Source organism: Panthera tigris, chromosome B1, assembly GCF_018350195.1.
Source record: "Panthera tigris isolate Pti1 chromosome B1, P.tigris_Pti1_mat1.1, whole genome shotgun sequence".
Taxonomy (NCBI): Eukaryota; Metazoa; Chordata; class Mammalia; order Carnivora; family Felidae; genus Panthera; species Panthera tigris.
In genome coordinates this window covers 152,263,086-152,335,174 of record NC_056663.1, presented here as the reverse complement: position 1 = coordinate 152,335,174, position 72,089 = coordinate 152,263,086, and positions in this window count along the sequence as shown.

The window sequence follows — 72,089 nt, the reverse complement described above, 5'->3', positions numbered from 1 at the left end:
AGCAGGCTCTGGGCTCTGAGCTGTCAGCACAGAGCCTGAAGCAGGGCTTGAACTCACAAGCAGTGAGATATGACCTGAGCCGAAGTTGGACACTTAACCAACTGAGCCACACAGGCAACACTTGAATTGTTTTCGATGAGGAAACAGATCTTTTTTTTAAATAAACTCCTAAAGCAGCAAGTAATATGTATTGCAATTACTTGGCAACAAAACATAATCATTTGATAAGTAAAAAAAAAAAAAATGAATTACTTAGATCACATCAGTGAAATTCTATCGGACTGTTTTACAGTAGTAACCTTGAGCAATTAAGATGCTTTGTATGTGATGATATCTACATGAAAATTTGGAATTAAATTATTTTAGTATCTTTATTTACCAATTCATCAATTAATTGTAATAAGTGTCTAACAGATGCATTTCATTGTTTTTTGGGATTTGTTACTAATTTTAAATTGAAGACTTATTTTTCAAGTGATTATTTTATTTTATTTTATTTTAATATGAAATTTATTATCAAATTGGTTTCCATACAGCACCCAGTGCTCATCCCAACAGGCGCCCCCCTAATGCCCATCACCCATTTTCCCCTCCCTCCCACCCCCCATCAACACTCAGTTTATTCTCAGTTTTTAAGAGTCTCTTATGGTTTGCCTCCCTCCCTCTCTAACTTATTTTTCCCCCTTTCCTTCCCCCATGGTAATTGAAGACTTATTCAGACTAATGTCTGGTATAAGATTTGCTAGAGAATGTCTTCTATATCAAGAGCTTCAAATAAGGAAACCAGTTAGAGAAAATTTACCATCATTTGATACTATATAATTAAAAGACAATGAAAACAATATAAGAATTGACATTTTCACCAAAATATTTAAAGGTATTAACCACATAAGTAGTGCTTTCAAAACTTGGAAAAGGCTTTTGATATTTAACTGAGAACACAAATATTTACATATATTTAGACAGTGTTGGTGATGCTAAAACACATTGTTAAATGTGAGAAAGAGCCACTGATTATTTACATTTTTCAATTGTTCCAGATTTTTCTGCCGCTTTTTTATTAATAAATAGAATATATGGCACTTTTTATTTCCAACCCTCAGACTGATATTACTTAAGCATAACTTCAGCGAATGTAATATTTGAACAAGCTTTAGACTTCTGCTAGCTGAGGCTTATTAGCACAGCACTTTGCAACACAAAAAAGTCATTTGTATTCCAGTCAAACCCAGCTGTTTACATACATAGTTTTGAATTATAATGTGGTGTGATTATACCCAAATATGTTTTATTGAACCAAAATCAGATTCAAAACTTAACTTGCAAACAAAATTACTTTAGTACTGTTAATGACTTTTTACCTAATAAGACAAAATATAATGTGATTGCTTAATATGTGTAGGGGTTTACAGGAAAATACACTCACCGGTGTGAAATGCTGTTAATTCAGGGCCGGTACTTCTAGAATCAAAAAGCAGTAAACTGAGACTGATAAATTTGGTGGTTAATATCTTTCTCTACAATAGTTTTCTGAGATCACTGTTCAATCCTGCAGTCATTGAGCAACTTTCAGTCACTTAACCACCATGAATACTTGGTTCTTTCTGTTCTGTGTTTGTGCAGACAAATATTATTATTTGCTCATCACAAGTTGATCCAAATAAATATGGGACTATATTAAACCGGTGCCTGATGTTGTGTTAGTTATATAGGGTTTACAGTGAGCCCAATACATTTTTAAGAACTTCACATATATTAATTCAGTTCACCTTTAAAATTACCTTCTGCTGAGATAAGTAATCTGTCCAAGGTCATATGGAGACAGGGAGACCAAAGGGACCCCATGAAAGAAAAAGCTGTTTTGTTTTGTTTTATTTCCTTTGCTTCTTTTCTGGCTTCTACTCTTGCTAGGACCTGTACCTCTGCCCTGCATATGCCTAAACATATGTACTTTAAGGGACTCCAGTTAATGATATCTTTGGAGTCGTCCAGCACAATAGATAATATCTAAGGAATGACCAGGCAAAGCCATTATGTGCATATTCCAGACCACTGGTGCTAAATAGCTCAATGCCAAGACCCCTAGCTCACCAAAATGAGTGATTTATGATGGGCACCTGGACCCTGTCTTAGTTCTGATCAGTTCCTGGATGCCTGAGAAGACACGTGCATCAGACCATAATCATCAATAAAATCTCCAGACCCCAAGCAAAGAAGAGACTCATACTCCTTTCCTTTCTATGTCCTGACACTCCATCTGTACCTGCTCTCTATCTTCAATAAACTCTTCTCTCACTTCTTGCTGGCTCCCATTTGATTTCCATCCTACACAAAGCCAAGTACCCGCTTGGCTGGTCCTATGGGACTCCTTCTGGGTCCTTGGACCACCTGCCTGCATCAATATTGCTTACAAATATCAAAGCTAGAATATTAACCCAGTGAGTCTGGTTCCAAGATCTTTTCCTTATTTTAATGACTGCTCAATACTGTCTCAAGGGCTTTCTTGGAGTCACTGCTTTGACTTAAGTTTTAAAGACATGGAAAGAATAACATAGATATAAACCAACCACGCCCTACCCATCATATTATGTGTGCTTTTTGTTAAAAGATGTCTCATATGGAAGTCAAATTCATCACTTTGAGCAAAATGACTTGGTCTTAGCCACTAGCATACCGTCAGAGGTTTTTCTCTCAATGGGAAAGTTATAAGTATAGGTACTGTAGGTAGTCTGTTTAAAAATTATTATGAATATTATGAAGCACTCGTTACATTTTATATTACTAATTATTGAATTAAATGACTGCAAATACCCCCTCTCTAGAGAAAATTAAAAAAAATAAAAACTGGTGTTCTATGTGTGTCTCAGCATCTTATGAATATTTTCAATATGACTCAAATCACTGTTAAAACTTTTACCTGTATCTGAGTTGGTTACATATCATTATATTTATGAAACTATAAGAAAATATTTTAAGTGTCTCATAATTGTTACCTATTGGTTTGGTAAATAGGATTGCACTACTTATATCTCAACAACATAATCGTTACCCATTTCCAGAACACGCGTTAATCTTTAAAGTATTAACAATTTAGGGGCACCTGGGTGGCTCAGTTGGTTAAATGTCCAAATTCGTTCAGGTCATGATCTCATGGTTTGTGAATTCGAACCCCGCGTTGGGCTCTGTGCTGACAGCTCAGAGCCTGCGGCCTACTTTGGATTCTGTGTCTCTCTCTGTTTCTGCCCCTCCCCCGCTCACACTCTATTTTTCTTTCTCTCAAAAATAAATAAATGTTAAAAAAGTATTAATTCAATAGGTTAAATATCAGTATTTTAATTAATATAGACTAGTTAGTAATGGGGTTCAATTTCCATATTCTTTTAACATTCTCCAGATGATTCTAATTAATGTACACCAAGGACTGAAAGCAATTTGTGATTTGGAAAGCTAACATCCGGTATAATTCTGCTGGACTATGTTTTAATCTCCTACTTCCAGCTTCATGTCTCTACACCCTGCTCCTTAATTTTTGTAGTTTTCATTAATTTTTGTCAATGTTATTTTTAGACTATACTATACTACCATCATGCTTCCTGCCATCCATTTTTGCATTTTTTCCCTTTTCTGAAGGTTGAAGTCAAAAAAGTTTAATACCAGAGTGAAAATCTAGATATAGGTTGAGGAAGTATAATCTTAGCCTAATGCAAAACAGAAATGGTTGCCACTTAAAACAAATGATTGGAAGCACAGTTCTTTTATGTATATATGCTTTGTTTTTTTCTAAATGAAATTCTTGATAGCAGGAAAAAGTCAAAGGATTTATTAACTACATAAAGCCTCCTGCATCTTCTATCTGAGTTGCATTGTACTGATGAAGAACCTTGACCTAAGAATGGATGTATTTTTTTCCACGTTTTACTGAATACTTAACATTTTGATAGATAACATGAATCAGCATATGTAAAACATTTCCTTTTATATTTTGAAATTCATCAGTTAACCTCTTTTTTAATCAAAATTTTACATGTTGAATAGAATAATGTGATAATAAATATAATATTTCTACATTTTATTGTTTCTAGCTTGCCAAAGTCAAGACTTGTTAATACATAAGTAGAAGGGTGAACTAGAATTTAGTGACATTTATTTTTTAAGTATTTAGATGACTTAAAATTTAAAAGGAGATTAAATTTAAGAAACATATTTAACTTATCTCATTAAATTAGTCAGCATTACAGGTATCTGGTGGCTCAGTCAGTTAAGCATCCAACTTTTGCTTAGGTCATGATCTCACAGTTCATGGGTTCAAGCCCTGCATTGGGCTCTGTGCTGACAGCTCAGAGTCTGGAGCTTGCTTCGAATTCTGTGTCTCCCTCTCTCTCTGCCCTTCCCTGCTCACATTTTGTCTCTCTCAAAAATAAAAAAAAAAACATTAGAACAATTTAATTAGCATTAAAAGTTTTTTGTTCCTTTTTTTTCATAGATGTGTGATTGAACATATTTCAATCTCCAAATCAATGACTCCAAATGCAATTTGGTGCATTCTAATTAAATTGAATTTTAATGATCATAATATAAATATGAAGACTGTGACTGATGTTAAATCAAATGATTTAAGCCAAAACCAAACAGTGGGAGATAAAAAGTATATATTGAATAAATTATAAAGCACTTTATCCAAAGTGATGGTGCCCAGCAAATAAAATAAACATGTGTCCAGAATGTATTAATAACTCATTTACTATGTTAATTGTCCAGTGTGCATTTAAGCTTCAGGTGGCACTCATTATTCTAATAGAAAGGCAGTATCTCTGTAGAATTACTATGCTTGGAGCAGTAAGTTCACATTTTGTAGATTTCTGGGGCAAAATAAACAAAATAAGAATCTCTTATTGACTGAGTTCTTCTTCTCATTCTGCTGTTCTTATTCTTTATTCTCAGTGACACTCAATTATCAATTAACTCAGTCAAAAACCAAACAAATAAGTCCTTCCTATTCTGAAAAATCTTTAAGGAAACTCAATAAGAACATTCTAAGCCAATACAAAGAAACAAATTAAAGCAATCATTCACTTGAGATTCTCTCTCATGATGCCTTTTCATATGTATTTCTAAGAGCTAAAGCCCATGCTATTTGTTTTAGATCAAGTAGTTTTTAGATATTAAAACTACAGGCAAGCCAATCATAATGACAAAGAATAGTGTTAATATGTAAAATTAATCCTAAACTTCAACAATATTATAGTACTATGCATATCTTGAGCAATAGTTTAAAAATAGGGTATTCCTAGGGGTGTCTGGGCATCTCAGTCCATTGAGCATCCAACTCTTGATTTCAGCTCAGGTCATGATCTTATGGTTCATGGGATCAAACCCCATGCTGGGCTTTGCTCTGACAGCACTGAACCTCCTTGGGATTCTCTCTTTCCCTCCCTCTGCCCCTCCTGGGTGCTGTCTCTCTTCATCTCTCTCTCAGTAAAAAAAATCAACATTTAATAAAAATAAAAATAGGGTATTCCTATGTCAGATATTTTGTATTTTTGAAGATCAATGGTAATATTATATAATCATTATATAGTTAAATCTATTGGTTTGGGAAATAAAAATAAGTTCATATTGTTCTAGAATGTGATTTATATGTGTTGGGTTTCTTTGAAAGATTTAGTTAATGATGAAAGAAGTAAAGAGTAATATCATCTTGACAGGTATCCTTGGTTGATTATGTCTTAGAACTGCAACATACTAAAGATTCCCTAGATCTACTTCTTGAATGTCTCTGTTTGGAATACCTACTTGGTAGAGTCATTGATAACTATAATCTTAAGATTTCATTCTTCCAAGATCTAGAATTCTAGATATCTCTCTGAATTTGTGTTTCTCCAAATCTGCTTAGTTTATGTTTTTAAGTGGATTTTACTACATAAAATGATATAAAATGGTTAACTTTAGGATCATCTCTCTCTCTCTCTGTCTCTCTCTATCTCTTTATCTCTCTCTCTCTCTCTCTCTCTCTCTCTTTCTCACACACACACACACACACACACACACACACACACACACACACACATGTACATGCATATGTGCACTGTTGATAGCCAGTACTTCCTGGTTAGTTCCTTGAAAGTTTAAAGGTTAATATTTTTGCTTTCCTTGTAACTTAGCTAAGTCAATTAAATTTTATTTTATCTACTTCACTTAGGTTCATGCTCAGACTGAATGATCACAAGAAAAGCAGTGTAATGAATATCTAAACTTTGGGTTTGGGATTCATCCTTGCTGTGTCCTAGTTCTATGCCCTTGGGAAAGGTGTCTAATCTTTCTTATCAGTATATAAAAAATGGGAAGAGTAATTATTACCTCACAGAATCTTTTAATGTATCAAAATGGATATAAGAAGAGCCATGGCACAAACTCAGCTATACTTGAGACATCCTTTTCTTTTCTGTCTGTCTCACTCTCAAGGCCATTCTCTCTATTTGTATCACTATTCCAATCCCTCCAGCTTCACAAGGACATCACCATTTGGTCACCAACTTTTCTTCATTATCCATCTTTCCCACTTCCCTGGATTATTACAAGGGACATATAAATATATTTTATTAACTTTCATAATAAAATATAATCTTTCTTTACTGTAAATCTCTCTTCAATAATTCAAAGCCAAAAATCACAGCCAAAGTTTTAAGCTCAAACTGTCTCAGCTTATTCATTTCCATCAATTCTTTACCCTATTAGAATATGACATACATGACTTTTGGCATCCTTTCATTACAACTATTCATCTTCTTCTCCATTACTTTTCTGAAATGACTTAGTCTTTATTTCTCTCCTGTCTCATTGGCTATTTTTCATTTTATCTTTGCTTTGCTCTTCCAAAATGGTACATGATAGCAGTTTACATGCCCAATACTGGACCTTCTTTTCAATTGCTTAGTATTCTTTCCCTAGGTGAGTTTAAATTCCTTGGTTTTGAATATAAACTTTATGCAAATAGTTTTAGGTGGCATTAGCATCTCTAACCTAGAGCTCTTATTTTGTGATTTAGATTTGCAAATGTATTGGATATGTGTCATTTTTTTTCCTTATATGTCAGCAATGTTTCTCAAATTTTCTGTCTTAAATTGAAATGTAGCATTCCATACAATCTACCATTTCTCAGTTTTGCAAATGGATTGCCGGCTCACTATGCTATTAAAATAAAATCTCCTTGACTGTTCCCATTCTTTCAACCTCTGTGTGCCAAAATCATTGGGAAGTCTCTCATTCTTCCAAAATATATCATAAATTTACCTTCTTTTCTTTGTCCTCATTGACAAATCTTTATCCAGCTCAAATTTATTTACCAAGACTTTTAAATATTTTCCTAAAAAGGTCTCCCTCTTTCCACTTTGGCTTCTTCTCATCCATTCTGCATAAGATGGCAATACTGGTCCTTCAGTCATAACATTCCACTATTTAAAATCTAACTTTGAATTCCCTTTTTCATTTTACTTCCTTCCCATGAACTGTGTGAGTCTCTGCCTTCTCTATTTCCCACTTATTTCCTCCAATACCCCCTTTTCCACTATACATCCATCATTCTCCTCTTCTTTCAGTTATTCAGAAAATATTATTTCCCAGCCTCTGTTTTCCATACTGTTTTCCTTCCTCCATTATCACTACTGACATCAGTGAAATATACATAACCATCAAGCTTGCTATTGACCAGGCCAGAAAGCTAGGAGTTACCCTTGAAAATTTTCATATTCAACCCTAGAATCCATTCCATAAACCTCCAATATATATTTCAAATTACGCTATCTCTTCTTGCTTCCACTGTCATATTTTCATCCAGAATACCTGTCCTTCTTCAGTGTACATTTATATTTCTGTACTCTATTTTATTAACTTTTTCTCTAGTATTTATTATTTTCTTCCTTCTACTTTCCTTAGGTTTACATTGATCTTCTTCTTCCAGCGTCTTAAGGAGTAAAATTAGGTTGTTAATTGGAGATCTTATCTTTCTTAATATAGGCATTTACAGCTATAAACCTCTATTGAAGCACGTATATATCTGCATTCCATAAATAATAAATTTATCTCAAAATAGTTTTTGATTTTCCTTTTTATTTCTCTTTTACACATTGGTTATTTAAGAATGTATTATTTAATTACCATGTATTTGTGAGTTTCCCACATTTTTCTCTGTTATTTATTTCTAGTTTCCATTTTGTTCAGAGAACATACTTTGTATTCCATTGTTGTTGAAGAATATGTTTTTTGTTGTTTCTGTTGTTTTAAGTTTTTGATGTTTGTCTTGTTAATTAGCATATGCCAAGTCCTAGAGAATGTACCATGTGCACTTAAGAAAACTGTATATCCTGCTGTTCTTGGGTGGAAGTCTGTTAGGTCTAGTTGGTTTATAGTGATGTTCAAGTATTCTATTTCCTTGTTGGTTTTCTGTCTAGCTGTTCTATCTGGTATCAAAAGTGGGGAGAAAAAGTTTCCAATCTATTATTATTGAATAGTCTATTTCTCCCTTCAATTCTGATAGTTTTTTCCTTTGTGTATTTTTGAAATACTGTTATTAGAGGCATATATGTTTCTGTATATTCCTGATAGGACTGATTTATAAATTGTACTTATTTACCTTTAGTAACTTTTTTGCTTTAAAATCTATTTTATATGACATCAGTATAGACATTCCAGCTTTCCAGATTTAGTTGCCTATTTGTATGCTATATCTTTTTTCATTCTTTACATTCAAACTATTTGTGTCTTTGAATCTGAAGAATGTTACCTATAGGTTACATGTGTAGGATAGTGTTTTTATCCAGTTTGACAATCTCTGTATTGATTAGGTTAGTTAATCCATCCACATTTAATGTTTTATGGATGTGGTTAGATTTATGTATGCCACTTTATCTTTCTCATGTCTTTTGTTTCTTCCTTTTTTTAAAAACGTTTATTTTTGAGAAACAGAGAGAGACAGAGTGTGAGCGAGGGAAGAGCAGAGGGAGAGGGAGACACAGAATCTGAAGCAGGCTCCAGGCTTTGAGCTGTCAGCACAGAGCCCAATGCAGGGCTTGAACCCAGGAACTGTGAGATTTTGACCTGTGTGGAAGTTGGACACTCAACCGACTGAGCCACCCAGGCACCCCATCTTTCTTTCTTTATAGTCCTCACCTTACTCCTTTCTTTTGCATTGTCAATATTTTCTAATGAAGCATGTAAATTTCTTAAATGATTTACACTGCATTTTAAGGGTTTTTAGTAGTTTCTCTAAAGTTTGTCATATGTATTAAATTATCCGAATCAATTTTCAATCTATACTAACCTAATTTCAGTGATATGTAGAAATGTTATTGTTCTATCAGTCTAACCCATTTTCCCTTTTGTGGTGTTATTATTAAATGTATTGCATCTGTGAAATATGTAGCTGCAATAATACAAAGTATATTTATATATATACTTATATATTATAGCTGCAAGAATACAAAGCTATAATTATTGCTTTACCATCTCTAAACATTTTGTTAGCTCAGTACAAGCTTTGCTCCTACCCGTCTCTTTTGTGCTTTTATTGGTAAATATATCATAGACATATTATGTTTCTATATATTACAGACCCAGCAATACATTATGTGCATATTCATTTATACTCTTGCTTTTTAAACTAGTTAAGAAAAGATAAAACTATGCATTTTTACTGTCTTTTATAATTACATAATTACCTTTAGTAGTGCTTTTTTATGTGAATTTGAATGCCATCTGGGATTATTTGCTTTCAGCTAGAACTTTCTTCAGTATGTCTTGTAAGGCTGGTCTGTCAGAAAAAAAAAAAAAACAAACTCCTTTCCTGCTTATCTGAGAAAGCGTTTTGCCTTTAGTTTTGACAGATGGCTTTGTTTGGTATGGGATTGTTAGCAACTAAATTGTGTTCCTCCAAAATTCCTATGTTGAAGCCCCAATACCCAGTACCTCAAAATGTGACTGTATTTAGAGATAGGGCCATTAGGGTGGTCCATCATTCAGTCTGGTGCCCTTCCTTATGAGAAGAAGACATGTGAACACAGAGAGAAAGTAGGGATATGTACACATGGAGAAAAGACTATATGAGGTCACAGCAAGAAGACAGCCACCTGCAAACGAAAGAGTGAAGGCTTTGAAGTAACCAAAGCTATTGACACATTGATCTTAGACTTCTAGGCTTCAGAACTGCAAGAAAATAAATTTATGTTGTGTAAGGTACATGATCTGTGGTATTTTGCTATGTTAGTCATAGCAAACTAATATAGGCATTCTAGATTGACAGTTTTATTCTTTGAGCACTTTGGATATGTTATCCCACTGCCCTCTGGTCACCACTGTCTCTGTTGAGAACTCATGTGTTAATCTTATTGGGGCTCTCTTGTAAGTAATGAGTCATTTTCTCTTGATGCTTTCAACATTTAATCTTTGTCTTTGACATTCAAGATTTTAACTATGGGGTGTCTTATTTGTTACACTCTTTATGTTGATCTTGTTTAGGTTTCTTTGACCTTCTCAAATATATACGTTATTGTTTTCTCAGTAAATTTGGGAAGTTTCCAGCTATTGTTTTTTTGAATATCTTTTTCTGCTCCTTTTTTTCCTCTTCTGGTACTTCTATTATGCATATGTTGGTATGAATAGTAATGTTTCACATTTTTATTTTATTTTTATTCATTTTTAAGAAAATATATGGTGTGGTTTTTCTGTGAAACTAGACCAACAGGGAATACAAATATAGTATAAGTGCTACTTGTTACTGAGAAAAGTGCATTTTGTAAGCTTTCACCAAAAACTTTGCTGTTTTAGGTTTCAATTTTCATTTTCATTTTATGTGTGTATGTATGTATGTATGTATGTATGTATGTATGTATAAATGGCAGCAAAAATCTTTTTGTTTGGGATATAGCTGACAGAAGCAGAAGTAAGAAACACTGAAAACAATTTAGCATTTAAAATTTAAGCATTAATGTCCTTAGCAGTCCTAGGCGCTAAGGAAGTTAAAAGAAATGAAAAAAAGGCGTCACCTGAGTTGTTGAACTTCTCACATTCTCTGCATAGACAACCACTAGGTTTTGCTTGTCCACCAAGACACTGATGTTTTTCGTGGGTAGGAATGAATTGTTCACATAGATTTTTACCTTGTGCAATGGCTCAGTGATGTGATGATTTGATGAATCAGGCTTTTACATTTACTATGGGTCTAAATATTGCTGATGAAACTCACATTCTGTTAGTTCAAAATAAATTATTTGGGTTGAATCATTACTATGAAATACCCCCATATCCCTGTTTTTATCTGTTCTGTGCAATGTAGCAATATGCCTATCAAAGTGACTGATGTTTATTTGAGGTGGCATAAAGCGCTAAGTTTAAAGTCAAAAGAGTTAACTTCTAAGCAATTTCCCATGTCAACCATCAGTTAAAAGGATGAAGAATCCTTTACAATATTTTGAAATGTGCATTCCAAAGTTTCCTACAATTATGAAAAAGGTACATCTATTCTCTATGTTTAAAATGACAGGTATTTGGACATGGTAGAGGATTTAATTAATACCTGAATTTAATAAGCAAAGCAGAATGAACAAGGAAAATAAAAGTCTAATTATATGCATCTAGTTTTGGATTAGTATTTATAACAAATTATCTTATAATGATTATTAATAGTATCAATGTTTCCTTCAAATGAATGTTATCTAACTTTTCATCTATCATTCAGCTATTATGTATCTATTTTCTATCTCTATCTATCATCTGTGTATTCATTGGTTTACTGAGCATTTTATCTATTGTAAGATAACTTTTATATAAGTAAAAGCAAGGGTCATAAAATTCAATAACTTTTCAGTTATACCTCAATATACAAATTTAGTAACAACTTGTTTCTTTAATTTTGAAAACTTAGCATATATGTTTTATTTTTCCAAATATCCTATAGTAATTAATCCTAGAATTCAATGAATAATATCACTTTGCTGAGAAAAGATTGACCAGAAGGACAAGACTTGGAGACATGTCAGATTTTGAGAGAAGTATGATAGCTTAACAAGTATAAAGTATTTGATCATTTATATGGAAGTAAACGGAGTCAATGATCTTTAAATGTGCTTTTATCTTTAATATCAATTATTTTTAGTAATTACACAACATTTTGTATTAAATGCCTAAAATCTCTTTAAGATACTTAAGGAATTTAGTGAGTCAGTTTGTTTGATATTTTAGATATTTTCCTTTTTTGTAACAAGTAAAGAACTATAAGAACCTGGCATGCAACTGGGAAGACCTTGAAAAATTGTATGTTCTTTGATTTTATGTATTTATATATGCATGTCTATATGTATCTGTATATGTATGGATGAACTGATGGATGGGTGGATAGGTGAGTGGATAGAGAGAAACAGACAGATAGTTAAATGGATTTGATTTCTAAACATTTTTTACTAAAGGAAACTGATTTTAAGTATGTTAAAAACACTACGGAAATTTATTTTTTGAAATAAAAATATTCATATAAGCTATTGTAATTATTTTTATGGGATATTATCTTATTCTGCTTTTTGTTATTTTGTGAACATTTATGTATGAAGTACTATTCTCTCCATGATGTAAAATATATTCATGTTGAGATCTACAGATGTGATGATATATTGCTCATCAAATCAACTGTTTCTAACTTACTACTTGTAATAGTTTAGCATTTATGTTGTTATGACTAGTTGCCCTAGATTTATGGTAAATGACTTGCTTTTGTTATTCCTTATACAAATATATGTTTGCCCAACTCAGGAATATATGGAAAACAATTGCTTATGATGCATATAATGTTTGCTTTGCAAATATGAAAAAACAAGTAGACTTAGTTATTGTAAACATGTATTTCTAAACTTCTGTTAAAAGCATCCTTTTTTTTTTTTTGCTATTTGCAAATTGGCTTTTTACTTTGTCCATTATTTGCTAAAATGTTACTTATGTTTTCATTATGCAAATGCAGACATTTTGTTTATCTAATTTTATTAAATGCATAGATTAAATATATTTGGAATGTTAAAAGCATATTTGTAACTATAAAACCTAGAACAGTATAATTTTAAAAGAAGTAAAATAATGAAACCAGTTGAGGCAGAGTTTATTTCTAGCAAAAAATTATTGCAAAAAAATTTATGATTAAGTTGTGTTGAATGTTTATTTTAAGCTTGAAAATGTGCTAAGTATTTTTAAATACATTATTTCATTGAAATACCATTTTAATCTTTGACATATCATTACATTCATTTTGTAAAAATTGAAATACAATCTAAGAGACTTAAATAACTTAAGCAGTGTCATAGTACTTTTGGGCGGGGGGGAGTTGGATCTGATTTAAGGCTGTTGGACAACAGGTCTAACTTTCATAAAGAAAGGAACCTTCAGAAAATGACTTCATTCATCCAGTTTCAAACATTTTAAAATAAAGGATGTTTGTCATTCCTCAAATTCTTTACGACAGACTAGAAAAAAACATTTTGTCTTATCCTCTGAACTTTATTATTTGGATGCCTAGGAAAAGTACTTTGGTAGTCTATAATATATTATGCCTCCAGAACATTGGACTTGATCTGTAAACTTTCCAGTCTAAAAGTTTTGTTTCTTTTTTTTTTCTTTTATATGAGTGTAGTTGACACACATGTTATATTAGTTTTGTGTGTACAACACGGTGACTCAACAACTGTATACATTATTCTATGCTCACCATAAGTGTAGCTACCATCTGTCACCGTACATTGCTAATACAATATCATTGACTACATTTCCTATTTGTGCCTTTTATTCCCGTGACTTATTCTTTCTACAACTGGAAGCCTGTATCTCTGACTCCCCTTCACCCATTTTGTACATTCCCTCATCCCCTTTCCTCTGGCAACCATCAGTGTGTTCTCTGTATTTGTAGGTCTGATTCTGCTTTTTGTTTATTCATTTGTTCTGTCTTTTAGATTCCACATATAAGTGAAATCATATATTATTAGTCTTTCTCAGTCTATATATATATATATATATATATATATATATATATATATCACATCTTCTTTATCATTTAGGTTGCTTCCATATCTTGACAATTGTAAATAATGCAGCAATAAACATAGGACATAGGAGTTCATATATCTTTTCAAATTAGTGTTTTTATTTTGGAAGGGGGTGGTGAATACTTATTAATGGAATTATTGGATCATATGATGATTCTTTTTTTTTTTTTTTTTTGAGGGACCTTAAACCTTTCCAGCTATGGCTGTATCAATTTACTCTCCGAACAATAGTGCACAAGGGATCCTTTTTCTCCACATCCTCACCAACACTTGTTATCTCTTGTCTCTGATTTTAACCATTCTGACAGTCTAGAGTGATATCTCATTTTGGTATTGATTTACATTTTCCTGATGATTAGAAATGTTGAGCATCTTTTCATGTATTTCTTGGACAACTGCATGTCTTCTTTAGAAAAATGTCTATTCAGTTCCTATGCCCATTTTTAATCACATTATTTGTTTTTTAGTGTTGAGTTATATACATTCTTTGTATATTTTGGAAATTAATCTTATTGTACACGTTATTTGCAAGTATCTTCTCACATTCCATGGATTGCATTTTTGTTTTGTTGATGTTTCTATTCACTGTGCAAAAGTTTTTTTTTTTTTTTAATTTTGAGATAGTTCCAAAGTTTATTTTTGCTTTTGTTTCCATTGCCTTAGGAGACATAACTAGAAAAATATTTCAATGACCAATGTCAAAGAAATTACATTCAGGTTTAATAATTTTAATTTGCATTGCTGATTCAGGTATTTCTTAAAACATTACAATTTAAAATTAATCTAAATCAAAAATTTCCTGCCTAAGGGTAGATATGTTCAATTTCTAACTTTGCTTTTTTCTATTTTGTATCATAACACCTAAATTTTCCCTAGGATAATGATAATCAATACATGTGATATGCACTTTTTGAAATCATGTTTTTCTTTCATGATTCAAAATTTGTCAAACAGAGAAAGACAGGACTGTGTTAAGCAGGATATTTGAGGCCACATTCTTGGTTCATACAAAAATATATGAATTAATCAATGTTTTGATTCTATGTGCACACACACACACACACTAAAACATACACATTTACAGAAAACAGTTGCATACAGCTGTAAATATATGTGATTTTGCACTTATTAATACTTGCTAGCATATGATTTAAAATATGAATACGGGTGCCTGGGTGGTTCAGTCAGTTAAGTGTCCAACTTCTGCTCAGGTTATGATCTCATGTTTTGTTTGTTCAAGCCCATGTGGGGCTCTGGGCTCTGTGTTGACAGCTCAGAGCCTGGAGCTGCTTTGGATCCTGTGTCTCCCTCTCTCTCTGCCCTTCTCCTGCTTGTGCTTTTCTCTCTCTCTCTCAAAAATAAATCAGTAAAAAAAACATGAATAGATCTCACAAATAATTTTTTTAAATTTTTTAGAAGATTCTAAATTATTACCATTTAGAAGTATCTTCTGACCAGAAAATTTAATCAAAATCTACTCTATGATTTTAAGGATAGGGGCTAGATACCAATTCAAAATACTGTATTTTTAAAATTTACAACCCTAGTATATAAAATGAAAGATAAAAAATAACTATTGTTAAACAAAGAAGAGGACTTGGGCATGTTAAGCTCCAGTGAGTGAGAATAGAAAGTAGGATGAGGTACCCTTGAAGGCATTATTACTAGTTAAGTATAAAGTCATTGCAAGTTTGGTTATCTTATACCTATAATAATATTGGTGGGAATAGAATTTGGAAGGGCATACTTCCCAATTTGTGTACCCTATTCACTTGCATTGCTTTATGTGAACATCAAACAACAATGACTTCATCTTTCCACCAATCTACAGTGGATGAGCCATTGTACACACAACATAGGGTACTTACTCACCTTAGGCTACATGTTCTCTTGCATGTTTACACCATGCAGTTTAGAAGAAGTTGTTTGTTTTTGTTTTTCTAAAGGCAATACCCTTAGGTAACACAGAAAATTCTCACATATGATCATCTTGTTAGAATGAGATGCAAGCCATCATCAGTATAGTTTGGGTAACAATAAAATTCAGCAAGTGGACCTATATCCTGAAATGCCAATTGCCTGGGTCAGGTGGAAAAAGAGAATATCTTTCTATGTATCTTGAAGAAAACAAGAACTTAAGTTTTCATACTTTAGTTGGATTATATTTTGACTAAGGCTTTTACCTAGACTTATGTCTGTCTTAATAAATACTGATGTTGATGCATATTTACATTTATTTTCAATGCACACATTTTCCTCATAAGAGAAAGCCTTCAGAATTTTTAGTACCTTGCTTTATTAGATATTTACTTAATATGGTCTTGAAGAGAACACTCAGTTGAGAAATTTTAAGGTGGGATGAAATGTCTTCATATTGCATAAAATAGCTTGGGCTGTTGTCTTTCAGGGAAATACCCCCTATTTGGAGGTATCCGTGAGAGCTAAGGGTGGGTTGTCAAAAATATCTATGTAGAGAGTCGGGGAAATGTATGGATGTAGTCAAAGGGTACAGACTTCCAGTTAGAAGATAAGTAAATCCTGGGGATGTAATCTATGCCATGATGATTCTAGTTAACAATACTGTATTGTATATTTTAAAGTTGCTAAGAGAGTGGATTTTAGAAGTTCTCACCATCAAAAGAAAAATAAAATGTAACTATGTGAGATGATAGATGTTTTAATTAACCTTATTGTGGTAATCATTTTCAGTATATACATACATCAAATCATTATTGTAAAGATAAAATAATACCAAAGTAGGTAGTATTTGACACCTATAAGTGATCCATACCAAAAAAAAAAAAAAATCCTTGTAAAATAAAAATAAATAAATAAAAACTATCCCTGTAGCTCTCACTTTCCTACCATTATCCGTACATAGTTTTTCCAGTGACTTCTGGACATCCTCTTTCAAAATACTACCATCAATATTGCAAGGATCTGAGAAAACTGATGGCTACTTCCTATGATGACTGAAAACTTTTCATCTCCACAAAACTACTGGTAGCTTTGACTGACTTTTGCTTCACCTGCCTTTCTAATGGTTTTTAAAGTAAGAGTTATTTTCCAAATTATTTTGTTGTTATTTTGTTAAATTTCTTCCTGCTCAACATATCTACATTGCTCTCTGTTTTCTTGATCAAAGCAGGACTCATACAGAAGGCCATAAAATACACGTTAAATATCTGTAATATAGCATTTTCATGAATATAAAAGCTATAAAAACTCATGCTATTATTTTAATTTCCAATTGGTCTCACTATATATGTCATGTTCTATTTCATCCCAAAGCCATTTAACTGGCCTCTCAATATATATACTTCTAATTATCACTGGGAACAAAAATAAAAACGTTACTTCAAGGTCATGAATTACTGTCATTACTGAGATTGACACTCAAGGAATTTTCTTAGTAGATTTTTCTAACAAACTCTATTTCCTTTAATTCATATAAGGCCTTACTTAGGGGTGCCTGGGAGACTCAGTCAGTTGAGCGACCGACTCTTGATTTTGGCTCAGGTCATGATCTCTCAGTGGTGAGATTGAGCCCCGCAGTGAGCCCCCCTGCCCCCTCTCACCTCCCTGTCAGCTCCTTGCTGAGCATAGCACCAAGTTGGGATTCTCTCTCCCCCTCTCTCTGTCTCTCCCCTGTTCATATGTGCTCTCTCTCTCTCTCTCTTTCAAAATAAATAAATAAACATTAAAAAGCAAAGTGTCCTTATGTTCTAATTGCTATTGTGTTTGTTTCAATGTGCAAAATAAGAAAAATTTATGTCATAATTTCCTTATGTTCATTGAATAATACACATTCAACCTTCATGTCGTTCTATAGGTCATCTCATACCAAACACTGACGATATTTACAAAAATAATTTTATTTTAATATTTTTGTTAAATTAACTAAGTCTTGAAAGAAGTGTTTTCTACTCTAAACACAAGGAAAACTAAACAAAATAAAAACCTAAATATTAAAAGTAGGTGGTTCTGTATTTGCAGTTGATCTCCATCATTGTCTTTCTAAATCTGTTTTAAATTTATAAATTATTCCTTGGCACTGTTCAATTTTATTTAGAATTAGGATGCATTTTATTTTTTATTTTGTAAAATATTTTTAAGTTTATTTATATATTTTTAGAGACAGAGCATGAGCTGGGGAGGGGCAAAGACAGAAAGAGAGAGAAAATTTCTACTTGATGAGCAAGACTAAAACTCATGAACAGTGAGATCATGAATGACCTGAGCTGAAACCAAAAGCCAACCACTTAACCAACTGAGCCACCAAGGTGCCCCATGGATGAGTTTTAAATTACATATTTTGGATCTCAAAATATTTAAAATATTATTTACAAATATGACATCTGTGAAGGATCAATATGAAGAATAAATATGGTTTTAGAGAAGCTGATTATTTGGACAGAGGCATATTTAATTACTCTGGTCTCTTAAATGGCAACTCAATGTACTTTTCCCACTCCATACTATACCATTTTGTAGATGAAATGTACGAATTCACATGCAAAGTAAATTGTATTTGAATCAATTATTTTCCTTTGATGTATTTATAAGATTAGTAATTCAGATTACTAATTCAGATTAGTGTCTAAATGTTGGTTGTTTAACTTAAGTATGTTCTTAATGTTAATTCCAGAATAGTATAGCACAGCATATGGTTCTCTGTGTGAACAAGATATAGGTTTAAAGTGAATATTATTTTGAATTATATTTGTAACTTACTTTTATAATTACATTTTATGATCAGGTGTTGAAGTAATATTTAATATAAATATTAAAATATTAATGAAACAATTTTCCTTGTGAAGTATTTTAAAAAAAGAATAGAATGCTCTTGTCTGTAGGAATGAATCCCAATGAAAATCAGCCAAGCAGAGAACAAATCAAATTTACAATGAAAATACTTTAATTATTTTATTCCTAAGGAAAAGTAAAACAATTTGCATTTGCAGAATTTAATTACTAAAGAAAGTTCTGCAATTGTTACTTGAAAATTTGTATATTAAACTAGAAAGAATAGTTAAAATGAGTTCATATTAATGAAAGATAAGTAATATAATTAAAGATGATTGGTTCCATATTTTAGGAATTTAGAAACTGAAGCAGATTTTAACGAGAAGTTAACTTTAGTTACCCAAAAAATTTAGAATGTTTGACTACTGAAATGAGCATTGATAACCAAAACAGCATTGATTGTATGCCAGATAAATTTTTAGGCACTGGTGATGTACAATAAACAAAACATAAATTTTCTCTTTTTGCTGGCTTGTATTCAAAAGACAAAAAAATAATCAGAATAATTAAGTCTATTACATGACATATCAAAACGTGATAAAAAAATGTAGAGAAAATAAAACAAAAAAAAAAAAGGAATGAGGAGTTCCACATTAAATAGAGAAGTCTTCAGAAAGAAGACGACATTTACTCCAAGATATGCAGTTAACAAGGAATAAATCAGGAGACAATTCAGTTTAAGTATTAAACAGAAAATTCTGCAAAAACTACAGCCCTGTGGCAGGATTGTGCCTAGTATGTTCAAGGAACAACACAAAGGCCAGTTTTACTGGAGCTGTTGGAGAAGGAGAGGCATAGAAGATGATGTCAAAGAGGTTATTAGGGACAATCTCTGTTTGATTTCTAATTATTAGAGTATCATAAGTTTTTTGTTATCTTATCTGAATTCCTTGTGATTTCATCCAATATATTGCCCTTGAATACCAGTATGTGTCAACAAATCTAAAATGTATAACTCTGACCCTAAGATTTCTTTAATAATAAGAAAAATAACAAATACATGACATAAGAAGTCATTTTTGGTTTCTTTCTTCCTGCTGAATTGACCTAGAAATAATGACCTAAAATCCCTTGCTCTCTGATTCTGGTTTCTAAATACCATTCCACCAAATAGAATCAAGTACTTTGGAAAAAAAGACAATTCTAGGTCTGGAACAAGAAAAAATTTAAAATGCAAGTAATTATGTCTTTTGCCATAAAATAGGGAAATACTCAAAAATGATGGAAGCATGAAAGAAAAAAAGTAAATATCTTGAAGGAACAAAGCCAAATATAGTGCGTTTTACACAACAAAAGAATAATGCCAGTCAGTGATGCATTAGTATTATATTCCAGTGAATAATCAGTCTGCATTCACTGAAATTAGAAGGAAAAATACAAAGAAAAGAAGGAATAGAGAAGAAGCAAAATATTTTTATTGCCAATAATAAATTTAGAAAAATACTAAATTTAGAAAATGAGTAAAATTGGTGAAATATGAATTAAGCAAGAATAATCAGTTGATGATAAAATAGTACATATAAGGGTGAGGAAGAAAGTTACTGCAGAATTTCAAATTATCTTTCCAACAAAATATTTTAATTAATTACAAGGGAAGAAAGGTAACTTTTCAGTGAATCGTGTTGATAAATACTACCTCAGCCTAGTGATCAAAATTAACTTTACCGATAATGGGACAAAACATATATTACATATTCCCCAATGCAATACATTAAGAAAAAGGACTGTTATTTATTGTAATATTTCTGTCACATATGGATGATTTCAATTTAATCATGACAAACATCAGACAAATCTAGGTGGAAGATCATACTGTAAAACATATTCTCTATTATTCTAAAAAATATTAACCACAAAAGTAAAAGAAAGATGGAGAGAATTTTCCAGATAAAAAGAGACTTAGATGACAAAATAATTAAGTGTAATGAACACTCCTGGAATGGATTCTGGATCAGGAAACTATGTCCATAAAAGACATTATAGGATGTTTGGTGAAATAGTATTTTGGATTATATCATAATACTATACATAGTCCATTGTAGATAATAGTATTACATAGAAAATAGTATTATATCAATATTCTTTTTCCTGAATTTGAAATTTGTTCTGAATTTTTGAATGAGATTGTCTTTGTCCTTTAGAAATACAGGTCATGAACTATTTAGGGGTAAAGAACTAATAAGAATGATTCAGAAAAATGTGTGTCTGTGTGTAAAGAAAAAGAGACAGAGAGAGAAGCAAAGGTTACAAAATGTTATTAATAGCTTATTCTGGGTAAAGAGTATATAGGAATTCTTTATTGGTAATTCAAGGATTTTTATCCTTTCTTTAGATTTGAAGTCTCAAAATAAAAAGTTTTTTTCCATGGAAATGAGGACTCAAAACAAAGAGACTTAATATACCCTCCTATCTTAAGCAACAAATAAAACTACACACATGTTTCTCCTATTACACAAACCACAAGATTATGATCCCAGAGAGAAGAGAGATAAATGATGTGAGCCCTATCTTTGCTCTAGGTTACTGTTCGGAAGCAGGCTACAGACTACAGTTCCTAGAGTTAGTTTTCCTGGTATCATTAGTGTTTGGATACTTTTAGCTTTTCAGATCTCAGTTCCATATTCAACTTCGCAATGATAACTTCTTTGAACTTGACCTAACGATGATATTATACATTACATGTTGTTTGTAACATTTACTGTGATCTGAAGTTATCTTGTTCATTATTTGGTCAAGTGCTTGTTGTATGTATCCATTCAAAGGATTATCATACTTTAATACTTTATGAGGCAACATCTCTGATAATTTATCAGTTTCCTCAATGCCTAAAATTCCCTGGCATAAAATAATACTCAATAACTATGTGTTGAATGAGAATGAAATTAATAAATTATACACAATCATTAATATAAAGATAAAGATGGTTTTAAAAGCCAATTATAAATGTGAACAGACCCATAACCAGTAAAGAAATTAAATCACTAATCAAAAATCTCCCAACAAACAAAAGTCCATGGCTGGATGGCTTTCCAGGGCAATTCTACCAAACTTTTAAAGAAGGGTTAACACCTATTCTTTTGAAGCTGTTCCAAAAAATATAAATGGAAGAAAAACTTCCAAATTCATTCTAGGAAACCAGTGTTACCTTGAATCCAAAACCAGACAAAGACCTGACTAATAAGGAGAACTATAGACCAATTTCCCTGATGAACATGGGTGCAAAAATTATCAACAAGATACTAGCAAAGCAGATCCAATAAAACATTAAAAGAAGTATTCACCACAACCACGTGGGATTTATTCCTGGGATGCAGAGTTCATTCAATGTCCACAAATCAATCAATATGATACATTAATAAAAGAAAGGATAAGAACCACATGATCCTCTCAATAGATGCAGAAAAAGCATTTGACATAATTTGATAAAACCCTCAAGAAAGTAGGGATAGAAGGAACATACCTCAAGATCATAAAAGCAATAAACAAAAGACCTACCACTAATGTCATGCTCAATGGGGAAAAACTGAGAGCTTTCCCCCTAAGGTCAGGAACACGACAGGGATGTTCACTATCACCCCTGTTACTCAACATAGTGTTGGAAGTTCTAGCCTCAGCAATCAGAAAACATAAAGAAATAAAAGGCATCCAATTGACAAGAAGGAAGTCAAACTTTCAGTCCTTGCAGACAACATATACTCTATGTGGAAACCCCAAAATACTCCACCAAAAAATTGCTAGAACAGATACACGAGTTCAGCAAAGTCGCAGGATATAAAACCAATGTACCGAAATCAGTTGCATTTCTAGACACCAATAATGAAGCAGCAGAGAGAGAAATCAAGGAATCAATCCCATTTACAATTGCACCAAAAACATAACCAAAGTGGTGAAAAATATATATACTGAAAACTATTAGAAAGCTTATGAAAGAAATTAAAGACAAAAAATGGGAAACCATTCCATGCTAATGGACTAGAAGAACAAATATTGTTAAAATGTCAACACTACCCAAAGCAATCTACATATTCAATGCAATCCCTATCAAAATAACACCAGCATTCTTCACAGAGATAGAACAAACAATTCTAAAATTTATATGAAACCAGAAAAGACCATGAACAGCCAAAGTAATGTTGAAAAAGAAAACCAAAGCTGGAGGCATCATAATTACAGACTTTAAGCTGTATTACAAAGCTGCAATCATCAAGACAGTATGGTACTGACACAAAAACAGACACACAGATCAATGGAACAGGATAGAGATCCCAGAAATGGACCCACAAATGTACAGCCAATTAATCTTTGACAAAGCAAGAAAGAATATCAATGGGAGAAAGACAGTTTTTTCAACAATTGGTGTTGAATGATTTGAACCAAATGAACCTGGACTATTTTCTTACACCATACACACAAAAAAACTCAAAATGGATGAAATACCTAAACATAAGACAGGAAGCCATCAAAATCCTAGAGGAGAAAACAGGCAAAAACCTCTTTGATCTCGACCGCAGCAACTTCTTACTTGACATGTCTCTGGAAGCAAGGGAAACAAAAGCAAAAATGAACTACTGAGACCTCATCAAGAAAAAAAGCTTCTGCACCATGAAGGAAACAATCAGCAAAACTAAAAGATAACCAGCAGAATGGGAGAAGATATTTGCAAATGACATATTGAATAAAAGATTATTATCCAAAATCTATAAAGAACATACCAACTCAACACCCAAAAACAAATAATCCAGTGAAGAAATGAACAAAAGACATGAATAGACACTTCTTGAAAGAAGACATCCAGATGGCCAACCGACACATGAAAAAATGCTCAACATCACTCATCATCAGGGAAATACAAATCAAAACCACAATGAGATATGACCTTACACCTGTCAGAATGGCTAACATTAACAACTCAGGAAACAACAGATATTGGCAAGGATGAGAAGAAAGGGGAACCCTTTTGAATTGCTGGTGAGAATGCAAACTGGTGTACCCACTCTGGAAAACAGTTTGAAGGTTTCTCAAAAAAATAAAAATAGAACTACCATATAACCCAGCAATTTATCCAAAGGATACAGGAGTGCTGTTTCGAAGGGGCACATGCACCCCTATGTTTGTAGAAGCATTATCAACAATAGCCAAAGTATGGAAAGAGCCCAAATGTCCTTGGACTGATGAATGGATAAAGATGTGATATATATATATATATATATATATATATATATATATATATACACACACACACACACACACACACACACACACACACACACACAATGGAATATTACTCAGTGATAAAGAAGAATGCAACAATGTGTATTTCCAACAATGTGGATGGAACTAGAGTGTATTATTCTAAGTGAAATAGGTCAGAGAAAGACAAATATCATGATTTCACTCATATGTGGAATTTAAGAAACAAAACAGATGAACATAGGGGAAGGGAAGTAAAAATAAGATAAAAAACAGAGAGGGAGACAAACCATAAGAGACAGTTAAATACAGAGAACAAACTGAGGGTTCCTGGAGAGGTGTTGGGTGGATGGATAGGATAAATGAGTGATGGGCATTAAGGGAAGGCACTTGTTGGGATGAGCACTGGGTGTTATTTGTAAGTGATGAATCACTAAATAAAATCCTATTCCTGAAATCATTATTACACTATATATTAACTAACTTGGATTTATATGAAAAAAAATTAAAAAGTACATTAAAAAAGCCAAATCCATATTAGCCATTCTGAATGATTAATATTTACAACTCCATTTGATTCTCACTGGTCTCCAGTGAGTTCGGGAATTCTATCATTATCATTTTACTTACAAAGAAACTGGAAAATAGCTAACTTAAGCATGTCCCACTGTTGATAAGTGGCAAGTCCATTTTGGCTTGGGTTCTGGTTTGAATCCCTTAACCATTATGTAGTATTGTTTACATACTATGTGTTATCATTGCATTACATTTTAGAATTATTAACTGAAGTTTAAGAGTATAAGAGGTATAGACATATTAAACAAAGGAAACTGAAGAAAAATCAGGAATAACAATATTATGACAAGATGTCATCTAATTCAGTGTCAATAGTTGAAGGGATAAAACAAATATGCTTTCATAATGATGAAAATATAACTACAAAGAGGGGTGCCTGGGTGGCTTAGTTGGCTAAGCATCTGACTCTTGATTTTGGCTCAGGTCATGATTTTATGGTTCGTGTGGTCTGGCCCTGTGCTAACAGTGCAGAGCCTGCTTGGCATTCTCTCTCCCTCTCTCTATGCTCCTCCTCCCCCCCCCCAGTCTCAAAATAAATAAACTTAAATACATATATAACCACAAAAATTAAAAAGAACTATATATCAAATATCATAAAAATGTATAACTTATAAAAATAAATTCGGATACAGGAAAAGCAAGCTGAAATATGAGATCCTTTTGTTTCAAATTAATAACATTAAAAGAGGGGTGTCTGGGTGGCTCAGTTGGTTAAGTGTCCAACTTTAGCTCAGGTCATGATCTCACAGTTCGTGGGTTCAAGCCCCACGTCGGGCTCTGTGTGGACAGCTCAGAGCCTGGAGCCTGCTTCAGATTCTGTGTCTCCCTCTCCCTCTGCCTCTCCGCTGCTCATGGTCTGTCTCATTCTGTCTCTCAAAAATAAATAAATGTAAATTAAAAAAAATTAAAAAGAACATTAAAAGAAAAAAGTAATGAGTGGCTACAACTACCAAATACTGTGCTGGGTTTTGAGTATTCAAAGAAGAAAAATAATTTGTGATTTTTACACACTAATAGATCAACTTCCCTACTTTCCAAATATTAATGGAGGGAATTAGATTTTTTAAAAATATGTTATTATACCATGCATCTACCCTTGGCTGAGAAGATAATATTGCTGACCATTGGAGAGAATTAATTTGTAAGATAATTTTATAGGTGCAAACTACTCCCACTCTTGATGGGGACATCCAGTATATTCTAGCTGGCTGGTGGAGTGCTTGTAATGTCTATGCGAGGAGGTATACTTGCCTGTGCAGATAGATGACATTGCATTGTGAGCCTGAAATTTTAAAAAGAGGAGGTGTGGAAATAGCTAGGAATCACTGTCAATGGCATCATTATTTAAGCTAGGCTGTTTAATGTTAAATTACAAGTGATTTTTTACTTATTTGGCTTTCAAGTACAGTAGCTTGTTTCTTCAAACATGTGATGAGATTTGAGAAGCTTCTTCCAAAAATTTTTGTTTACAGAGTGTTCTTTTGGAAAGATTTAGATCTATGCACAGAGGAAACATTTTTAATGCCTCAGGAGCTCTGCTTAGGACTGAATTGTTAAAAGAAGATTTACATACACACTTGCACAAAGGTGGAAACTATAGTAGACCATAATGATCCTCCTCCTGAAAAATATGTTAGCAACAATCTCTTACTTCTCCTTTGGAAAGAAAGATCTCTCTGGTCTAAGAGTGATTCTTTTCTATCTTTCTCTTAGTGGGAAGCTTTAACACGTGAAACAATCCTACAGGAGAAGAAAGAAAGCAATAGTTTTCATATTATCTTTCTACTCCTCTCCCTAAAAATCTTCAAAATTTTAAAAGTAGAAGAGTGTTTTACATTATCAGTATGGCAATAAAGAACAATAGGAAAGTTCTTGGGACATTAATCCAGCACTGATTTGGAACTGTCTTGGAAAACCTTTAGCTTTATAATTAGATTGACTTGCACTGTGTGACTTTTGGTGCTGGTGTGGGTGAAAATTAAGCTCTCTCGCTGATAGTGATTGTTCAGACCAGTGTGTATTAAAAGAGTAGAATATTTTATGATGCAGGAACATCTTGTGAATTTCTAAACAGAATGAGGGAGATTCATCTTGCAACTCTTTTTTGAGCAATGGCGTATTCTGATCCCTTTCTAGAATTCTCAGTTTTATTTTTAAATCTAAGACAAAATATAGGGCTCTATTAAAACAATAAACAAACAAACAAACAAACAAACAAACAAACAAAACTACTCTGTCCCAAAGTACCACATATGGACATTTCCATGTATTTCCAATATCCAATAGAATCTCTCAAAGGCTCCCCATAAGAATGTTTATGTTATTATCATAATTTTTTAATGAGGAGAGAGAGGTTCACATAGGATAGGCAAATTGCTTCATGATTGCAGTAGTAGGGCCAGAGTTGATGTTTAATTCCAAGTTTTTCTGACACCAGGTGCATTTAGTTTATTTTTAATATCATTGTGCTTCCTACAATGCATGCAAATGTAAAAAAAATGAGTTCTGCAGAACTCCAGAAAATAAAACTTTTACAATATTAAAATAAATAATTCCTAAGTATAAGAATAAATATATTTGGTTTAGTTACCATCACCTATTGCAACTTAGAAAACATTCGGAAAACTCAGAGTCAAAGATTAGTCAAGGCAAAAGAATATATTACAGTCATTGTGATTTAAAGACTGTGATTTTAACCACAGTAGGCATGCCACGTTGCTTGTGCCCAGTGATTTCCTTGTAGTTAATAATCTCGTGAGAAAAAGTTTCTAGAGGTGCTGTCACAGATTGTCTTATTTTAAACCAAGCCTGCCTCTGACATCTTGGCTTCAAGCTTTCAGCCAATGTTATTGTTTGGACTTGACTCCTAAACTCTCAAGGAAGCTCTTGACAGTGGAAATTTCTCAGGAACCAAAGCATTAATTCTTAAAATGTTATAAACATATGGAAAAAAATGATTTTCAAATTAATAACTTGTTTAAACAATAAATATTATAAGCTTAAACCACTTACCAATATTTTAAAGAACACACAAGAAAGATTATGAGGGAAAATATTAAGAGTAAACATTTTTAACGAACCTCATTTAAGTAAATATTTGAAAAATCCCTTACTGAGGACCCACATTGAGTCCAGCAGATACCAGGCATCACATGAGTTATTTATTAAGTATGGCCTATCATTGAAATCCCCTGCCAAATGTCCATAAGAAGTTGAAGTGCTTAAATCCGAATTTTGGTGTTTCTTATCCTAAGCATCATGTTCATTATATAAAACACACAAAAATCATTTACAGTGAAAATAATTAATGCTATATGCAAGTAATTTCATAGGAATAACTATTATCATATAAGGTTAAAGGAGGTCTAGATTTCCACAAACATTCAGACCTAAGTGTCCAACCAGACAGGCTCAAGGTAAGATCAGAACAGCATTTTGTAATTTGATTGCAGGATCAAAGCAGGCTCATTGGATTTTTTGTGTCTAACATGAGAAGAAATCAAAATAAAGATCTAAAGAACAAACAATGAATGACCTTTAGTTCTATAATCAAGGAATATCAGTGAGTAACTAACTAAATCCCCATGTAAAATTCGTGACTGCTAAATAGGAGAATTTTACTCACAGTGTAACAGTTCCATGTAGTAATATGTAAGTTTCCTGAGATACAGGATGTCTATACATAAGTCTTGATTCAAAAGAAGTAATATTGTAACAGCAGTTTTAGAACTTCCTCCTACAAGATTGTTAACTACAAGGAAATGACTGGGCATGAGTAAAGTGACATGCATACTGAGGTTAAAATTATAGTCTTTAAATAGTAATTACAGGAATACATCACTTGCCTATTCTAACCATTGATTCTTTGAGTTGTTTGGATGTTATATTCAAGTGCAATAAAGTCTTATTGATTTGTAATTTTATATAGAAAATAATTTTATGAAGAAAAAACTGTATGAACATGAAAGAATAAAGTGTTTTGTTTGATGTCAATTTTTAATACACTCATATTTTATAGATACATCATTGTTCCTAATGCTTTTTTCTAGATTTTCACATTTCTTCAGATCTTTTTGCCAAAGAGTAACCTTGCTGACCTGCCATCTCTATTAATTCAAGCAAAGGCATGGGTAGCCTGGGCTCCTGACTTCCATAATGAGAAGAAAGACTTCGGGTAACAGCTGCCTTACAGAGAATGGAAGAAGTGTAGGGAAAACCCAGACCCAAACAAAAGCCTACCCTAAAGTTGTTCAGAATAGAACAAGTGGCAGAGACTTGCAAGGAATACCATTCTGATTGTGTAATTGTTAAAAATCAAACCCCAACTGGCACAGAATTTTGTACCAATAAGTGTAAAGTACCAATAATCTAAAATTATTTATTTTAGTGATTCAGGCTTTAAAATGGGCAGGGAGTGGAGAGTACACTCTTATTGGAGGCCTGCCCACATTACAGTTAGAAAGCATTTAGCAAACTGTCACCTGGGGTAACCGAAAAGACAAGCAACTTGGAAGATATATTTAATTAACTTGTAGCATTGAGAGAGGAGATTTTGATTCAATATTGAAATGATGAGTTGTTACTAGCAATTGTTTATTGTTGCTAACAGGATTTTAAAAGATATTATAAGGAAGAAATAAGCTCAGAAAATTAATAATTATTTTGCCAGATTTTAGAGGACATAGTCCAGAGATTTCAGGTTTAGGAAGTAAAACTGTATGTCCCCAGACAAAGGTATGGCCAATAAAATATAGTCCCTGATATCCTGTGCCCTGCTATTAACACATCGCTTTAGGATAAAGACCAGCTCAAAGCATGATTACCAGGCTCCTTAGTAAAATCTGTGAAAGAAATAAGATAGATTCTAAATCCTTATATTTGGAGAGCATGGGTCCTGAAAGATTCAAGATGTAGTTCAGTGAAGTCTGTAGAGCTCCAAATGCACATTACTTAACCTAGAGGGAGGGACAGCTCTTTAGAAATGTTGCTTTTATGCCTGACTTTCAGCATGTGGAATTGACTGGAAACAACTCCACACAGAACATCCATGAAAAGTTCAGAGATCACCATTGACAAAAGGGCTGCCAGCCTGCTCTAAAAGACGCTGAGTTTGCTTGGCATATAGAAATACCTATGTGTGCTCAACTTTGTACAGACAAAAAAAAATCAGGCCACTAGTAGTGTTCATCCATATGCCCCAAGAAAGACATATTTTGAATACTCATTTAAGAAGTTGCCAATGAGGAGGATGAAAAGTGAAGAAATTCCCAGAGAGCAATGGACTAGAGACCCACAGGAGCTAGCAGAACTAGGTCAGTGTCTGCTGTTGCCTCCCACCATTCCCTTTTCTGGATACAAATATTTATTATGATTCTTCTGTGCCTGTTCTATCCCTGGCTAGTTGAGTGTGCATGTATGTTGGGTGGTGCATGGAGGGTGAGGGTAGAGACTCAGAATACTTGTCTTTTTATTTTATTTTATTTTATTTTATTTTATTTTATTTTATTTTAAAGTTTATTTATTTTTATTTTTTTAAATTTACATCCAAATTAGTTAGCATATAGTGCAACAATGATTTAAGGAGTAGATTCCTTAGTGCCCCTTACCCATTTAGCCCATCCCCCCTCCCACAACCCCTCCAGTAACCCTCAGTTTGTTCTCCATATTTATGAGTCTCTTCTGCTTTGTCCCCCTCCCTGTTTTTATTTTATTTTTGTTTCCCTTCCCTTATGTTCATCTGTTTTGTCTCTTAAAGTCCTCATATGAGTGAAGTCTTATGATTTTTGTCTTTCTCTGACTGACTAATTTCACTCAGCATAATACCCCCTAGTTCCATCCATGTAGTTGCAAATGGCAAGATTTCATTCTTTTTGATTGCTGAGTAATACACCATTATATATATATACCACCTCTTCTTTATCCATTCATCCATCAGTGGACATTTGGGCTCTTTCCATACTTTGGCTATTGTTGATAGTGCTGCTATAAACATGAGGATGCATGTATCCCTTCGAAACAGCACACCTGTATCCAGTGGATAAATGCCTAGTAGTGCAATTGCTGGGTCATAGGGTAGTTCTATTTTTAGTTTTTTGAGGAACCTCCAAACTGGTTTCCAGAGTGGCTGCACCAGCTTGCATTCCCACCAACAATGCAAAAGAGATCCTCTTTCTCTGCATCCTCGACAACATCTGTTGTTGCCTGAGTTGTTAATTTTAGTCATTCTGACAGGTGTAAGGTGGTATCTCATTGTGGTTTTATTTGTATTTCCCTGATGATGGGTGATGTTGAGCATTTTTTCATGTGGGTCGGTTGGCCATCTGGATGTCTTCTTTGGAGTAGTGTCTACTCATATCTTTTGCCCATTTCTTCACTGGATTATATGTTTTTTGGGTGTTGATTGATAAGTTCTTTATAGATTTTGGATACTAACCCTTCATCTGATATGTCATTTGCAAGTATCTTCTCCCATTCTGTCAGTTGCCTTTTAGTTTTGCTGATTGTTTCCTTTGCTGTGAAAAAGCTTTTTATTTTGATGAGGTCCCAGTAGTTCATTTTTGCTTTTGTTTCTTTTGCCTCCAGAGATGTGTTAAGAAGTTGCTGCGGCCAAGATCAAAGAGGTTTTTGCCTGGTTTCTCCTCAAGGAGTTTGATGGCCTCCTATCTTACATTGAGGTCTTTCACCCATTTTGAGTTTATTTTTGTGTATGGTTTAAGAAAGTGGTCCAAGTTCATTCTTCTGCATGTTGCTGTCCAGTTTTCACAGCACAACTTGCTGTAGAGACAATCTTTATTCTATTGGATATTCTTTCCTGCTTTGTCAAAGATTAGTTGCCCATACATTTGTGGGTCCATTTCTGGGGTCACTATTCTGTTCCATTGATCTGAGTGTCTGTTCTTGTGCCAGTACCATACTGTATTGATGATTACAGCTTTGTAGTATAGCTTGTGATTCCTCCTGCTTTGGTTTTCTTTTTCAAGATTGCTTTGGCTATCCGGGGTCTTTTCTGGTTCCATACAAATTTTAGGATTATTTGTTCTAGCTCTGTGAAGAATACTGATATTATTTTGATAGGGATTGCATTGAATATGTAGATTGCTTTGGGTAGTATCGACATTTTAACAATATTTGTTCTTCCTATCCAGGAGCATGGAGTCTTTTTCCATTTTTTGTGTCTTCTTCAATTTCTTTCATAAGCTTTCTATAGTTTTCAGTGTATAGATTTTTCACCTCTTTGGTTAGATTTATTCCTAGGTATTTTATGGCTTTTGGTGCAACTCTAAATGGGATGGATTCCTTGATTTCCCTTTCTGTCGTTTCATTGTTGGTGTATATGAATGCAACCGATTTCTGTTCATTGATTTTATATCCTGCAACTTTGGTGATTTCATGAATCAATTCTAGCAGTTTTGGGTGTAATATTTTGGGTTTTCCATATAGAGTGTCATGTCATCTGCGAAGAGTGAAAGTTTGACCTCCTCCTGGATGATATGGATGCCTTTTATTTCTTTGTTGTCTGATTCCAGAGGCTAAGACTTCCAATATTATGTTGAATAATAGCGTGAGAGTTGACATCCTTGCCTTTTTCTTGACCTTAGGGGAAAATCTCTCAGTTTTTCCCCGTTAAGGATGATATTAGCATTGGGTCATTCATATATGGCTTTTATGATCTCGATATATTCTCCTTCTATCCCTACTTTCTTGAAGGTTTTTATCAAGAAAGGATGCTGTATTTTGTCAAATGCTTTCTCTGCATCTATTGAGAGGATCGTATGGTTCTTGTCCTTTCTTTTATTGATGTGATGAATCACATTAATTGTTTTGTGGATATTGAACTAGCCCTGCATCCCAGGTATTAGTCCCACTTGGTCGTGGTGAATAATTTTTTTAATGTATTGTTGGATCTGGTTGGCTAATATCTTGTTGAGAATTTTTGCATCCATGTTCATCAGGGAAATTGGTCTATAGTTCTCCTTTTTAGTGGGTTATCTCTCTGGTTTTGGAATCAAGGTAATGCTGGCTTCATAGAAAGAGTTTGGAAGTTTTCCTTCCATTTCTATTTTTTTTTTCCATTTCTATTTTTTGGAACATCTTCAAGGAATAGTTGTCAACTCTTCCTTAAATGTTTGGTAGAATTCTCCTGGAAAGCCATCTGGCCCTGGATTCTGGTTTTCTGGCAGATTTTTGATTACTAATTTGATTTCCTTACTGGTTATGGGTCTGTTCAAATTTTCTCTTTCTTCCTGCTTCAGTTTTGGTAGTGTATATGTTTCTAGGAATTCGTCCATTTCTTCCAGATTGCCCATTTTATTGGCATGTAATTGCTCATAATATTCTCTTATTATTGTTTTTATTTCTGCTGTGTTGGTTGTGATCTCTCCTCTTTCATTTTTGATTTTATTTATTTGGGTCCTTTCCTTTTTCTTTTGATCAAACTGGCTAGTGGTTTATCAATTTTGTTAATTCTTTCAAAGAACCAGCTTCTTGTTTCATTGATCTGTTCTACTGTTTTTGTTTTTTTTTTGTTTGTTTGTTTTTGTTTTTTGTTTTTTGGTTTCAATAGCATTAATTTCTGCTCTAATCTTTATTATTTCCTGTCTTCTGCTGGTTTAGGGGTTTATTTGCTATTCTTTTTCCAGCTCCTTAAAGTGTAAGGCTAGGTTGTGTATCTGAGATCTTTCTTCCTTCTTTAGGAAGGCCTGGATTGCTATATACTTTCCTCTTATGACTGCCTTTGCTGCATCCCTGAGGTTTTGGGTTGTGGTGTTATCATTTTCATTGACTTCCATATACTTTTTAATTTCCTCTTTAACTGCCCATTCATTAGTTAATGAATGGTTAGCCCATTCATTCTTTAGTAGGATGTTCTTCAGTCTCCAAGTATTTGTTACCTTTCCAAATTTGTTCTTGTGGTTGATTTCAAGTTTCATAGGGTTGTGGTCTGAAAATATGCACGGTATGATCTTGATCTTTTTGTACTTACTTAGGGCTGATTGGTGTCCCAGTATATGGTGTATTCTGGAGGACGTTCCATGTGCACTGGAGAAGAATGTATATTCTGCTGCTTTAAGATGAAATGTTCTGAATATAATATCTGTTAAGTCCATCTGGTCCAGTGTGTCATTCAAAGCCATCGTTTCCTTGTCGATTTTTTGATTAGATGATCTGTCTGTTTCTATGAGTGGGGTGTTGAAGTCTCCTACTATTATGGTATTACTACTGATGAGTTTCTTTATGTTTGTGATTAATTGATTTATATTTTTGGGTGCTTCCATATTTGGTGCATAAATGTTTACAATTGTTAGGTCTCCTTGGTGGATAGACCCCTTGATTATGATATAATGCCCTTCTGCATCTGATACAGTCTTTATTTTAAAGTCTAGATTGTCTGGTATAAGTATGGCTACTCCGGCTTTCTTTTGTTGACCATTAGCATGATAGATGGTTCTCCATCCCCTTATTTTCAATCTGAAGGTGTCTTCAGGTCTAAAGTGGGTCTCTTGTAAATAGCATATAGATGGATCCTGTTTTCTTATCCATCCTGTTACTCTATGTCTTTTGACTGGAGCATTGAGTCCATTGACATTTAGAGTGAGTACTGAAAGATATGAATTTATTGCCATTATGATGCTTGCAGAGTTGGAGTCTCTGGTCCTTTCTAATCTTTGTTGCTTTTGATATATATATTTTCATCTTTTCTCCCCTCAGAGAATCCCCCTTAAAATTTCTTGCAGGGCTGGTTTAGTGGTCACAAACTCCTTTAATATTTGTTTATCTGGGAAACTTTTTATCTCTCCTTCTATTTTGAATGACAGCCTTGTTGGATAAAGAATTCTTGGCTGCATATTTTTCTGATTCAGCACACTGAATATATCCCGCCACTCCTTTCTGGCCTGCCAAGTTTCTGTGGATAGGTCTGCTGCAAACCTGATCTGTCTTCCCTTGTAGGTTAGGGACTTTTTTTCCCTCGCTGCTTTCATGATTCTCTCCTTGCCTGAGTATTTTGTGAATTTGACTATGATATGCCTTGTTGATGGTCGGTTTTTATTGAAACTAATGGGGGTCCTCTGTGCTTCCTGGATTTTGATGTCTGTGTCTTTCCCCAAGTTAGGAAATTTTTCCGCTATGAATTGTTCACATAACCCTTCTATCCCTATTTCTCTCTCTTCCTCTTCTGGGACCCGTATGATTCTGATGTTGTTCCTTTTTAATGAGTCACTGACTTCTCTAATTCTTAAATCATGCTCTTTTGCCTTAATCTCCCTCTTTTTTTATGCCTCATTATTCTCTATAAATTTTTCCTCTATATTGCTGATTCTCTGTTCTGCTTCATCCATCCTTGCTGCTGCTGCATCCATCTGTGATTGCAGCTCAGTTATAGCATTTTTAATTTCATTCTATTTTTTACTTCTTTTTACTCTGCAGAAAGGGATTCTAATCTATTTTTGACTCCAGCTAGTATTCTTATTATCGTGATTCTAAATTCCGGTTCAGACATCTTGCTTGTATATGTGTTGGTTAAATCCCTGGCTGTCGTTTCTTCATTCTCTTTCTTTTCAGGTGAATTATTTCATTTTGTCTTTTTCAAGGGAGAAAAGGAATTAATGAGATAGAAAAATTAAAATTAAAAAAATTAAAATTTAAAAATATTAAAATTTAAAAATTAAACACACACACAAATCGAATAAATGATGCTAGAATCTTAAGTGTGTTTTGGTTTCAGTGTTGAAAGTGGTTTGACAGATTAGAGAAAAAAGGGGGAGAGAGAAAAAAAGGAAATCATTTGAGAATTTGAAAAAATGAATACACTGAAGTAGACTAAATTGAGATGATGGGAGTAAAATAGAATTTGAAAAAATATACACAAAAGTAAAGAATAAAGTAGAAAAAAATTAAAGAAAAAAATTAAAAAAAATTTTTTTACATTTATTTATTTTTGAGAAACAGAATGAGACAAAGCATGAGCGAGGGAGGGGCAGAGAGAGAAGGAGACACAAAATATGAAGAAGTCTCCAGGCTCTGAACAAGTGGTCAACACAGAGTCTGATGTGGGGCTTGAACCCACAAACTGTGAGATCATGACCTGAGCCGAAGTCGGACACTCAACCAACTGAGCCACCCAGGCGCCCCAAGAAAAATATTTTTAATAAAAATTAAAAATAAATATGAATTTTTTCTTTTTCTGCATTCAAGAAAAAGAAGTGAAAAAGAGAAAAAAGTTTAAAAAAGAAAAAAGGGAAATCATTTGAAAATTTGAAAAAGTGAATACACTGTAGTGGACTAAAATAAAATGATGGAAGTAAAATAGAATTTTTAAAAATTTACATAAAAACAAAAAATATAGTAGAAAACTAAAGAAAAATAGTTTTAATAGAAATTGAAAGTAAAAATGAAGTTTTTATCTTTCTGCATTCAAGAAAAAGAAAAGAAACGAAAAAGAGAAAAAAAGAAAGAAAAAAAAGGAAATCGTTTGAAAATTTGAAAAGGTGAATACACTGAAGTAGACTAAAATGATGGAAATTAAATAGAATTTGAAAAGTTTACAAAAAATAAAAATATAGTGAAAAAAGTAAAGAAAAATACTTTTAATAAAAATTGAAAAGAAAAATGAATTTTTTCTCTTTCTGTATTCAAGAAAAAGAAAAGTAGTGAAAAACAGAAAAAAAGAAAGAAAATTGAATAGATGGACCTGCTACCGGATTGAAATAGGACTGAAATTACTTCATTTTTCCCTAGAAGTCGGGACTATGAAGCACTTTTATAGTCCATAAAGTAAGTAGGCGGTGAGACTGGTGTTCTTAAAGAGTGAGGTTGGCCCAGTTGGGCGGGGCTCAGTGTAATGGCTCTGTTCTCCACTAGATGGCACTGCTAGCCTACTGGGGTGGGGTGTTGCTGCGCTTGTAGGTGCATATGCGCATGAGCAGTAATGATGAAAATGACGTCACCCAGGTATCCAGTCTCTAGTATTGGAAGGAACTCTGTTCTCCCTGATCAGCAATCGCGCACCTGTCCTCTGTCTTCGGCTTTCATCCACTCCCTGCTTCTTCACTGTCCGTGACCAAGCCCCAGGTAGTACCTCTCTCCGGAGTTTTGTCTCAGATGCGGCTGTTCTCCCCGCTCCGTTACTTTTGAAGGACTGTGGCTTTGTCCTGTTCCGCCCCTCTGCTGAATGGTCTCACTGAGCAATAGCCGGATGCCGGCTGCACCCAGGAACGCTTGCGGGACCGTGCTGCTGCCAGTGCCCCGAGACTATGGCCAGGTGCCAGTCCGCCCCAGAAAAAGTTCGCAAGATAGTGTAGGAGCAGCTTTTCTGGGATTATGGAAAATCACAACACACATCTGACACCAGGCTTCACACTTAACGACCTTGTTCCAGCACCAGCGAATGTAGCCGTTTTCTGGGGTCTGCTGGGACCAGGTGGCTCCAGCAGTCCTTCCAGCAGTGGAACTGCTTTTCCCCGTGTGGCCCAAGAAGATCCTGGAGCCTACTCTGCTCCTGGGGATTCGCCCTTCCCACCAGAACACTGCCAGGTACGGAGCTGTGGAGTTGCAGCCTTTGCGCTCCCCTTGTTTACAGTCTTAATGGAATTTAAACCCTCACCTTTCTCCCTTTTTAGTTTAGTCCCTGCGGCTGTTTCCAATTTTCCACTTTCCCTCCAGCTGCTTTTGGGGAGGGATGCTTTTCCCATATTCTCCCCTCCACCCCCCGCCCAGTCTCTGTCATCTCTCTGCTCGCAAAAACACCTCTCTTCCTGCTCCTTCTCGCTCCTCAAGTTGGCCCCTCCACGCCATGTACCTGCTGAATTCTGTGGTTCACATTGTGCAGATTGTTGTGTTAATCCTCCAATCAGTTTTCTAGGTGTGTAGGATGGTTTAGTGTTGGTCTGCCTGCATTTCATGGACACCAGGCACACAAAAAAATTCCATGCTGTTCCACCATCTTGGCTTCTCCGAACCACCATCTTGGCTTCTCCTTCAGAGAGCTTCTCCAATTTGTTTTACTCATATACTTTGACTTTTAATTTTTTTTTAATATACATATTGTAGATTTAACTTTTTCTTCAAAAATCCCTATTGGATTTTATTCTGAAAATCACATATATGTTTCTTAACTTCAACAGTGTTTACATTTTCTCTGAGGGTCTTTCTGCAAGCATCCTTTCTTGATTTGAGGATGCTTTGCCTTCTTGAGTATCTCTCATTTTGTTAATTAGAATTTTAATTCTAATCTCCTTCTTCCATTCAGCTACCTCTCCGTGCTATCGTTTTCTACTCATTACCTGCAGTTCTGGGCTTGATCAATTTTATTTACAGTGTAACTACTGGTAATGTTGAATATGAATGTAAACATTCAATATTCAACATTTGATAGTCAGAAAGACTCCTAAAGTTTAAGGATATGATTTTGTGAAGTCTAAAGAGCCCTAAAATATCTTTAATTCCAAAATCTCCACCAAAAAGCTACAATTATATCAGTCTACAGACAGCTTAAAGTGAAGAAAACTATAGACTCAAATGTACATTCCTGTTTCCAAATGCCATTTGCAACATTTTTATATAATTCTTTTTATTTATACTTTAATAATATCTATATTTATTTTTAAACCAAACTGCACACATACCTCTAAGATTGCTTGACTCTTGTTTTTTATTTATTCATACATATTTTACCTCGTCTATCTAAATCTTCTTTTGAGTAAACAGTGAATGCTTCCTGGCATATATTAGTATTCTCCATATTTATGCACTTCTCCATGCCTATGGTAGTTCTGTCTGGGAAATATTTCTAAGAACAGCAAAATGTAAACAGAAAATACCACACACATACAAAGTAAACATAGGTATTGTTTTTAATAGCTTGAATTACGCTGCTTTATTTTGCAAAGAATGAGCTATTCACTTGCTATAATTTCCATTTACCTATTAATGGTTTTATTTAAGCAGAATGTGATATTAATTAAAGCATTTTGTTCACTTTCCATGTCACTTAAATATTTGTTCACAAATAGTTCAGTGAAAATCTGGACCTTAACTTCTGCCCCAATTATCATATATTGAAAATATGCAAACTTCAGTTTAATAAAATTGCATAATAAAGTGCTGATCAAATATAATAATTCATGTTTAAGGAACAATTGTTGATATATAATCGTCATAAGTATTTAATTGTTCTCATCTAAATTAGTTAAGCTGTTTTTTGACATGTTCATGAATAGGCAAATCTACTGTTAACTGAACATAGCATATTTTTTCTTGTTTTTTATTTACTAATTAGTAAAATAGAACACTTGTAAATGGTCTGATATTTTTAAACCATCTGTGGTCTATTATGAATGTTTAAACAAATGTAATAAATGCTTTGATTTAACTGCATTTCCCTTGATGCTTAATTTGAAAAGAGAAAGATGAGTTTTCTTGGAAATTTATTATTTCAGACAGTATCAGTAGTTATTTAGTAACAAAAATGATTCTGACTTTCTTACTGTAATACAGTATGTTCGGCATTTAGGGAATAAGTGTTCTTCATTATTTAGATTTACTTTAGCTCTTTAGTTTGTCTTCACATTTTATGAAGTTAAATGAAAACATTTACATGGTATTATTCTGTTCTGATTTATATTTGGCTACAATTAATACATGCATTTAAGGTGCATTCCATTCATTTTAAGACGAAGAATAGGTCTTGCAATATCCATTCATATAAACATCCTATGGGATTCAGAGAATCCTTTCCCTATTCCTAGTTTAGATTTTTATGGCAATAGATCTTGACAAGATAATGTTGATAATAAAATAGTAGAGGCATTTACATGTCTTAATTTCTTAATTTATAATATTACATAAGTAGGTATACTATATGAGGAGAATAAAACATAAATGTCTACTATACTTCATAAGAACACTTAACAAAATATATGCCTAAAACTCATTTTGTGGAACACCTGGGTGGCTCAGTCGGTTGCATGTCTGACTTAGGCTCAGGTCATGATCTCGCAGTTTGTGAGTTCAAGCCCCATGTCGGGCTCTGTGCTGATAACTCCAAGCCTGGAGCCTGCTTCAAATTCTCTCTGGCCCTTCCCCACTTGTGCTATGTTTCTCTCTCTCAAAAATAAATAAACATTAAAAAAATTTAAAAAAAACCCTCATTTTGCTAAAGAAAAATATAAATATTATGTAATAAAGCTCAATTAAATGTTTTAAATAACAATGTAGAGGACTTTATCTGTGAAGTTTAAAGAGCTTGGAGTGTACAAGTAATTTAACAAGGAGGCTATTAGACTGAGGTGGCTCTGACACCTTGGTAGTCTCTGTAGCAAACTAAAACCTAAGCAACGGGTCAATGCACTTGAAGATGAGAAAATGAAACTTAAGAACAACCAAGTACATAAAGTCCTTGCTTTTTCACATCTTCTCTGTAAAAGCCTCTACCCTAACTCCTGTGAGTGGAATTGCACCTATCCAGTTTAGGTTTGGAGCTACCCAACTCAAATGAACATATACTTAAATAAATTCTTGAAAATTTGATTGTAGCTCAGTTTATTTTATTTTAACAGAAGTCAATATCCCAATCTTACAACACATACACACACAAAAAAGGGCAAACTGAAATCGATGACTTTTTCTTGGGCTCATCGGATAACTCCAACCTCCAACAATGGTTAGAGAGAAACTGCTACCTTGAAATCTGAAAAGACAGTCACGTTAGAGACACAGTTGAGACATGTTGACCTGGAAAATAATCTCCTGAGGGGCATAAACCGATATAAACAATTGATAGGTGGTCATTTTGATGAATTACAGAGGCTGAGTGGGGACAACCAGAGGGTGAAAAATTCCTTGAGGAGGGGGCAGGTCACAGTTTGAGAAGGCTTTCCACCCTTTCATGGCTTTACCTCCAGAGAACCCATCAGGTTCTTGGAGAAGATTAAGAAAGATTCTCTATTGAATCTGGCAGGAGGAAGGGAAAGTAACAATTATGATATACACCCAGAACATTCTCTATTAAAAAACAACCTATTCTCCAATTAAAGGTAATTGCCAGAAACTTATCTAAGCTGAAGAAAGGGAGTTTCTCCCATGGCAAGCCCATTCAGTCCTTTCTCACCTAAGATTGGGGGAGATGAAAAACATAGTAAACAATGGTTAAAGATCAAAAAAACATGTTGAGAACATGAAACCAGAGAAATGAGTAAGTCTATAGAAGAAAAACTTGGCTATACCACTGGAAAAACACTGGTGAAGGTCACAGCCTGAAGATCAGATAGAAAAAAAACAGACCGAATTTCAGTATTGTAAACTAGTTCCCTTTCTTCACGTCTTTTTACCACACTAAGAGTGTTCCAATAATAAATTGAACATACCATGGACTCTGAGGAGGAGTACATAGGAATTTTAATTTTTTCTCCATTTTGAATCTCCTTTTTATCATTCTCCCTTTGTAGAGTTCATATTATTCAAATGTATATTGCAAGAATAATGTTATGATTTTATTTTATTTACCTTTTTGTTACCTTTTCAATCTTTTTTTCTTAAGATATTTTATTTTTTAAAGCAGTTTTAAGTTTACAACACAATGAGGCTATGCTTTCACACATAGGTAGCTTCCCTTATTATCAGTACCACTCAGAAATAGTACATCAATCAAAATGATGAATTTTTTTTTAAAAAGGATAAACCTACATTGAAATATGATAGTTAACCAAAGTTCCCAGTTTACCTTAGGGTTGACTCTGGGTGTGTACATTCTGTGGGTTGGGACAAATGTATGAAATATATCCATCATTCATTATAATAGTATACAGAGAACTTTGTGCAATACCTATGTGTTCATCTTCTTCTCCACCACCATCCCTGGCAACCGCTGAACTTTTTAGTCTCCATAGCTTTGCTTTTTCCAGAATGTCACATAAGTTGGAATCATGTAGTATGTAGCCTATTCCAGTGGCATCTTTTACATGGTAATATGCACTTACGTTTCTTTCATGTTTTTTCGTGATTTGATAGCTCATTTCATTTTTACCTTTGATTAATATTGCATTGTCTGGATATGCCACAGCTTATTTATTCATTCACTTTCTGAAGGACATTTTGGTTGTTTCCAGTTTGGGCAATTATGAGTAAAATTGCCACAAGCATTGGTATGTGGGGATTTGTGTAGACACAGTTTTTGACTCCTGTGAGTAAATACCAAGGAAGACTATTTCTAAACTGTATGTTTAATTTTGTCAGAAACCACCAAACTACCTGCAAGGTGGCTATATCATTTTCCAATTCCTCCAGCAATGAATGAGGATTCCTATCACCACATATTCTTGCCAACGTTTGGACTTGGCAGTGTTCTGCATTTTGGCCATTTTAATAGGTAAGTAGTGGTATCTCATTATTTTAATTTGCCTTTTCCTGATGACATATGATATCTAGTATTTTTTGTGTGATTATTTGCAGTCTGTGCATCTTATTTGATAAGGTGTCTGTTAAGGCCTGTGGCCCATTTTTAATCATGTTAGTATTTTTTTATTGTTGAGTTTTCAGAGTTCTCTGCATATTTTGGTTAACAGTTCTTTGTCAGATATATCTTTTGCAAATGTTTTCTTCCAATCTGTGGCCTTCCTCTCATTTTTGTGACACTGTCTTTTGCAGACCAGAAGTTTTGAATATTAATGAAGTCCAGGTTATCAATTATTTCTTTAATGGATCAAAATGTGTTTGGTACTATATCTAAACAGATATCACTAGGCCCAGGGACATGTAGATTTCCTCCCATGCTATTTTTTAGAAGTTTTACAGTTTTGTATTTTACATTTAGGTCTACGATCTATTTTGAGTTACTTGTGAGGATGGAAGACTTGTATCTAGGTTCAGTTTTTGGCTTGTGAATGTCCAGTTGTTCCCACACCATTTGTTAAAGAGATGATTTTCATCCATTGTATTGCCTTTGTTCCTTTGTCAAGATCAGCTGATAGTATTTATTCTATTCGATTCCATTGATCCATTTGTCTATTCTTTGGCCATTACCACATTAAAAAAAAATTATTACTTTGGCTTTATAACTGGCTTTGAATTTGGGTAGCATCCAACTATGTTCTTTTTTAGTATTGTGTTGGCTATTCGAGGTCTGAGTTCTTCTCTTCCCTCACCCAGGTTTATTGAGATATAATTGACATATTACATTATGTTTTAGTGTACAATGAATATACAATGTGATATTAAACATATATAAATTGTTAACTGAGTACTACTATAAAGTTACTTAACACCTTTGCCACCTCACAAAATCACCTTTTTGTGTATGTTATTAGAATACTTAAGATCTACCCTCAGCATATTTCAAGTATACAAAAAAAAGTATTGTTAATACTTTTATTATAATGCTGTATTATAATGCTTATTATAATATTATTATAATATAATGCTGTACATTATAATTGATAGTTTGTGCTCTGATTTGCAGTTCCTCATTTCTCCCACCTCCCAGCTACTGCAACCAACATTTCACTATCTATGAGTTTGGCTTTTTGTTTTTTTTAAGATTCCACATACATCTAAATCATATAGTACTTATTTTTCTCGGTCTGGCCTATTTCACTTAGCATAATGCTCTCATGGTCCACTCATGTTGTCACATATGGAAGGATTTTCTTCTTTTCTATGGCTGAATAATATTCCATTATATATATAAACATATATATATATATGTATACGTATACATATACATATATGTATACGTATACATATATATACACACACACACACACATATATATATATATATATATATATATATATATATATATATATATAAATTTCATTCATCCATCAATGGACACTTAGCTAATTGCTATATCTTGGCCATTGTGAATAATACTGCAATGAATATGAAAGTTCAGATATATCTTCAAGATCATTATTTCATTTCCTTTAACAGAAATACCCTGAAGTAGAAATGGTGGGTCATGTGATAGTTTTATTTTTAATTTTTTGAGCAATCTTCATACTGTTTTCCATACTCGCTTTACCAATATGCATTCTCATCAAAAGTTTACAAGGGTTCCCTTTCTTCCACATCCTCAACAGCATTTGTTAGCTTTTGTTTTTTTTATAATAGTCACACTAGCAAGTACAAAGTCTATTTTAATGTGGTTTTCATTTTTATTTTCCTGATAATTGATGTTCAACATCTTTTCATATTCCTGTTGGCCATTTGTATCTCTGTTTTGGAGAAATATTTACAATAGCAAATAAATATGCATGTATATATATACTCCATCCATTTACCTTTAATGTATATATAAATTAAATATACATAATTTAATGTATCTAAATTAAAGGTTATGTAATTAAATATATATTTAAAGTGGGTTTCTTTTTTTAAGTTTTTATTCATTTATTTTGAGAGAGAGACAGAGAGAGCAAGCACGGATGGGGGAGGAGCAGAGAGAGAGGGAGAGAGAGAATCCCAAGCAGGCTCTGAACTGTCAGCCTGGAGCCCAACACAGGGCTCAAACCCATAAACCATGAGATCATGACCTGGGTTTAACTCAAAAGCTGGGCACTTAACTGACTGAGCCACCCAGGCACCTCTAAAATGAATTTCTTACAGACAACATTTATAGCTAATCTGAGTTCACTTTCAAATAACACTATGTTATTTTATGAGTAGTGTGACTACTTTATAAAAACCAAATAATGTTTATTACTCCCCTTAATCCGTTGTATCATTGCTATCATTCATTTCACTTGTTTATAAGCATACATAAGCATACGCACACACACACATATATACATACACACACACACACACACACACACTGAGTGTTCATAATCAGATACATTGCTGGTATTATTTTGAACAAACTGTTATCTGTCAGATCGATTAAAAGTAAGAAAAATAAGGGCATCTGGGTGGCACAGCTGGTTGAGCCTCTGACTCTTGGTTTCAGCTCAGGTCATGATCTCATGGTTTGTGAATTCAAGCCCTGCATCAGGCTCTATGCTGACAGCACAGAGGCTGCTTGGGATTCTCTCTCCCTCTCTTTCTGCCCCACCCCTGCTCAATCTCTCTCTCTCAAAATAAATAAATAAACATTTTAAAAATAAGAAAAATATGTTTTTATCTTACCTTCACTTTTCCTTCTTTGATGCTTTTTTTTTTTTATTTAGTCTTGAGTTTCTTACCTATATTGTTTTCCTTCTTTGTCAAATACTTAATGTGGGAAACTGGTCAAGATCCTGAAGCTAAAGCTTACAATATTGTGGAGCCCCCTATGACTGGATCTCCTTGAAAATTTTAACTCTCAAAGTTGTCTGCATTGAGCCTCTAGCAATTCATCAATTACAGTTCAGATTTTCCTACCTTTGCACTTTTGTCTGTGGTGTTTCCTGCCTTTGAGTCTCTGCTAAGGTAAGCCAATACTCCCTGCTTGCTTAGCTCTCTCTGTTCTGGGAAGAAGCAGATTGCCCTATGTCTTCCGCTCATGGATCTAAGAAGAGTTGTTGATTTTTCAGTCCCTTTAGCTTTTTACTTGTTATAATGAGGTTGTGGTTTCCAAGCTCCTTACATGTGGAACCAGAAACCAGAAGCTCTTTATCTTTTTCTTCCACTCTCTGTGAGTTCTCAGTTGACTCTTTCAACAGTTCCATTATTTTTAAAATTTTTCTTATTTTTTTAAAATATCTTATTTTTCAATAATCTCTGCACCAAACCTGAGGCTTGAACTCATGACACTGAGATCAAGAGTCTCATCCTCCATCAACTGAGCCAGCCAGGTGCCCCAAATTTTTCTTACGTTTTACATCTCTGTGATATAGTTTTCAAATTGCTTTTGTTTTATTGTTTTCCTTTTTTTCCCTAGTAATATTTCATGAACAGAATGTTTTCTCTGATTTCTTTTTGGTAGTAATACTGTTGTTTTCAAATTTTATATTTATATTTTCCCTGAATGGTGTGTATCTTGAGTTTTAAAGTTTTCTTATTTTTAAATTTTTAGTCAAAGGCATTCTTCAAATGTGTCTGAGGTTTTAATTTCTTTGCATTAGAGAGTGAAAAGGTGATTGGAAACTTCATGTGCAGGAAATATGGTTGCCAGGGTATGTGCCTTACTGTGAGGATGATGTGGTTGGCCAAATACTGAGATCTGGCTGTCTTTTCTCTTGTGCTGACCACTTCCTCCAAGAGCAGAGAGGACTCTTTCAAACTCCTCAGACAGTAAAATCCTGGTTAATGCTGTTCTCGAAGACTACCAGAGGAAAAGCATTTGGTAAATAGTTTCTTTTAATCACTCTGGTTTTAAGTAGCATCTTCGTTTTCAGCTTGCCTGGAATGCAGATACTCTCTGATTAAGTTCGTCCCAGAAAGCCATAATGAAGTCATGTAGAGGCAGGTGGAGTGAGTTTGGTGAGGTGATTTGGAAAGCCCTCTGGGCAAATAAATTTGGAGAAAGGATGAGGTGTCAAACGAATCCTTAGTCGGATTTTGTGCCATTCCTCCTGTTTTTTCACTTCAGCCAAGAAAACCACCTGAGAGAAACCTGATGCCTCATATTCCTAAGCTTTTGGAGGCTCAGCAGGGAGAATTTGCTAGCTACATGATTTTTCTCTGCAGACTGTTTCAATTCTCCATGATGGACTAAATTAGATGATATCCTTTCCAGATTCCAAACTTTTGCTGCTTCATATACAGTGTTGTAATCTTTGATCTTGTGGATATATCTTTTAATACTGCTTCGTGGTATTTTGATGGGGTTCAAATAGGAGACAGTAGTTAATATGAGTGTTTAATAGATTGAATTAAACAAAAAGCCTGTTTTCTCTTTCAAGTAAAATAAACTGCTTTCTTAAAGAGAAAACACTGTCTTCTGCAATGTATTTAACATCATTTATTTGCTCACTTTTCCTTGTGAGATTAGCTTGCAACTTTACTTAATACTTTCTCCATTTATCCTAGTGTTCTCTTGTCACCATCTTCATTTGCTTCCATCCTTCAAAATTCTCTGAAATGTAAAATAGATGTGAAGAGTAATATAATGCCGTCTCAATTGCTTATCAGGATAGCACGTTTGTTAAAAAACTATGGGCTTTAGTGTTATGTGACCTGAATCAGTGCCTGCAAACCTACCCATTCAGTGTCGCTATCTTCAAGTTATTTGACCTCACCACAACTAAGCATTTTTTTCTTTTAATGTAACAAAAACATTTCCCTACATTACAGTGACAAAGTATTAGAAATGTTATTTAGTATCCATTTGGTAATAAACATTCTGACAGCTTTCAAGCCCCTTCTCCCCACTTCTTCTACAAGTTGGTCAACTAACAAGAGAGCCAGTGAACTCCCTTCCTTAGCCCTGGTGTTATGTTCAGACCTCACAAACATCCAGCCAGTGCACAGGAACCTTTCTCCTTTTTCACTCCACAGCCATTGTAAAGTCCCAACCAACTCATTCTGCCTCCCTCCAGCCATTTCCAACCTGCACTCCTCAGAAAGCCTTATTATGTAAATAAATAAGAAGTCCATTCCTGCTCCCTGGGTGTATTTGTAATCATTAGTCTCAACCTCCAATTCAAATAAACTTTTGGAGTTAGTTTCTGCCTTTCTTGGGGCAGCAACAATAGTAATACATTATCTAGCTCATGCTTTTTGTTTCAACCAATATTTATGAAGTCCCTCTTCTCAACTTATGACCGATGATGCTGTAAGGTACAAGAAGAGAATAAACCCTAGCCTGTTGGAGCTTCCAGTGGAGTGAACACTTCAAAACATTGTTGTAAGATTTAAACAAGATTTAAGATATTCAGCAGATTGCCTGAAGTGCTTTATTGTGTTTATGTAACATTTTTAATGATTTGTGCCATGCAAAGGATTACAATAACTTTATCTTTTGAACCTTTAGAATCAATGATTGTCTCATTGTTAACATGCTTAAACTATTTTTATGTAACCCCTTGTTCAATAGGAAAGAAAATCATTAAATGAATAGTTGGTCAAATCTTGATTTAAACCATCCTACATTTTACTTAAAGAAGTATAGTAGTGGAGTGCCTTGGTAGCTCAGTTGTCTGAGCCTCTGACTTTGGCTCAGTCATGACCTCGCAGTTCCTGAGCTTGAGCCCCACATTGGGCTAACTGCTGTCAGTGCAGAGCCTGCTTCGGATCCTCTGTCTCCCTTTCTCTCTGCCCCTGCCCCGCTCGTGCTCTCTCTGAAAAATAAAATAAATTAAAAAAAAAGTATAGTATTCTGTGAGAGTACAACTAAATAAGGAAGTCAGCAAAGTTGAAAAATATACAAATATTTTGAACAGATCAGCGTAACTATATATATGTAATTTAAATAAATCACTTTGGTTGCTGTAAGGAAAAAATAGAGTGAGACAAGGTGAAAACAGACCAGTTAGGGATTTCCTTTCCTCTCTCCTTTCCTCAGAATAAATTGGATTCTTAAAGCAAATGATTTAATGAAAGAAAGCTGGGGACTGAACATTAATAACCACTCCAGTAACAGGTGAGACAGTAAAAAGCGGTTAAGGATAGAAAAAGGAAACTGAGAGAAAGAAGCTCTCCATGTTGGTTGGTAGAGGAGTAGCTAATGATACAGATATCAAGATAATGAAGACAGAGAAAACCTACTAGTTGTTAACACAAGTGAGAGTATTCTATTCAACTAGACCTTAAATCTATCAATTTGTTAGTTTCTATAAGGAGACAAAAAGAGTGTTTTATTTGGAGTTTCCCACAAAACTGAGCCTAACACAAGGACTTGGTTCCAAGTATTTTATTTGGAAGGCAATTCCAGGCAATAATGGTAAAGGAATTGGGAAAGGGGATGGGTAAAGAGGAAAAGCTAATATAGGTTTCCATTTTCAAGGATGTTGTGGTCCATGTAAGCTTGTTTCCTCCAGGACCTCATGATAATTGGACAGAATTGCTCAAGTTCTTTGCTCAAGAAAGGGCAGACTGATACTGTGGAAAGAAACACAATCCAGGACACCAGCAATGTCTGCTCAGTTGCAGTAAGAAATATACTTGGAAACCCAGCCACACATAATCACTAAATACAAAAATAAAATTAATGAGAGAATAAAAAGTTCAGAAATTGACATAAATATGTACATGAACTTAATAATTTGTATGTTTCATCAAGTTATTATTTCAAAATGCAGAGATGGGTATATTCTTCAACAATATTTATCCCACATTTTATCCTGAGAAGTATTAAGCTTCTCCAAAAGTATAATTTCATAGCATGAATACTGTATGAGTTACCCACATTGAATACTGCCTTAATGCTCAATTGGTTATATACTTCCTTATATTCTCTTTTGTTCCTTTTAAAAAGTAAATATAAAATGTGTTCATATTTTATATATTTATCATATGAATTCCTTTTTATCATTCTTCTTTAATATATCTTTTTTGCCTAAGTCGAGAGCTTATAAATAAAAATGTCTAAGATGAACAGTAAATTTTAATGGACGTAAAGAACTAGGTGTTCAGTGACAGAAACGTATTTTGTAATTTATGCTGTGGACTTATGGCAGCCTTAAAGCTTATGCTTTTTATACTTTAAATATTTATGCCTCTACAGCCAAGAAAAAGCTAAGGATGGAGTAAATGTATTTACTCAAGTTCACCAATAATAACAATAATAAATAATGGATGTAGTGAGCTGAGTATAAAACTTGTCCAAATGCATAAGACAATGGGTCAAGCATCTCTCTGTGACTTGCTGTTGTGTGGAAGCTAGTTTAAAGCTCAAGGTGTCATTTCTCATTTATTCTATTAGAATCCAAGGCTTTATATTTTTAGATAATAAATATTGCATGCTATGGTTTTATGCTTTAATTTGAAACACTCTCTCCTTAGCCATTGAGCAAAATTATACAAAGTCACAATTCGGTACTTTACACATTGTTTGGAAATTCTTTGTCCTAGTTTTCTTTATAATACTCAATTCATTAAAAATTATTAAATAGATAAAGTAGCAATTTATAATTATCTAATCTATAATATACACTCAGGGTGATCTGAACTACAAAATATGAACAATGAACAAATTATGTAGTATCACCAGACTTCTCTAGCTGCTTTTGATACCTCAGTATAGTTTTGAAGTCCCATAAAAATGACATTGTGATAAAAAATATTCAAATATGTATTTTGTAGTTTTAACTATGGTCTTGTTCCATTTGTATGTTTAAAGTCATTTCATAGTCATCTATCACCATTGTGTAAGTAATGATATAGTATGAATCGATTTGTAAATCATTTAGTTCTGTAGCAATTTCACACTGACAAAGAGAAAAACACTTGGGTAGGCTGTTTGCCTCCGATACATAGAATGTAGTTGTATATGCTTGCATCTTTACACATTTTTTTCCCCTGCTGACCTAATAGAAATCTGTTAGTTAGTTAATCTTTTGTCAGTTATAATGTCACATTTTTCTTTCAGTCTTGTATTATACGATTATAAATTTAGTCACAAAATGTCAGATTGAATTCCTCCTTGGCACTGACACCGGGCTAATTTTCCTGTTGAGTTCAGGAAAGAGTTGAGCAAGAAGAGGCCAAAAATAAAAGGGTCTAACTTCTGTGAGATATCCATTCATTTTTTTTCTCCCCCAAAGGAAGGTCACAGTATGTTTGCACAATCTTCTCCCATCCAAATGAAAGACACTCTTCCAAAAATTGTTTTGTTTTGACACATAATAATAGAAATATAAACAGTGATCATGTGCATTCACTATTGCTTTAGGTTAATTTCTGTTGCTTTTGGTCTCTACTTTTGTGGCTGTTGCATGTTACTTAGCCCCTTCTTTCCTTGAATTTTTCTTACATTAAGTGGACGAGAAATGGGAGTATCAATTTTCTCCAATGTGGTGATATCATTTATTATTAGCAAATTTGGAACCACACATGAATAAATCATTAGCAGAGACTTCACTGTTGCAAGACTTAGGTGCTGACATCATTTGCTTAACACTGATTTTTTTTTCTTTCATAACATTTAAGAAAACTCTCTAACTCTAATACATAAAACTTTCTCCAGTTGAGAAGCTAATAATTCAAAACAGTGGCAAAAAGGCTCTTCTCACAGTTGATTTCAAATAGCCTTCCATTTTTCTTGTTGGAATTTCTAAGTAAGTAAAAATTCACCCAGTGTTCAATTTCTGCAATTTGAGTTACTGCAAATTCTTGGTTAACTCTCTTCAGAAGCAAAGAAGTCTTTGAATGCTACTTAATTGAAATTCAGTGTCCTTTACTTTATGCATTATTGTTAGTACATGTATAGTGTTTAGTTTTATCAAGCAATCTGTTAAAGTAAGACCTTCCTTTTCAATACAAATAAATCTTTTCAAAGAAGTTAAGTCAATTTTCCTATTTCTTTATTGTAATAATGGATATTATTGCATTATTATAATGCATATATATATATATATGCATTATAATGCATCAATTGATGTTCAAATGATTTTTCTGCTTCAGACTGTTTATATGATGGATTTTTGGATACCTTTCCAAATGTTGAACTATCCTTGCATACCTAGAATAATTTCTACTTGGTGATGGCATTTAATACAATACATTTGTAGGTTTTTGTTTTTTAATTTTTTTTTAACGTTTATTTCTTTTTGAGACAGAGAGAGACAGAGCATGAACAGGGGAGGGGCAGAGAGAGAGGGAGACACAGAATCTGAAACAGGCTCTAGGCTCTGAGCAGTCAGCACAGAGCCCCACGCGGGGCTCGAACTCATGGATCGTGAGATTATGATCTGAGCCGAAGTCGGACGCTTAACGGCCGGAGCCACCCAGGCGCCCCACTGTACATTTGTAGGTTTAATGTGCTAATATTTTTGTTGAGGAGCTTTGAGTTTAAGTTAATAGAAAATTTTAATTTTTAGTTTATTTAAAAAAAATCTTTGGTTTTGTGATACTGACCTCATATAATGTGTACTCATAATGTGAAATATTTCCTCCTCTCCTGTTTTCTGAAAGACAGTATAAAATTTGTATTAAACGTTTGAATGTTATAATTATCCAGTGATTGGTGATTTTAAATTATGAATTCAAATTAGAGACTTAAGATTATTCTATCTTAGTTGTCTTTTGATTGTTTATAGTGTTTGAATAATTTGTCCATATCTTCTAAATTATTGAGTGCAAAAATTTTTATAGCGTTATTATTCTTTTATAGGGACAGCATCTTATAGTGATATTCTTTCATTTTTGATATTGCTGATTTGTTTCTTATTTATTTTTATTTTTGACTATCTGCTAGAAGTTTATCAATTTTATGAATTATCTTTTTTGAATAGCCAACATTTTGTTTCATTAATTTTTTCTCTATTACTTAACTATTTTCAATTTCATTGATTTCTTGTTCTTTTCTCCTTCTTTGTATACTTTGGGTTCATTTTGCTTTAGCTTTTTTAGTTTCTTGAGGTAGGAACTTTATGTGAGAACTTTCTTTCTTCCTAATTATTTTGAGCTATAAATTTCCTCTCAGCACTACTTCAGAAACATCTTTCATATTATATATATTGTATATGTATTTTCTTTCAGTTCTATATTTTTTATTATATTTGTTATTTGAGATTTTCCTTTTATCTCTCTGATACTGGTTTCATGTTTGTCTTCTGGTCAGAACATACTCTATAAATTTAATTATTTAAAATCTTTCAACATTCATTTTGTGAGCTATCATTTAGATCCTGTTGTTTGGGTTCAGGTTTTATGTTCCTGGTAATTCTCTGTCTAGCTGTTTTATCAGTCACTGAGTGGCAGGCGATGAAGTCCTTAAAAAAATTGAAAATATTTTTATTATTTTTTTCCAACTCTATAGGTTTTGCTTCATGAATTTTGAGACTCTGTTGTTTATTGGGGCATACACATTTAAGATCATTATATTTTTCCAGGGGAAAAAAACCTTTTCTTATCATTATGAAATGTCCTACTTAATCTCTAGTTGTTTTCTTTACTGTGCTATCTGTCATACATTAACTTCACCTACTTTTATAATGTTTGCACAGTAAATCTTTCTTCATTCTTTTACATTCAACCCACCTATGTTATTGAATTTCATATAAGTTTTCTGTGAACAGTTTCTTGTCAGGTAATTTTTTTTAAAAAGTCTGCTCTGACAATATCTATCTTTTAATGGTGTATCTTACTATTTATAATTTAACATTTAGGCAACCGTTGATATGTTAGAGCTTGATTCTGTCATTTTATTAGTAATTTTATGTTTACTTTAGCTCTCATTCTTCTGTCTCTTACTGCCTTCCTGTGAGTTACTTGAACATTTTTAGGACTACATCTTGATTTATTTATGGTGTTTTGGAGCACATATCCTTATACAGTTTTGTTAGTGATGCTCTGAGTATTAAAATACACATAGATAAATTACAATCTACTGATATCAAGTATCCACCAGGTCAAAAGAAGTGTAGAACTTTGCTTCCTTTTCAGGGCCTTTACCTCTCCCACTTTTAAATATCCTATCTCTAGTAACATATAACATTTAAGTGTTTTGTAACTTAGTCATCAAATATGATTTCTAAAATTTATGAGGTAAAAGTTGGCCTTTAAAAAAAATAATGTTTATTCATTTTTGAGAGAGAGAGAGAGAGAGAGAGAGAGAGAGCGAGCACGAGCAGGGAAGGGGCAGAGAGAGAGGGAGACACAGAATCTGAAACAGGCTCCAGGCTCTGAGTTGTCAGCACAGAGCCCGACGCAGGGCTCGAACTCACAAACCGTGAGATCATGGCCTGAGCCGAAGTTGGCAATTAACTCACTGAGCCACCTAGGTGCCCTACGTTGGCCTTTTTTATGTACTCATATTTCTGTTCTTTCTATTGCTTTTTCTTCCTTTTGATGTTTCAAGATCATTTTATCATTTCCTCTATGTTTGAAGAATTTCATTTTGTCCCTCTTTTAGAGAATGTCCATTAGAAATAAATTTCTTTAGTGTTCCTTTGAACAAGGAAATCTTTAGTTTCTCTTCATTCTAGAAAAAACAAAAACAGTTTCGCTAGCTATAGAACTTGCAGTAGCCAGTCAGCATTTGAAAATACCAAACTACTTCCTCCAGGTCTCCCTGGTTTCAGAGGAGAAATCACTTGTTCTCAGATTGCAGTTCCCCTGTATGCAATGTCATTTCTCTCTGATTGGTCTTAAGGTTTCCTCTTGGTCCTAGTTAAATAAGATGTATTTTGGCATGGATTTCTTTAAGTTGAGTTTGCTTGAGGTTTTCTTAGCTTTTTTAATCTATCAATTTATATATTTCACCAAATGTGGGAGCTTACTGACATTATTTCTTGGAATACTCTTTCAGAACCATTTATTTCTTTCTGGGACTTCAATGATACAAATATTGAATCATCTGTTATTATCCCACAGATCCTTTACACTCTGTTAATATTTTTTAAAATTTATTTTCTCTTTGATTTTTAAATTGGGTGAGTTCTGGGGATGCCTGAGTGGCTCAGTTGGTTAAGCATCTGACTCTTGTTTTCAGCTCAGCTCATGATATCACCATTTGTGAGGTCAAGCCCTGTGTCAGGCTCTGCACTGCTAGCACAGGGCCTGCTCAGGATTCTCTGTGTGTCTCTCTCTCTGCCCCTCCCTTACTCAATTTCTCAAAAATAAATAAATAAACAAAAAGAATTGGGTGAATTCTTTGGTTCTGTCTTCAGTTTTATTGATTCTGTCCCAGGTCATCTCCACTCTATTATTGAGCCCATCCATTGTTTTTTGTTTGTTTGTTTGTTTTGTTTATTTGTTTGTTTTGATTTGGTATTTTATGTGTAAATTCTAGGATTACCAATTGGTTCTCTACTTTAACTTTTTCATTTTTTTCTTCCAAGTTTTTATTTAAATTCCAACTAGTTTACATACAGTGTAATATTATTTTCAGGTATGGGTTTTAGTAATTTATCACTTACATATAACACCCAGTGCTTGTAACAAGTGCCCTCCTTAATACCCATCACCCATTTAACTCATCCCCCCACCCACCTCCCCTCCAACAACCTTCAGTTTGTTCTCTATAGTTAAGAGTCTGTTTCTCTGTTTACCTTTATCTCTCTTTTCCACCCCTTATGTTCATGTTTTGTTTCTTATATTCCATATGAGTGAAATCATATGATATTTGTCTTTCTCTGGCTTACTTATAATCTCTAGTTCCATCCATGTCATTGCAAATGGCAAGATTTCATTCTTTTTTTATTATATACACACACACACACACACACACACACCACAACTTCTTCTTTATCCATTCATCACTTGATGGACATTTGGGTTCTTTCCATAATTTGCTATTGTTGATAATGCTGCTATAAACATTGGGGTGCATGTATCCCTTCAAATCAGTCCCACCATATGCTTGGTGAACATGGATGTAAAAATTCTCAACAAAGCACTAGAAAATAGAATACAACAGTATATTAAAAGAATCATTCACTATGATCAAATGGAATTTATTCCTGGGTTACAAGCATGGTTCAATATTTGAAAATCAATGTGATACACTACATTTATTTTAACTTCTGTTTATTTGATAAAAATGTCTCTTTAATTTTTTGGAAAATAATTTATAATCTCTTATTAAAATATTTTAACTTGTTTAAAATCCTTGCCATATAATCCCAATGTCTGATTTATCTTAATGTTGGCTTCAACGGATTGTCTTTTACCATTGAACTTATAATTTCCCTTATTCTTGCTATATTCACTTATATTTGTAGTCTGGTCATTTTAGTCAGGCTTCATTGGACATTTTGGCACTGACTGAAGGAGCATAAGCTATTTTCCCTGATTGGCTCAATTAGAAGAGAAACCTATTCTATAGTCTGTAAAATTGAATAGCAATAACCACGCCTGCCACTGATTGTGATGGAATCTCCTTTTGCAATGTCCCCTGGCCACCAGTTTCTTTCTCCATAGAGGAAAGGAGTGTTAGACAAAGAGATTTCATGGGCTTGACATTTGTTATGGTGTAATTCTTCTTGCCTGTCCCCCTATGCCAGCCTGTGTGTTTTGATTGAATAGAGTAGTCTCAAATGTAGCAGGAAAGGTAAACATTTCAACTGTTCATTTTTTGTTAGCTTGCTCTCTATTAATACCCCTGCTAGTGGGATCAGCTGGTATTGTCAGTGAGACTCACATTTGATCTGGGGGCAGGGGCTGTCTTAAGTTACTAGATTTGGGGTTACAAAATTCAAGCCTGGTGGCCTTATTGTATTGGGTGAGAGAGTAAGACAATTTGTTCTCTTGTCCCTCTAGTTATATTGTCCTGAACCAATTTGCTTTCTTCTTTCCACCTTTCAGAGTTCTTCTTTTGTGTGTATTCCATTATTTCTATGGTTTGTAGTTAGGTACAGCAGATAGGAGCAAGGAGTCTATAACATCATGTCTGACCCAGAAGTCCTGGTACCTTTTGAAAGTATAAATCCCGGGAGACTTCCCCTATAGATTTAGATTCACTATTCTATGTGGAATGCTGTAGGAGAATCTGTATTTTTGACAAATGCTAAAGTTAAAGGGAAAATGATGAAGTTAATAAATAAAATGTTGGTTTATGTTATTGTGTTTGATAGCAGAAAGAAAAATACAGAACTGTACAAAAATACAGAAAAATACAGTCAGTGTTTGAGCAAGCTATGTAGCAGGGGATACTGGTTCCAGTAATGGTTCCTGCTTGTCAGTCATACAAGGAGCATCAAGGCTGTGTAATTTTTGTCTATTCACTTATTCAAGCAGTAGCTTATCTAACAATCATCATGGGCCATTCACTATTCTAGACAATGGAGATACAACCACTAACAGAACAAAGGCCTTGCCTATAAGAAGTTTATTTACATTTCTCTGATCATTATTCTACCACAAAGCAGGGCTTAAAACAACACATTTATTCTCCCAGTGTTCTGGAAGCTAAAAGAATGAAATCAAGAGGTCAGCGGAGGCTCCTGGTGAGAATCTGTTCCATGACTTTCTCTTAGCTCCTTGTGTTGCCAGCTGTCCTGGTATCCCTTGGCTTGTAGACATCACCGCAATCTCTGTCATGGTGTTGTCCCTGTGCCTCCGTCTCCATCCCTTCTCTTATAAGGATAGCAGTCATATTGGATTGGGCCCACTCTGATGACTTTATTTTAACTTGATTATATATGTGAAGAGCCTAATTTCAAATAAGGTCAAACTCACACTTACCAGAAGTTATGATGTCAACATATCTTTTTGAGGAACACAATTTAACCCATAACAAAGAAATCTTACTTATAAAGGAACACAGATAGTAATTACAGTAGAATTCTGAAGAATCATGCAGGCAAGGAGAAAGTAGATTGATAGACTTAAAATACGGCAGAGGAATAAAACACCACCAACGTTTAATTCCACATGTAGCCAGATTATCTTTCAAGACAATTATAAATAAATATTTTCTCAAACAAATTAAAACTGAGGGAACTTTTTACTACAGACTTACCTGTATCTATATAAAGGAAGGGAGTAGGAGAAAAAATAAAGACAGGAAAAGAAGGTAAAATGGAATCATATGAAAATTCTCAATTAAAACCAGAAAATGCAAAAAAAAAAAAAAGTATGAGGAAAAACAGAACAAATGCAATGAATACAAACAAAATTTTACAAATGTGGTAGGAATGAACCCAAATCTATAACATTTTATGTGAAAAATATAAAAATACAAATGAAAGGACAAAAATTATCAGCATGGACTAAAAAATAGACAAGATCTAGTTATTTTTTCTATAAAAACCCACTTAAAAGACTCAGATGAGTTAAAAACAAAGAAGGAAAAATATATATGACGATAACACTATATCAAAACTAATTTCAGACAGGGGTGCCTTGGTGGCTCAGTCGGTTAGGTGTCCAACTTCAGCTCAGGTCATGATCTCACGGTTCATGGGTTTGGGCCCTGCGTGGGACTCTGTGCTGACAGCTCAGAGCCTGGAGCCTGCTTTGGATTCTGTGTCTCATCCTCTGTCTGCCCCTCCCCCACTTGTGCTCTTCTCTCTTTGTCTCTCAAAAATAAATAAATGTAAAAAAAAAATTAAAATTAATTTCAGAAAAGCCAACTTCAGAATGAGGGAGACTAGTAAAGGAGTAGCATTTTATAATAATAAAAGGGTCAATTACCCAAGAAGACATAAAAATCCTAACACCTATGTTTACCTAACAATAATCAATATACGTGACCTAACATATGACAGAACTGAGAATAGGAATAAATGAATCCACTGTTATTTATAAAGTTAAGACCCTTCTTTCAGTAACTGATAGATCAAACAGGCAGAAAAATCAGTAAGGCTATAGTTGCCCTGAACAGCACTAAGAATAAATTCTGTTTAATTGGCATTTGTAGACTACTTCATCTAACAACAGCAGAGCACATTCATTTCAGCATACGTGGAACATTCACTAAGACAGAACACATTCAGAGCCATAAATTACTCTTTAACAAATTTCAAAAAGAGAAATCATACAGGGGCACTTGTGTGGCTCAGTTGGTTAAGTACTCGACTCTTCATTTCAGCTCAGGTCATGATCTCACAGTTGTGAGATTGAACCCCACATAGGGCTCTGTGCTGAGCATGGAGCCTGCTTAAGATTCCTCTCCCTCTAGCCAAAGCATAAGAGACTGTTAAAAACTGAGAACAAACTGAGGGTTGATGGGGGGTGGGAGGGAGGGGAGGGTGGGTGACGGGTATTGAGGAGGGCACCTTTTGGGATGAGCACTGGGTGTTGTATGGAAACCAATTTGACAGTAAATTTCATATATTAAAAAAATAAATAAATAAATGAATAAAAAAAAAAAGATTCCTCTCCCTCTGCCTCTGCACCTCCCCCACTAGCGTTTGTGCACACTCTCTCTCAAAAAAGAGAGAGAGAAATCATACAAATTACATCCTCACACCAATAATGGAATTTGATGACAAATATGTAGTTGTAAAATCTCCATATATTTAAATTAAATAATACCTGGGTCAAAGAAAGCTTAAGAGAAATTTAAAAATACCTTGAACTAAATTAAATTGAGAATACAACACACTACAATTTGTGGGATTAAGTAAAAGCAAGAAAAATTAGAGTAGGTAAAAGTATTCTTTTTTATATTTTTATTTAATTTCATTTTTAATTTTATTAATTATTTTTAGGTATACAACATAGTAATTCAATATGCCTATATGTTATGCTATGCAATGCTATGCTCACTACAAATATAGCTACCATATGTCACCATCTCATGCTATTACAATAGCATTGACTGCATTCTCTATGCTGTGCCTATTATTTTCATGACTTATATATTCCATAACTGAAAGCCTGTATCTCCAACTCATCTTCACCCATTTTGTCCATCACCCACCATCTGGCAACCATAAGTTTGTTCTCTGTATTTATAGGTCTGATTCTCCTTTTGTTGCTGTGGTTTATTAATTGTATTTTTTTTTTAATTTTGCTTTTAGATTCCATATAAGTGAAATCATATGGTATTTTATCTTTTTTTGTCTGACTTATTTTACTTATCACAATGCCCTTTAGGTCAAACGTTTTGTCACAAATGGCAAGATCTCATCCTTAAGTATTTTTTAAAGCACATGTCTAGTAAAGGAAGTATATTTGAAACAGTCCAATAATTTTTAAAACCAAGCAACTAGAGAAAAACGTAATTTAAAAATTGGGCAAAATGTCTAAATACCACCCCCCAAAAGTACATATTATTGGGGAAAAAAACATATGCAAAAATTTCATTTGTTTGTTGCACATTAAAACAAAATGAGAGGGGTGCCTGGGTGGCTCAGTCAGTTATGCGTCTGACTTTAGCCCAGGTCATGGTCTCACAGTTCATGATTTTGAACCCCACATGGGGCTCTCTGCTGTCAGTACAGAGCTCACTTTGGATCCTCTGACCTCTGATCCTCTCTCTGCCCCTCCCCTACTCACACTCTCTTTCTCCTTCTTCAAAAATAAATAAACATTAATAAAACAAAATGAGATATCACTGAAACGTTTTTGAATCACTAAAATAAAATAAAAGATACTGGCAGTATTGATGGTGAGGATGTAGATAAATTCATTACTGGAGGGAATGCAAAATAGTGCAAAATTTCTAACTTTGTAAGAAATTTTCAAACTTTCTTCTAAAGTTAAACCTAGTTTTATCATAAGATCTAACATTCATACTCACAGGTGTCTACCCAACTAAGTTGAAAACTATGCCTACACAAAAAACACAGGAAATATAAATATTCATACATAGATTTATAGCAGTGTTATTCATAAACCACCAAAAACTGGAAATAGCCAAGATCTCCTTTCATATGTGAATGGGTAAAGAAACAGTAGCACAACAATGCAATGGGATACCATTTAGCAATTAAAAAGAAAGAGCTATCAAGCAAACAATTACATTGAGTCTTTAATGTATATTGCTAAGTAAAAGATGCTGGTCTGATAAGACAACATTATTTATGATTTTATTTATATGATATTCTGGAAGATCAAAATTATAGAAAGTGTAATACAATCAGTGCTTGCTAGGGGTTGGGGACAGCGGATTTGAATAAATGAAGCACCAGGAATCTTTAAGGCATTGAAAGTATTCTATGTTGCTGTGTATGATTCTTTAATGTTGAATATATGATGCCTAGCTATGGTAAAACCCATAACACTCCAAACACAAAGAGAGAACCTTAATAAATATAAATTAAAGAAAAAAATCATTGAGGAATCTGGGATGGTACAGCCACTTTGTAAAGACAGTTTGGAAGTTTCTTACAAAACTAACCAATGAAATAAAATACGTTTGATGAAAACAACAACAACAACGTCAGCAACAACTAACCATACTCTTACCATAAGGTCCAGCAGTTGTATTCCTTGATATTTACTTAAGTTGATGAATTAAACCTATGCCCACACAAAAATCTGAACAGTTGTTCATACCAGCTTTATTTATGTTGTTAAAACTTGGAAGCAACCAAGGTATCCTTCCCTAAGTGAATAAATGAGCAAACTGTCATATCCAAATAATGGAATATTATTCAGTGCCGAAGAAATGAGCATGAAACTGAGAAAATATATGGAGGAACATTAAAATGCATATTACTAAGTGAATGAAGCCAATCTGAAAGGGTACGTCCTATGTGATTCCAACTATATGACATTGTAGAAAGAGCAAAACCATGGAGATGGTAAAAAGATCAGTGGTTGTGAAGATCTGGTGGGAAAGATAGACAAATATGCATGCACATAGGAATTGTAGGGAAGTAAAACTATTCTGTATGCTACTATAATGGTGAATATATGCCATCATGCATTTGCCAAACACATAGAATGTACAAGAACCCTATTGTAAACTATGGACTTTTGGGTGATAATGATGTCAATGCAGGTTCACCCACTGAAACAAATGTGTAATTCTGATACCAAATATTGACAGTGAGTGTACATGTTTATGTGTGCAGGTAGATAGTATATGCAAACTCTGCAATTTCCTTAATTTTTTTCTTTGACCTTAAAAATGCTCTAGAAAAAGTCTCTTTAAAAAAGTTCATTGGAGTATGCCATATGAAAGGCAGTGTGTGTCCAAAAAAATTTTAACTTTACTATAAATACATAAAATAATCCCCTGAAAGGGGTGGATAAAGAAATTTTGGAAATGAGTGGAATCTGAAAGACTAAATGCAAAAAGAACTCACAAGCATTGCACCATAGCTAATAAACTTTGACCCCCTGGGTACAGGTTAATAATCCTGATGCTGCTATATGTACATGGTGCAGTTAAACAAGTAAGTAAAAAAGATGGCAGATGGTGGAAGCCAGATTTCTCATTCTTGGAGTGAGAGTTGATAGATAAGCAAAAAGCGTAGTTTAGGATTATCTATGTGGTAATGGATTAGTGGAATTGGAGACCTCAACCTGAATGCATGTTTAGCTTCATATAGACACACTGGTCACATTTAGAAATCTTTATAGACACGTAGATATACATTGGTTGATAACGCACATATCTTCTTTCTCTCTCAGGTGAGGGAGCCTAGAAGCAACAACACCCAGTAGCAAGGAGCACACCCATCACCCAGATCTTGATATCTAATACATTTTTCAATAGAAGGAGCCAGTTGATACTATACTCCCTTGTTATGTTGTGATGAAAACAGCACTTTCTCTCTGGTTTCCCATTAAACATACATTCTCCAATCTAATCGTGAGAAAAACCATAAACAAATCCTAGTTGAGGGATTTGCTACAAAATACCTAACCAGTACCTCTCAAAACTAATAAGGGCATCAAAAACAAAGAAATGCCAAACTTGTCACCACCAAGAGTTGCCTCAATAGAAAGGATAAGTAAATATATTTTGGATGGGATCCCAAAACAGAAAAAGGACTGTTAGCAAATAAAATCAGAACAAATTATAGGCTTTAGTTAATACAAATGTCAGAATAAGAGTTAATTATATCATAATAACATAAGATATTAATCCTAGGGAAACTGGGTAAGGGATACATGGGAACTCTGTACTATTCTCAAAATTTTCTAAATATATATAAATGTTCTGAAAATTTTATATGAACTTATTTTTATGGAGAATGAATTAGAGCACAGATGGAGAGGAGACAAAATTTAAAAAGCTGTTGTAATAATCCATGGACCAGATGTTGGTGGTTTCTCCTAGAAAAATGCCAATAAAGATGGAAAATGGCAAACATCCTCCAGAAATATTTAGGAATTAGAGAAAAAGTGAGTAATTATTGATTTGGGTATAAAGGTATAGTGTCAAGGAGTTAAGATTTTGGTGACTGAATGAATAAGAGTGGCATTTATGTTTAAGTGGAGTTTGATGAATCTTGAAAAATGATTTAAAAAAATGCATTCAAACAGTTGCCTTAACATTAGGCAAGTTAAAACAAACAACAGATTAATGTACTTGGCGAAGGTCTTTGGTTTTATAGTTTGTTTATAGTAGATTTACCTCTGTCATGAACACATATTCAAATGATAAGTAATTCTTCAAAACTGTTTTCCTTCATGGAGATGGTTAGCATATTTTAAAATCGTTTCCCCATCCCAATTTGCATACATGGTTTCAGTGTTTTAAAATTTTAGGTAAAGATAAATAAAAAATTCAAATGGGAATCAAAATTATTTTACTAAGTCTTAGAGACTCTGAGTATTCTTTCTTGATTTTATATGAGATAATAATAATAAATGATTGAAATGTTAAGTGCATTCTAACTTTTCTCAAGTATAATGTTACATGTAGAAAACCAGAGAGGGAGCTACAACTGACACTTACCTTTGACCCGCTGGGTACAGGTTAATAATTCTGATGCTGCTATATGTACATGGTGCAGTTAAACAAGTAAGTACCATTATATAAGGTAATGGCACATGCTCCCTCCTACAGATTTAATAAATTAAGTGGATGCTATATTTTAATTTTATACACTGATCTAGTTTAAGAAAAAAAATGTCTTGGGACGCCTGGGTGGCTCAGTCAATTAAGTGTATGACTCTTGATTTACTATCAGGTCATGATCTCACAGTTCATGGGATCGGGCCCCCTTCCCACACCTCCAGTTGGGCTTTTCACTGACAGTGCAGAGCCTGCTTGGGGAGTCTCTCTCTCTCTCTCCCTCCCTCTCTCTCTGCCTCTCTCCTGCTGACTCTCTCAAAAATAAATAAAGAAATTAAAAAAAAAGAGAAAATATGTCTTGAGTAATATTAGATTTCATAGACATAAGGCACATTTTCTGACCCAAACAAAAGCATCAAAACCAAACAGAAAACAATTTTATTATAAAATGACTAACTCAATTAATCATTTGAATCTCAGCAATTCCTCCAAATTAGCTTTTGTCACAATAGACATATCTGGCACACAACGAGTAAAAATGTGCTAATGCTATGATGGAAAAAAATAAAACCTTCCTTCAACTAAAAAAAGAAAATGTTATGAAGCTGATAATATCATTAAAGCCATGGCTCTCATTTCCTAACTTTTAAAGTCATTTTTGTTAACACTTTTAGTGAAATGGATACATCAACAGTGCCACATAGATCATTTATATGTCATGATCCTTTGACAATAGCTGGATTTGCAGATGTGTTTCTTGATAACACTACATTTTCACTTTAGGGAGTGATAAGCTCCCTCTTACAAAGCTGATGTCAGCAAACTTGACTACTTTGATCTTCATAAGGTTATGCTTTGAAAATTAATGGGACAGCTACATATAAAATCAAATCAATTTACTATTTTCTATAGTGGGACAAGAATGAATTATCCAATATAAAGTGTGGATTGCTATAAAGCCTGCAATCTCATCTCACTATTCTTATGTTTTTTTAATAAACTGCTCATGCTTTTTTCTTGTAGTTTATGACATCAAAGGGACTCTTCTGTAAAATTACAGCAATAAATTTCACCTTATGCTGGACAGATTTTATTTCTTTTCTCTCTGTCATCCTGTTTTGCAAATAATCAAGACATGACAAAATTGATTAAAGATTTATCTTGCCTTCATGAAATACAATAACTGCCTTACTTAGTTAAAAAATGGCAATGTAAAGGCAGAGCTAAGTTTAGACTAAGTTGCTACTATTTAACACCGCTCAAAGAGATGAGCAATATCCAGGTAAACCAAAATAGTTGCCTTTATTATCACTGAATATTTAATTCCTTGTAGTCCAAGATAAAGTGGATTTCTTTATTACCACTGGCATTTGGCAAAAGTTGTTAATCAGTTATAAAAAAAAATGCATTGTTTACTACCATCTGCTGTCACATCTGTTTTACAAATGCATGGTTCCAAAGAGATTATATATAGGCTGAATATAGAACAGATACTTCTAGATATATTTTTAAATGCTAAAGAATTTTTTTTCAAATTATCCAACATCTTAATCTTTAGGATTTTTGTCAGAACACCAAAAAGCATTAAAGTTTTTACAAATTCTTTTTTTTTTACCTTTTTCCTCCAAGAACATTGACATCTAATCCTTTTTATGATTCATGACACAATTGATTTTTTCTAAAAACTTTCTTTTTCATTCTTAATCTTTTACCTAAAATTATAAAGAGAATATAAAAATCTGTATATACATATATATTTTTAATTTTTCTCTACTCCTCCCCTATAACAATAATTATTTATCCTGCAAGATTTCCATTGTCATCCCAACTGTTCACCACATACAGATACTGCCCATTTCCTACTCTTTCCACTACCTACATATCCTTTGCCTGGTAGGCCCATTTCTTTGCAAATTCCTGCCTTGTTTTATATATTGTAAAACTAACACGACAGGGAGACTTGATAACACACACCTACTCATTGATTGCCCAGCACAGCTTCTGAGGCTTGGTCTATGTGTGTGCAATAGACACCAGTTTTATTTTTTTAACCTTCCCTCTTTTGCTTGATATTACTTTTAACCAACCCTCTACGTATCATTGAGGCTAAGATACAGTCATCAGTGTGTAATTCATTCTGCCATGAAAGAGCAGGATATTGAAAGCTATGCAGTAAGACAAGCTCTTACTATGAACACTATTATTAAGGAAACCAACGTTAAAATTGGCACACTGATTTTGTAAATGAGGTCGTCTTCCTCAGGATTTAAGGGAGGCCCACCCAGTTCTGAGATATCTAATGCTACCCGCATCTCTTAGGTAACTGATACTTCCATAGGTAATCCATAAAGTTGGCCTACAAAATATGGGATAATGAGGCCCCAGATTTTTTTCCAGTGTCCTCACACAATTCCTTATCCCAAACATTCCTGACCAGCCCATATCCCTGCTAAAGATGAGTACTTTGTCACTCGAATTTATCCAAGCATTCCCTCATAGCCTAAACTTCTCTACGTGTCCCCCTTACCCTTTTTCCTTTTTGCCTTCTATGAGGACACTGCTTTGGGACTACCAAATATTGGCTATTTCCCCCTGGCTACCTACCCTAGGTCCTAGAGTTTGGCTATGGGCTTCTACTCATTATTTTCACAACACTTACAGAAGTAAAAAGATAACTCAGGTTACAGTTGTATAGGTTTAGAATGTTAATAAGATGTAGAAATGAATAATTGTGTGTTTGTTAATACTGTACAAAACTTGTGGTGGAATAATTCAAATTTATCAAACACTAAATCACCCTTAGCGAGAAGTTTTACATATAAATTTAAGCATAAAAAGAAATAGAGTTTTAAGACTATCTGTGAAAATCCTTTGCAATGTTTATGTCCACAAAGTCTGCTGAATGAGAAATTTACATGCCCTCTGTTTGGATCCTTCTATGGCTTCAAGGATTGTTATGGAAAATATTCAGTAATACAGTATAGTAAAGTTTTTTCCATTGGTAATAAAAATATTTAAATGACCCTGATGCTTCAACAAAAATGCCATAGAATTTAAAACTGAGTTTTTGAAAGATCTTCAAATTAACAACCAATTTAAAGTTTGTAGTTCTCTTGAAGGTTTTAGTAGCGCACAATTCTTTTTATTTTAGTTTTTTCAATGTTTACTTATTTTTCAGAGAGAGACAGAGCAGGGTGAGCAAGGAAGGGGCAGAGAGAGATGGAGACACAGAATCGGAAGCAGGCTTCAGGCTCTGGGCTGTCAGCACAGAGCGTGATGCGCTGGGCTCAAACCCACGAACTGCAAGATCATGACCAGAGCCGAAGTTGGACACTTAACCGACTGAGCCACCCAGGCATCACAGTAGCGCACAATTCTTATAAAATGCAGAATGTGATTTGAAAAATCAGATAAGATTTATGTATCTGTAAAGCTCATTACAGAAATAGGCTCACAGTTCCATTAAGCAGCAACACCTGCTTTTTTTTTTTTTTTCTTTTTCAGTTCTAGTTTGCTTGAGAGTAAATTTAATCTATTGAGCAACTAATCCAGTAGCATATATTTGGTATGAAATATACAGGAAAACCAATTATGGAAAATATTGACTCTGAAGTATACTTATCTCTTAAAGCTTTGTTTTTCATTGTGAAACAAATGTGTCTTGGTACAATGTGTATCAAAAAACATATTGCATGATGATTTTATTTAAAAAAAATTTATAGTTATCTGTTCTCATTTTTATTTTGAAACTTTTTAAAAAATAAAATAATGGGTTTTTTAAAGAATATTGACAGGACTGTACACTACTTTAGAAAGGGAGAGAGGGGTGCCTGGGTGGCTCAGTCAGTTAGGTGTCCAACTCTTGATTTTGGCTCAGGTCATGATCTCAAGGTTGGTGAGTTTGAGCCCCGCATCAGGATCTGTGCTAACAGCACAGAGCTTGCTTGGGATTCTCTCTCCACTTCTTTCACTGCCCTTCCCCAACTCATGTTCTCTCTCTCTCTCTCTCTCTCTCTCTCTCTCCAAAATAAATAAATAAACTCTAAAAAAATAAAAATAAGGTAATAAAGCAATTTGCATTTCTGGATAGGTCTTGAATAATATTATGCATTTTTATGCAAATAAAAATGGGCAGGTATAACTGTTTTTAAACATAGCCCACTCTGTATAGGAGCCTGAGTCCTTAGAAAATTATATATAACTGACAGAATTTTAAGAATTGAATGACACATTTTATTTGTGTGGCTTAGAATATATTTAGTGCCTAAAAATCCTCTTTGGCTTCATACTCTGCCCCCCAGCCCCAAGAAGGCTGCAGTTTTGTCCCTGCTACTCTGCTGTGTTGGTGGGGGTCCTCCCCCTGAGCCCCCGCCCCCACCAGGCTTCTGCAGGACAGAGTAGAGGTCCAAGTGGCTTTGGGCACAGGACTGAAAGCAAGGCAATGGCTCCTTCTTTTGAAATGGAGCAGGCAGCCCTAATGATGTCTGAATTACCTTTCAGCTTCGTTCTTCCCTTTCCAAGAAGAGCACAGCACATTTGTAACTGAACAGTATTATTGTCCTGTGCTGTGAAATCCAAATAGGCTGACAGCCTTCCTTCATTCCTTCTGATCTCTTTTCTATTCAGTTCAAACTGGCAGTGTTCTTACTGATTAAGGTGCTGATCAAGTTCCTGGTTCACATCCACACTGATCTACTTATCACGTGGTGGTTTGGCCAGACTCCTAATGTTTTCTTCTGAACATGCTTTCTCATTTTTTTGGAATACGGATAGGTTGAGAATTACCAAATTTAAGTGCTAGTTTCCTTTGGCTTAATAATTCTGTCTTCAATTTACTTCTTCTCACACTTTACTGTAAACAGGCAGGAGGAACCAAGCTGCTCCTTCAATACTTTGCTTTAGACATTTTTTTAGCTGATATATCCAATTTCATTGCTAACAGATTTTACCTTTTATAAAACACCAGAACATGGACACCATTCAGCCAAGTTCTTTGCCACTTTGTACCAAGCATTGCCTGTCTTCTAGTTTTCAATAGCATGTTCCTCATTTCCTTAGTAGAATCTCCTGTGACGTCCATATTGCTACCTGCATTCTGTTCATGATTATGTACCCTCTAGGAAGATGAAAGGGTTCTCTAGAGCTCGCCTTTCAAATTCCCTTCATGGCAATATTGGCTTTCTCTAGCATACTGTTCAACGCTCTCCCAGCCTCTACCTATTATTCAGCTCCAAGATTTTGGGATATTTGTTACAGCATCAGTCCACTTCTCAGTACCAATTTCTGTCTCAGTCTAGGCTGTTATAATGCATTACCATAAAGTGGCTTAAACAGCTAACAGTTATTTCTCACAGTTCTGGAGGCTGGAAGTCTAAGATCAAGGTACCAGCAGACTTGGTGTCTGGTGAAAGCCTACTTCCTGCTGCAAACTGAGAATTCTTTCTTTTTCTTTTTTTTAATTTTTTTTAACGTTTATTTATTTTTGAGACAGAGAGAGACAGAGCTTGAGTGGGGGGAGGGTCAGAGAGAGAGAGGGAGACACAGAATCTGAAACAGGCTCCGGGCTCCGAGCTGACAGCACAGGGCCCGACGCGGGGCTTGAACCCACGGACTGTGAGATCATGACCTGAGCCGAAGTCGGATGCTTAACCAACTAAGCCACCCAGGCGCCCCGAGAATTCTCTTTCTATCCTCACAGAGAGGCTAGCTCTCTGGCTGGCCTCTTCTTATATGAGCACTAATTTCATTTATGAGGGCTCTACTCTCATAACAAATATTTCCCAAATGTCCACCTCCAAATACTATAATATTGGGGATTAGATCTTAACGCATTAATGTTAAGACATTCATATGTTTCTGACATAAACATTTAGTCCATAACAATTCCCAAATATGTCACCCACACATCAATATATGCTTTGGTTATGTTCCATGTGTTACTTATTCTGGAACCATATTAAAGGAATAGATTTTCTATTTCATATGTGAAACCAAGGAAAAAGTACATGGTGAAACCAAAGGAAAGCACTTAGTTTCTGCTGTGATATAGCACAGTTCAATTTTCCTTACTTTTTTTGGCTAAAGCAAGTGAATGGTCATGCTTCTCTCATTAGGGTGTGAAAGTAAACCCTCCCTCAGTGTAGCATTTCAAGTCACCATTGGTGGGGTGTGGTAATCTTTTCCCAGAAACAACAGAAAATAGGTTTGGGGTGAATTGACATATTTTTCTGATAACTGAATCTTCCTATCCAAAGTTCTGGTACTTTTTTAACATTTTTTTCAAGTCTATTTTGTGTACTTTTGGAGGTTTTCTTATATATGTTGTAAAAGAAAAATTGTTACATTTAATGTCTAGATAGCTGATCATTTTTATTGTTATGTAAAATAGAACTTTTTTCTTATTATGTTTTTAATTCGAACTCAATTTTTAATTGAGTTTTCTTATTTACTCTTTAATGAACATGTATTTTTTAAAGACTCCAGCCTGGGAGATGATATAAACTAAAATGTACAAATTAAGAAAGTATCTCTGTTATTCAACAGCATATAAGAGATAAAACATTCAGGTAGTGACATTTCTGATGAAATTAATACAGTAGGTGACAAATATGTAAAATGGGTTGATTTCTAATATGATGGATTTAGGTCTGTTGCCACATTGAACAATTAATTTAACTGACCTGAGTAGGTTTACGTTACGTGGCTCCTTACTTTCTAAATATCTCTCCTGAGCCAGAAAATCTTATGCAATAATATAAACAAGCATGTGAAAGAAAAATCTTCCCTGTGCAATGCCATGTTGCTTAATCTAGGTTTTCCAAATAGGCGATATAGACAAAGTAGGTAGAACACAGGTGACGTGATTAATTTGATTGGCATGGTCACTGAAGTTTAAAGCAAAATGTTGTATTTTCAATTTTCTGAAATAAGCTAAGATTTTAATCATTTTAGAAGATGGATGCTCCAAAGCAACAGCGCTTGAGTTCTACTCCCAAAATGACACAGTTTCATTTTTCTAGTGTGTACATGCATGAACAAAATTATTATTATGTTTTTTAATGTTTATTTATTTTTGAGAGACAGACACAGAGAGTGAGCGGGGGAAGGGCAGAGAGAGAGACAAACACACACATAGAATCAGAAGCAGGCTCCAGGCTCTGAGCTGTCACCACAGAGCCCGATGCGGGGATCAAACCCACAGCCTGTGAGATCATGACCTGAGTGGAAGTCAGACGCTTAACTGACAGAGCCGCCCAGGTGGCCCTGGAGCAAAATGATTACTATTTAAAATTTAAATATATAGGTTTAGGGGTGTTTGGGTGGCTTCCTCGGTTGAGCGTCCGACTTCGCTCAGGTCATTATTTTGCTGTTTGTGGATTCAAACCCCAGCCTGGGGGCTCTGTGCTGACAGCTCAGAGCCTGGAGCCTGTGTAGGCTTCGGTGTCTCCCTCTGTCTCTGCCCCTCCCCAGCTTGCACCCTGTTTCTCTCTCTCTCTCAACAATAAATGAACAATAAAATTGGTTTTTAATATATAGGTTTGCTTAAAATGATGGAAACCCTTAGAATTTGATTTTAGTTTAATACTTGGAGGCCAGAGAAACTTCAGTCCTATAGAAATATTCTGACAACAGTAACTACTATGAAGTTAATTATTGTGTCAAATATTTTTAACTACTTTATGTATCATATTATTTAATATTTAACAAGCTCTTACGAAGTAGGGGTTATTAGTTTATGTTGTAGACCAGAAATCTGAGGTTTAGAGAGTTTATGTAATTGACCCAGCAACAATAAGCTAGAACCCAGGGCTTGAACTCTGGTCTATATTTTCCAAAGTATGAACACTAAATATTATCTCATGGTTCAGGAAAAAAGAACCTATTATGTGTATCTTATGTGTTTGATAATTTGGAAGATGAGGAAACTGGAAGTTTGGAAGCTGGCTAGGAGGAGATGATAATAGTTGAGGGATCATCTGCTAATAGCCTGAATTAGAAATCTTCAGTGAGATACTGGTTGACACTTTAAAACCAAGTAAATTTCTGTGTGACAAACAATGTCGAACACATTGTATTTTAGTATTACTGTTGTAAACAGATGCCAAACAGAAAATAAATAAGCAAAATCATATTTTAGGGTTAGGAAATTAGTTGGAAAGTTATGAAAAACATTGAAAACACCAATACGAAATTATAAACATCATGTTAACAAATTTTCAAGTGATTTTATTTTTCTTTTAATTCTGTTTTTTAAGTAATCTCTGTGCCCAACATGGGGTTTGAACTCACAACCCCAAGATCAAGAGTTGCATGTTCTACTGACTGAGCCAGCCAGGTACCCATCAAGTGATTTCAATGAGGTATTGACATTCAGAAAATGAACTAAGTGATATAAATTATAGGAAAAATATGTACTTTAATTTTTTTTTTTTGGTTAGTAAATGCCAATAAGGGAAACTTTGTAAATGGAGTTGATAGGTTTATATTCTATAATTATTCAAATAAATCACTCATTTTCCAACTGTGGCCTTCCCATTTTGCTTTTAAATCATTTCTAACTTGTATACATACTTCTGACTTTACTGGGTTTATTATTGTAAAATATGTAAATAAAAACCTAAGCCTACATTTCAACAAAAGTAAGCAAATTGTTAAAAGAGTCCATTGTATAATTTTGCGTTTAAAATAGGCAATAGGGGCACTTGGGTGGCTCAGTCAGTTGAGCTTCTGACTTCGGCTCAGGTCTTGATCTCTTGGTCAGTGAGTTCGAGCCCTGCGTCAGGCTCTGTGCTGAAGCTCAGAGCCTGGAACCTGCTTTGGGTTCTGTCTCTCTCTCTCTCTGCCCCTCCCCAGCTCATGTTCTGTTCTGTCTCTCAAAAATGAATAAACATTAAAAAAAATTTTAAATAATAAAATAATGGCAATAATGGGGTGCCTGACTGGCTCAGTTGGCTAAGGATCCGATTTTGGCTCAGGTCATGATCTTTTGGCTCCAGGTTCCAGACCCGCATTGGGCTCTGTGCTGATAGCTCAGAGCCTGGAGCCTGCTTCAGATTCTGTGTCTCCTT